This window comes from Micropterus salmoides, unplaced genomic scaffold (genome assembly GCF_014851395.1).
Source record: "Micropterus salmoides isolate LMB-PRFRI ecotype aquatic unplaced genomic scaffold, ASM1485139v1 Ms_hic_scaffold_17, whole genome shotgun sequence".
NCBI lineage: Eukaryota > Metazoa > Chordata > Actinopteri > Centrarchiformes > Centrarchidae > Micropterus > Micropterus salmoides.
The window spans coordinates 28,450,209-28,521,836 of NW_024040817.1; the positions used below are offsets into that span (position 1 = coordinate 28,450,209).

Consider the following 71,628-nt stretch of genomic DNA (forward strand, 5'->3'; position numbering starts at 1 on the left):
ACTTGTAAGCAAACTGGTCCTCACTGAAGTAACATTTAGCAGATGTGCATGATATCCAGTGTGGTCTGAGTGAGAAACTGTGTCTTTCACTCATTGGTAGCAACATGCTGATTATCCTCAGGGTTCAGGCGACATGTCACTCACCACATTCACACAAGTCACAAACGGTACCATTTGAAAAGATAAATTACTGTATATGAATGTGTCAGGATGATAATTACAAGTAACTTCACATCATTTTGATGAAAGTAAACAGTAAAGATCCTTACATTTCACTTCCGCTCGCAAACATAAAGGACATCGCCACTGATTTTACACACAAAGTCTGTTTACATGTGTGTTTGTGAAAAAAAAAAAGTTGTATGAAGTCTTTCTAGGCTCCAGAGGGAGCTGTGTGAAATCTGATTAGCATCAGATGGTATTGTTGGTCATTTGAAAACACCAAAAACTGAGGTTGTTGAATTAGAAATAAAAGTTATGTTAACAGAGCTCTGTAGCCCGCTCCTCATCTTTGCTTGAGGCTACATTAGCCGCTATCAGCAGAATGCACCCAAATCACCCACTGAACTGTTGGCAGCCACGTTGCATAGTGGGTAAGGTAGGCGCCAGGTTTTGACAAGAATGAACAATGAGTGGAGTAACCATCCATCTGATAATGTTATTAGGAGCTCAATGCTAAAACAAATTTTGTGTTTTTGACATTATTTGTGGTCAGATTTCCCCCCAGCAAGATTTAATGTATTTATATTCAGTAATCATCTCTCTTTATAGTAGGCTTGTTTTTATTTGTAATCACGGATTCACCGGATTCAAACTGCCTATGGTCGCACCAGAGAATCACTGGACATGATGCATGCATGTAATCCAGCATTACTGTTTTAAATCCTGTCTCACTGATATCACTGTTAACTGTTTTCCTACTGCTGCTGATTAGTGACTGTACAATATAATATTGGCCATAACCTTAATCCATATGCATAACTCACGTAGAACTTAGAACAGTGGTTCTCTAAGTGGGGTTCGGGAATTTGAGGGAGTTCCAGAGGGTCCCCAGCAAAAACGGGAATAATTTCTTGGCACTATGATTGCATCCATGTGTAACATAATGACAGGATGCCACGGTTCCATCGACTTTATGTAATAAAACATCCAAAAGCAAAAAACCTATCAGATGCTGGACCCTGGGACAAAGTCAAAAGGGGGTCCATGGTCTAAATTGTATCAGTTTAGGGGTCCTTCACATGAAAAAGAACCACTGACTTAGATTAGGGTGGTTTTGGCTTTTTAGCTGCTGCCTAAGCAATTACCCCGCCCCCCCCTTTGCAGTTAAATTGTCATTGTTTCATTAATTTATACAGCACATTGCATTGCAGTTATTTTAGTGCTAATTCAAGCTAATTCCACACAAACAACTTCATTCAAAAATCATTTCTGCAGAATAACACATCACTGAGTGGACCATGGTCATATATCTGCCCTGTGCATATGTGATTTCTCTCTCTCTCTCTCTCTCTCTCTATATATATATATATATATATAATTACTTCAGAGCTGCTCTTAAAGGTTAATCACTTCACTTCAAGTATAAGGCCCTTGGTGTATGAGTCATTCTCCACTTTAGTTCTCCTATATCAATTCTTCAGAACACTCAAGTGTAATTTTACAAATTAGATAAAAACTAAGCAAAAAATATCCTGAGTTACTCACTTAAAGCTATGAGATAAACTCATTTCCTCACAGAGATCATTTTCTACAACTCATTGCATATAAATGATGCAGGATAACGCTCAACCTCCCAAAAGCAGTATTTACTTTTCAAGAAAACACTGCCCCCTTGTGGTTGAAAACTAAACATATTTTTTACCTGGGCATAGAGAATTATATCTTGTTTTTCATTGGTACAGAATATAAATTAAGAGCAAATTTTGACGATTTCAATGGAAGGAATCAGAACCATGCACAGCGGCTCCACAGGACTTCCAGTATTATGCAATTAACCTGCAGGGTGACAACCTTGTTCTCATTGTAGGCCAGTAGCCTTTGGATGAGATCCAAACAGAATACACCTGCTGAGTTCATCAACCCTGGCGGCTGGTAAAAATCACTGGTCTAGGCCATGAACTCTTCAAGGTTACCAACTTGCAAATTCACAGCCAGTAAAAAGGCTAAGAATTACAATTAACAATATAACCACTCGGGAATCACTTTGATTTTATATTCATTTATTTAAAAAAATCCAGACACATCTTTAAATATTGAGAGGACATGCAAAGGGAGAATTGTGGGCACTGCAGTCATCCACCTTATCATGGCAAAAACAAAACGCATGAGCCTACGCACTTAAGACATGTTAGTCAACTAAACCGTGTCCAGTATCAGGAGTACAGATGTTGGTTGGTGCCCGACGGTGCCTCCGATATGATTTACATGAATCATAACGCAGATTCTACAGGTGAACCTGACAACAGCCAGTCTCAGCTGAACTTTGCTTTAGAGAAATCCATCTCTGGGTGCTGCGCCATGAACCTGCAGAGACAGATGTCAGAGTCACAAACAAGAAAACACGTGCTCAAAGCAAGATGCAGCCAGTCTTAATTCAAATCATATTTCCAACTACTTTAATACCGAATCATTTCAATATCACAATGAATTGTTTTTTCAGGATATGAGCAATTCCTCATGGCATTTAGATATACTTTTTCTAAATGACAGACTGGTGTTGGTGGATGTCACTTTTGTTTTCTCATCTATTTCTCCACATGTCTATTAGTTTCTTTAATCTTTTTAAATGCTTTAGAAAATATTCATGACACCTCTGAGATGACACCATCAGACAGCACATTTGATTGGACAGACACAATGTCAACTTTGTTTCAATAAAACAACTGTGAGCACAGAGATCTTGACTACGGTCACCACAGTAGTTCTGTTTAACCCATAAAGACTATACAAGACCTTTAGACACCAATTTAACAAGCTCAAAGGAAGGAAGTGGTGGCCATCTCAGCAGCAGACATGTTTCCTGAGGTCCGAACTGAGAGGAACCGGCCATTTACAACCAAACAGGGATAAAAGAGCGTCCTCCACAGCTCTGACATGTTCTGAACAATCTTGTCACATTATATGTTCACAAGGTTAATACAACCCTGCATTTTAAGCATGGAGTTGTAGCAGTTCTTTAATATGCAAATTAAAACAGCACACTGGTGTTTTTTAGTTTAGCCCTATTGCCAAGGCATTTTGTGATAACTGGCTTCGGCCGATACCTGCACTCATTAGTTAGCGTTCTCCCTGGTGAGTTTTGGAAAGGTGATGAAAAAGTTTGTTTGGACCTCACCCAGTCACCTTCTTTTCTAAATGTCAGCAGATCTAATCTAAAACCATTACTGCCTAGTGTTAAATATCTTATTGTTAATTTGTAGAGAATCATGGAGCTGTACAGTCACTAAAAAAAAATGTTTATTTTCAATTTCAAATTCCATCTAAAACAACACGTTACTGGCCAAGAAAACTATGTATATTAGTTTGTTCTCTGCATGGAATAAACAGGTTTTATTTGATATCTGAATTATGTAACGGCCATCGGCTGCCCCGCTTTCTAAATATCAGCTATTTGTAGTCCCAATTTGTAGTCAATGGGCTAAAACATGCAAAACCACAGTAATACCTTTAAAGCTCTCAAAAACTCACTTGGATCATCTGGAAGCCCTGTAGTCTAAATGAGGTTCCCTATTAGTATTGTACTTGAGTTACCATGTAACACCATCAGAGAGGGAAATTTAAACAAAAGATAATATGCCAGTTGCTAACTGATTGAGAGTGAAAGATTACAACTGGTCATGTGTCTATTTGAACAAAGTCACGTCTGCACACAACACACCATCCGCCATCACCAACAGTTACAGCAGGTGAGCTTGGCCTTGTGCAGAAATAGCCAACACAGAGGGCAAAACTAGACAGGCAGCTTTCAAATGCACTCAGATCTTTATACATCATAAAGCTTCTGTCAAACTGACTGTGGATACAGTATACCCAATAAAACACCAAATATGTCAGCTGACAGCGAACGAAAAGATTTTTATAGCCAACACCAAAGACTTACTTTTTAAGAATGTCTTGTTTCTTCTGCTCTTCAGATGTAGGCAGGCCCATTGATTTCTGCCGTTGGTCATACATCATCTTCTCCACCATACCACGCGTCTCTCCATCCAGGTCTGACAGCTGCTCAGCAGGAAAAACACACAGTGAGGGTGGGGCAGGATATGGTAATGCATTTGTACATGAGGAAGAACACAGCTAAAGACTTAAAAATTTCCACCCCTTACCTTGGAGTTCTCTGGACAGACTTTCTTGGTGTTAATTTCTGGATCTGTGGTAACAATCCTGCTCCACCACTCCATTTTATTTATCTGAAATGACAGAATATGAATCGGGCTCATCAACTCAGCAGGAATTTCTCTCTCTTCATCACACATAATTTGTTTACATAAACCCGCACACACTCTGTTCTTACCTTTTCCAGGTGGACTGTAACAACTTTGCCGTCGTCGATGAGCCAGGAGCTTTCCTCTACCTTCACCTCGTTGTAAAGCTGGCCGTCAATAACAGGAGGGTGTCCCTTCAGGCCGACCTTGATGGAGCGTCGCTGGATGTCCACCACTACATCTCTCCCCTTAATGCGGAACTTCACATCGAAAGGCACAGCCAGCTGAAGGAGGACATTAAAATTTATATTTGATATTAGATCCAGTTTTATTCACGGTCACACGTAAAAGATTCGCCTGCTGCTGCACTGGATCTAGGCAGATAAAGGATGCCATCATACCAACAGCTCTTCTGGAAGTTTCACATTTGTTGGTTGGGTTGGATGTACAAACATGCTTCGACAAGTCACCCATGGATGAACGGTGACAGCTACATTTAGTAAACGTAGCCAATTACATATTACACAATGATTTAAACATCTGCAGAAATCTGTGTGCGCCACAAATAAAGCCACTTGTCAAAGAAAAACCAGTGTTTCTCTGTGAAACCTCTTTAGTAACGGATATAAAATGTTGTTTGTCAAACAAAGATCATTTATGTTGTCTTGTGGAGAAAAAGGTGTTACCATTCAAAAAAAGCTGTAGCCCCGATTTTCTGTACAACCTGTAAATAAAGTGCAACGCCCACATGGTGATTGATGTGACCTCTGAGCACACACTGGACATGCCCCAATCAAAAGAAAAAGAGTGTGGTCTTACATACAAAAGAATGGGTTATGGTGTTTTGACACACGTCATCCGCTGCTGGTGTGTGTGGCAGCTACAGTCGATGTTTTAATAAAAAAACATTGATTACAGAAGTGAAAATGTGAAAGGGATCGCTCGTAGTGATAAACGAACAGAGACTTATCTTCTGAATCTGCAGCTCCCCTCGGCTTTAAGCAGCTTTATAGAGAATATCAGCTCATTGTTTAGCTGTCCACCTGCAACCTTACTGTTTTAGTTCACTCTCACTGCTCTCATAGCGTCGTTTTCAGCCGAAGGAGGCAGCTGTTTTCAGCAAATAAAATTACATTTAGCCCCAATAAGTAGACAGACAAAGCTAGCGACTAGATGGTGAATATTTAGCTGCCAGATATTGCCCTCAGAGTGAATATTGGACTTACATTATTAATTCGGACACAAACACCACCCAATGCTGAATGTGTAAATAAGCAACGGTTTCCTAACAAGTTCACCATATCAATGCAAAAGGTGTTTCTTGTTGTTTCCGTTGCCCCCAAGTGACCAAAAACTCAGATATTGCCGGTTTAAGAGAGAAATGCTTTTACAAACAAGCACATAACCTCCCTTTGAAGAACGAGCTATAGGGCAACATTGCTAGGGTTCTGAATTCCACCAGCCATTCTGCATAACAAGGCCTTTCCTGCCCAGTAAAGGGTGTGTGCAAATACTACTGATGACATTCAAGTGAACACCGCGATCTTTCAACATCTTTGAAAAAAATAAAAATAAAATCAGGCAAAAGTCTGAATAAAAATATGAAAACATGTCATGTTAAATATGGGAAGTACTGGGCAGACAAGTGGTGCAGGCGGCAAGCACTTGCTCGTCACAATAGAGGTCTACATACAAGTCTGAACATCTAGGCCTGTTATTACAGAAAATGAGGGGAGGGTCTATCTCGCGATATGCTGCTGACTCGAGGGTCACCTTCTCTGAGAGGCTTAGTAAACACAAACTGGTGAAGCAGAAGAATTCCACAGAGATGATCAAGTATCAAAGCATTATCCTGAAGTCATAGAGGCACTCACATCAACTTCAGACAGGGTCTGTGTCCACTTGTAGTTTGGCAGGTCAGCTCCGTTTCCTGCATTAGGCTTCAGTTTGTCTTTGTCCTTCTCATCCTCCTCTCCTTCTGAGTCAGACTGGGGAAATGGGAATTGGTGTGAGTACGTCGGCAGAACCAGATTTTGCTGCTCATCAGCACCGAACTCTTCATCATTTCACGCTGTCTAACTGTTGTGCACTCACCCCCTTCTCTTTTTCTGCTTTGTCAGATGACTTTTCTGCATTTGTTGTTACATCCACCATTTTCTCCTCTTCTTTCTTTTTCTAAAACAGATTACACAAAATAAATACATCCACTACTCATAACAAAACTACTGCAGTTTTTTTATTATAACAGAGCAACAACATTTTACCTTGTCAAGTTCAGACTGAAGTTTCTCTGCTTCTTCGTCAGTCAGCTCCTGAATTCTGGGGACGTCGTCACTTTTCTTCTTCCTCTCTTCCTCTGCTAGCTTGGCAGCTCGTTCGGCTTTCTCTTTCTTTTCCTTCTCCTGTTTCATCTGCCTCTCTTTGTGGGCCTTCTGCGCTAGCTTATTGTGGTGGGCAAAAGCATCTTTGACTAGCTGAAAGAAAGCGAAAGAGAGTCATGAGGGATAAGTGGGGGTGTGCCTCTCACTGCATACTACAATAGGTAGACTCGCATGTCACAGAAGCTCCAGATACAGAAGCACTGCTCACCTTCTCTGGAGCACCTGACTCGGCACCGGTGAAGAAATCGGTTTTGCGGCGGAGGAAGCTGAAAAATGTGTTTACCAACTGTGGAGAGAAAAATAGCCTGTCAGTAATTCCATCCAACAAGTTATGACTTTCATTTGCACTTGATTGGCATGACTACGTGTGACATTTGACGTCACCCAAACATGACCCAGCATCTCAGTGCTCACGTTACAACTGTATAATGACTACTCACAACATCTTCTTCCAGTAAAATACAACCTCTAGAAAATGAGTTTAACGAGAACTAAATTGTAACGTTATTCTACAGCTGTTTAGTGCTGCTTTGTTAGTCACATGTGCCGAATTCGAGGAGCAGCACACCTATTAAAGACGAAAGGTTAGGCTGTCCAGCAAAGAAGCACATTGATAATGAGAACAGCATTTGCCAAAACCTGTACAACAGCTGACAACATTTGCCTTTTCGGTATGTGAAACCATCCAGGCGAGATGTGCCTACTAGCTTACAGGCTAACTGCGTTAGCTTCAACATTAGCACGATAGCTGTAGTTTGTTAGCAACACACTGAGTTACCTCTTGTACCCCTCCTTCGTGCTGTTGCGCCATAACAAGCAGCATGCCGTCATACTTCTCTTCATCATCACCCATACTTGTGGATTAATGAAAAGATTGAATAAACTGCTAGCGGTGAAATGACAAGGGAAAAGTTGAGTTAGCGACAATGTGAGGCCCGTAGTCACGTTACTCACTTCCTGGAAACAAACTCCGCCTACGATTGTTTTGACCAATTGGAAGAATATATTTTAAATGACAGGCGAGATATCAAATAAAGTGAGAGTATTGTGTCAGAGCGGGACTGAGGCGTCCAGGAAGAAGGAGAATTTTCTAGAGAGGGAGAGAAAAAATATTTTACAGTTGCCCTCCTGAGTTCACAGGTTCATAGAAACAATGTAGTGGACATTTATAATATTACATAGCATAAATCCAGGATACTATACCTGCTGCATTAAATAGAGAAAACGCTGATGCGCTTCTGGCCACACCAATCACTGATTTTACAACAGGTGTTTTCCATCATCTGTTACACACAAAGCACCGACTAGGGATGGGGATACCAAACTTTTAAACTTCAATATGATACTTTTTGTTACATTTTTATGAACCAATACTGATCATTTCTTAAATGGGTATGTTCAAAATAATAGTAATTTTTAGATTAATAGTTTAAGAGGTTTAATCAAGCACAAAATCAAACATTTGTGTGGGTTAGGGGCTTTTCTTTTTCATTTAAAGTAATTTAAAGATGTCACCTAGGGCTTTCAGAACTTGTGATGAGCATTTGTTTTTTACTTTCATAGGCAAAATATTCAAAATTAAACCACAAATGAATGATAATGAAAATAATCACTAACTGCAGCACAATTCTAATCAGTAAACGTTACGCTAACGTTGCTATGTGGCTGTGTTTTAATGTTTTAATGACCGGTCCGTTTGTTTTGGAGAGGAGACGACCTCCGAGGTAATTTGGCTTCCCGTAGAACCCTGTCAGGTCAAGTTGAGCGGACCCAGAACAACTCTCATCAGCTGTTAGCTGTAAACACTAGCAAGACTAAAGTTACTGTACGGCTGTGTTAAAACTATAGCACTATTCCTACCTGCTGTCCCAGGTGGAGGGCCAGATCTTTCACTCGCACCCCGCCCTGTGGCAGCTGTGGGTCTGGCCCCTGAGGGGGCGCAGTTCTTAGAGGCGGGTCTGACGACAGGAGCAGTCGCTGCTCAGCTCCAGAGCCCCGTCCACGAGAAGGATGTACGGCCTAAAGTGGAATGTGTTCACCACCTGGTGCAGAGAACGGGCGGTGGACCCAGTTACCTGCTCGGTAATTGTGATACTGGAGTTCCTCTAGCACCGTTTCTCCGCTGGCCTCTCCCCGTCCACGCTCAAAGTATATGTGGCTGCCATTGCAGCATTCCACGCCCCTCTGAGTGATGGGCCCTTCGGGAGACTTCCGCTGGTCGTGCGCTTCCTCCGTGGAGCCTGGAGGATGAGACCCATTACTCATTCCAGGGTTCCCACCTGGGACCTGGCAGTGATTCTCGAAGCGCTGGCTGAGGCCCCCTTCGAACACCTGGAGTCGGCTGAGGCCAAGCACTTGACCCTTAAAATGACCTTTCTCCTCGCTATCACCTCTCTGAGGAGGGTGGGGGATCTCCAGGCACTGTCGGTGTCTCCCCGATGCCTGGCGTTTGCCCCGGGGAGGGTCAGGGCCATCCTGCACCCTTGTCCAGGTTATGTCCCTAAGGTTCCGGCCAGACTGGCAGGGTCCATGGTGCTGCAGGCGTTTCATCCCCCACCTCATGTGACGGCGGAGGACGGGAGACTTCATCTGCTCTGCCCTGTCAGAGCACTGAGTATTTACACTCTGAGGTCTTCCCGGTGGAGGAAAGCAGACCAGTTGCTGGTGTGTTTCGGGTCCCCCAAGGCTGGGCTCCCACGCTTCTAAACACACCATCAGCAACTGGATCGTTCAGACTATTTCCCTGGCCTATCAGGTGCGCAGTTTGCCTTCACCTATAGCCGTAAGGGCGCACTCTACTCGAGGCATGGGGCGTCACTCCAGGATTTGTGTGATGCGGCTGGCTGGGCCACCCCTCACACTTTTATCCGGTTTTACAGTCTGGACCTGCCTTCTGCACCCGGCACCCGTGCGCTCTCCTCCTAGTCGTGCCATCAGGTTCTGCACGCTGGGGGCAGGCGGGGTTTCGGCGTGGCCTAAGTGGGTATCTCGTTCCCATAGTATCGTCACCGACGCAGTTCGAGTTCCCTCGAAGGGGAACGTCTCGGGTTATGTATGTAACCCTTGTTCCCCGATAAGGGGAACGAGACACTGCGTCGGTCCACCACACCTCACCCCGCCTGGAGTGCCTTGCTTCATAGAAAGGGCTAATGTGTCTTATGTGCCGGCGTGCTTATATACCCCCTCCGGTTACGCCGTCACACACTACCGTTCTAGTAACACCAATAGGATTGGAGTAGTTTCATTCATAGTTCAGCCCTGCCACACCCAGGGGCGTTCCCATAGTGTCGTCACCGACGCAGTGTCTGGTTCCCCTTCTCGGGGAACAAGGGTTACATACGTAACCCGAGACGTTCTTCTTCCTGCACCTTGGTTCATGTTTTAGTATTTACTTCAGGTTCCTTGTCTACATTATTTTGGGTTTAGTCTCCTTTGTACTTTAGCTCTGTGTTCTCCTTTTGAGTTCTTGTTCATTGTTACATGTGTGTTTCTGTCTTATTGGTTATTCTCTCTGCCCCATGTCTGCTTGTCTAGTATTCAGTAACCTTGTCTTGTCTGTTACCCCAGTGATCCCTCTGCATGTCTGTCTTTGTTTTCCCCTTCTCTCTCTCTGCCTGCCTGCCTGCCTGTCCCTCGTTAACCCTGATCTCTGTCACCTGTGTTGCTCCCGCCCTGCTTGTTAGTCCCTGTGTATATATACCTGGTGTTTCTGTCTTGTCTTTGTCGGTTCATTACTTTCTATGTGTGTTATGATCCCTTGTTGTCTGCCTACTTGTTGTGTTTCCCCTGCACTGTTGGATTTCTATTTCTGTTTGGACAGCTTTTGTGTTTCTGGACTTTGTCATCAGCCACTCAGTTTGTGAGTGTGCTCGCTTTTTTTTGCCTTTGAATAAACCGTCTGTACTTTACCTGCTAGCCTACGTGTCCTGTGTTTGGGTCCTCCAACTTGCTCAACTCTGCCATAACCACCACTGAACGTAACAAAAACAGCCTAACCTTAACAGGATGCAGTTGCTCAAATGAAGTTTGGGACAGTTTGTTTTGCCTATAACAAGAAAAAAACTAGACTAAAGGTGTGATAAGGGAATTTTTGTTGGGTACGACAAAACTTAAGACCACTGCATATGCGGGCAAATTGACACGAATACCAAAGAAAATAAGACTAAATTCATTCTGTTGAATCTGTGGAATTCTTTAAAGTGTAGGCTTATGGCTGCTGAAGCCAGCCATAACCAACTTTTGACTGGGGTAAGGGAAGATGGTTTCTCTCCATGAAGACAGCAACAAAAAAACCATACGTTTTAAAACCCGGGCCTGTAGTTAAAGCACTTCCTTTCTAGGTTGACCTTTGTGGTGAGAAGCACTAAAAATAACCATGTCACATACGTTTTAAAACCCGGGCCTGTAGTTAAAGCACTTCCTTTCTAGGTTGACTTTTGTGGTGAGAAGCACTAAAAAAAACTCCTTTGGTAACACACTCTCTATCAGCACACACCTCGCTATGTCAAATAGGGTGCGCAAATTTTGCTCAGCAGTGCCATTTTGGTGGGGCAAGTACGGTGCCTGGTAACTTCTTCCTATGAACTCTGTACCATTGTCAGATCTGATACATTTTACCTTCCCATATAGGGCTGTTTCAGCAAGAAATGTTTCTGTTGCTTGCACTGTGTTACTCTTATGTTTCACTCTATGAGAGTACTATCGCACACTTTTTTATGTTTTAAATTATCACCTGCCACCTTAATTTTGTTTCCCTTACATAAAAAAAGACATTTCCACCAGAAATTGGTGCAGAAAATGTCTTCAGTAATTTAAGGGTTTGGAGGAGGACCCCCTAGACCCCCCACCCATATCCATATTTAAACACTGTATATTTCTTCAAAATACTGGTAAAATATCTAGTCTTGTTCTCGTGACCTAAGTGTATCATAACACCCCCAATCTGAGCCTTTATGTCCCCACAACTTTTCAACACAAAGTGATACCCATGTTGATAGCAATCAACAAACTTTTGAAATGTTTAACTTGTTGTTCTGCATGAATAGTTATAATTATGACAAGTTAGTACTTAGCAGTAACAAATCAGAGACTGACCACCATGTTCAGCATTTTTATTGAACAATAATTTAATAAATGAAAACAATACACAAAAATGAAACCGCTGTTTTGTCCAACTGTAATTAATATAACTAGTGGTGCAAATAAACCTTTCACAAAACATTTTTAGTTCTTAGTTAACATTTCTTGGTGCAAGCTGTTTTTCAGAACATATTTTATTTATTTATTACAAATGATCCTTTTTAAAAGTGATGGGGACAAAATAAGCCATTTTAAAAAGTGGTGTGGACATATACCCATCGTCCCTAGTCTAAATGACACTTTTGACCACATCCAAAGTTTCAAAGTCTCAACATGGCCCCCTGGCCTGGTGGGTGGGTGTGTGTTAAGGTCACCGAGGTCCGGACCTCAGTAATTATATGTTGGTTATAGCCTATCAATGAAATCATTCGAATAAAAACCATTGATAACTAGATCAATTTAAATGAAGGCTTTAGGGACATGGGGGCGCAGCTGATAATATCTTCGCAACCCTCATTTTAATTTGAAAAACTCTTCCACGATCAGTGTTCACACTTGGGGAAACACATGAAAACCTTGTATGCACAATAACTGAGAACACCACTGTTGGCAGAGTTTTGGGCGATATGTTTAGTGAATTTCCGAATGGGTTGGGGGAAGCGTCTCTGCATTACTTGCGTGCGCATAACTTTATATTTAAATCCACTGACAAAATCGGCCAGAATCTAATGTTAGCCTAATTATGTTCTGTATTCTTTCCCACATCCAAAAGGTCTCACACACAGTCCAGGTTCATACAGAGAAACTGTCTGGAGTGAAGCAGCCGTCCTCCAGATAAATCCTGCGCTCCATCAGCGTTTAAATTATTTCAGAAGTATGTTTCCTCTGTCCTGTGCCAATCCGTGCATCACATGAATGTAGCTCCTGTAATCGTGACATCATCCTCTGAATTCAGCATTTTATTTTATGCAATTTAGTGAGCCAAGCAGTGGGGAGAAAGACCATGAAGTACAGCCTTTAGTTAGGGTGTCCCCTGCGCAGTTTAAGCTTTCACTGCGCAACGACACACACACACAGAAGAAGAGAGCAAAAGTTTGCTTTAATAAAATATTTTTTTGCCAACGGGTCTTTGTATGTATTTCCTTATAGATCATTAGTTTGTGTGACTGTAGTGTATAATTTTGGTTGTGTTTAGGTGTAATTTTGGTATGAATCACCATAAATAACCCCTATTAAAAAAATAATAATCTGGACCTGCAATAGTCTGTGTAGAGACACACAGGAAGCGAACTTACTGGAACCACCTCAAACACATCTGCCTGCTTTCAGGAGTGTGGGGACTGACTCAATCTAAACCCACATCTAGTCATCACTGATTTACTTACTTCTACTCCTGTTACTGTCACAGGGCTTTTGGACGTGTTACCATACCATTGTTCAAACTGCAGTAAACTATGGCTGGAGACAGTAGAAGCATCACTGCTGCCCTTCAGCAGTATGTCCTAAACCTTATCTCTCAGTTTGATGTACAGCTGGGCTATGAGGAACCTCACGGGGTGGTTGTTCTCATTTACTGTGCCGGAGAGAGGCTTGGTGTAATTTCCATCACTACACTGCTAAGGAGGATCTTCAACATCAACGGAGCAGAGTAACAGGTCATGGTGACATCCGAGACAAGTGCTGCACTGTTGGTAAGTCTTTTCAAGACTCGCACCTCCTTTCAAGGACTGATTTAAAGCAAATTATCGACTGTCAATCTCACAGTCAAAACTTCGCAGTGATGCCATTTTGGTGATATGGGGGTGCTCAATGTGTGATTTTACATAGGACTACCATTTATTTCCCAATAAGTTAATATGCAGCCTATTACAATATACATTTCAACGTTTAATGCTGTAAATAAACATGTGAAAAGAATAAAACTTTCAATAATTTATTTTAAAGTGCGAGGACTTGATGATTCTGATTTGAGTATGTAAATCCTTATTCGGGGGCAGCCCTAGTAAGTTGAATATAGTTGTGTGTAACTGAATACATTTAAATATTTGTTAATAGTATTTATTTATTAATAATCAATTTTAATTATGAAAAATTAGTGTTAACCTGTGTTTTATACAGTAGCTATGTGTTTGCAATAGAATTTAAAATGTTACTCAGAAACCTACTTACTCACTGGTAATAGGTTTGCAAAAACATGCACCTGTCAAGAAAAACCGCTTATAAAATATCTTGATAACCTGAGGTGAGTAAGCAACTTGTCTGAAGGTTAAACATTGTCTTTCAGCATGACTTTACTGAAATAATCCTAACAATCCTGTTTTGTTTTAATTTTCAGACTTGATTTTAACTCCGTTCGAAAGGCCCTGGCGCGGACTAGGAATCCAATGATAATGCTTTGTAACTACACCAGGCAACACCACAACAACAAGAAAATACACAGGCCGTGCGGTACCGGTGTGCCCATCAAATGCTTCCATGTGACTCTGTCAATTAATAAAATTAAGTAAATAAATTTTGGTGATATTGGTCTGTTGTCAATACTATGCTGTAATCTGGGGTAATTTTTTAGCTAACTAGTTAGGCTGGGTTGAGAGCTTTAATTAATAGCATCAGTGTTTTCATTGTTGGCTGTTGGTCTTTTTTTTCCTCTGAGAAACTTATTGAGAATCACAACCTGATCAAAATGGTTAGAGCAAAAATCACAACTCTGAATTAATCAACTAGGGTAAGCTGCTGTCATTAACACCGTACTTCATTTTGATGCTGAGTAATAAACTTGCAGTCTATAAGGTAATAAACCAAGCCCACACCTAGCTAGTTAGACAGTTAGTAGGTAGCATGCGCAGTCTTGATAAGCTAGATAAATAATAGATGTTAGACTGGGGTTGCATTTCAATGTTGTAGCACTTTTTGCTAGCTAGAGTTCTCAAATTTTTATACAAAGTACCCACATTTGTTCACTACAAATGGCACAAATTCAATCCTCTACAAGAATCACAGACTTCGTGAGTTGATGTCAAATGCATTGTGTTCACTTGTTACAATCTACTCCAATACCGGGTTTGTAACAATAAGACAAAAGAAGCAAAAATAGATGCCACACTATGATATGATTCAAAAACAGCTAGTGATATAAAAAAACTACGGGGGATGAGGAAAAGAAGGTCAAACGCAACAACATTGTGATTCCATATGTGTCTGGAGTATCAGAGAAACTCAGGAGGATTTTCAACAAACACAACATCCCTGTGTTTTTTAAACCCAAGAACACACTAAGACAGATGCTGGTACACCCCAAAGACCGCACACCCAAACACAAGAAAAGCAATCTAGTGTATGCGGTCCAATGCAGTGAGGAATGCACAGACCTGTATATTGGGGAGACTAAACAACCACTACACAAACGCATGGCTCAACACAGAAGGGCCAACTCCTCAGGTCAAGACTCTGCTGTCTACTTACATCTGAAGGACAGAGGACACTCGTTTGAGGACCACCAGGTGCACATTTTAGACAGAGAAGATGGATGGTTTGAAAGAGGTGTCAAGGAAGCCATCTACACCAGGGTGGAGAAGCCGTCATTGAACAGGGGAGGGGGTCTACGCCACCACTTATCCCCACTTACAATGCTGTCCTTTCATCACTTCCCAGGAAACTCAACAAACTTAACCTGTTGGCCTCAGGTGAAGATACCAACGATGGTCGTTCAGTCTTGGCCTCAGGTGAAGATACCAACGATGGTCGTTCAGTCTTGGCCACAGGTAGTCTCAACGACTGTAACGACTGTCGTCACAGCAACAAGGAACACTAACGAACCAGCGGTATCGATGACCCGAGATAACGACCCCACTGAGGTTAAATAGCTGAGTTTCCCTGCCAGTCAGTCAGAACTGAAGAAGTCCTTTGGATAAGGGACGAAACGTCTTCCAGTAGTTTCAACCAAGTCCAGTTGCCCTTCATTTTAACCTTCGTTGGATAACTATGACCTGGATGACTGAGAATCTTCATAGACAAAAGAACAATGTTTCTCTCTCACCATAACAGACTTAGTCTGATGACTCACGCGCATGTAGGTGTATTTGTGGGTTTCAGTGTGTGTATATTCTTAATCAGAGTCACGTAACTATTGTCTTATCTCTGATTGGTGGAATTGGTGTTGTTGCAACCATCGTCCGTCTCCCTATCTGATTTGGACCACATTTGAAAGTCAAATCCAAACTCCAAAAGATCAGATTCCATGTGACTTGGGCTGTTCACACTGTTATAAAAAACCCCAGATCTGAGTCACATATGAGCAAAAAGGTTCAGTTTGGCCTGCAGTCTGAACGCAGCCGTAGTTTCTGTGTGTGTAAAGCCACAACTAGATAGCTGATTCAGATTCATTACAATGAAATGAAGGGATGAAAGGGAATTTTGAAACAAAATTTGAAATGAACTGTTTTGTTTATATATTTTCTATAATTTAAAACTTTGGGGCTCCGTAGCTTGTTTGTATCAGGTGAGTTTCAATACTTTGTTTGTGTAATTAAAATTTTTCATATTATTGATGTTGATTGAATTCATACTAAGTTATAATATTCATTTCTCCAAATCCTTCACAAACCAAGTCAAGTATTTACCAAATGTTAGCAATTTCCGGATAAAACTTTGTACGTTCATATTTTGCTGCCTCAATTACGATTATAGATGCAATCAACAAAAGCTGCTTAACAGTATTACCATTTCATCGGTTGTGTCGAAGAATAAGTCAGCTACCCATTTAAAATGTTACGAGTAAAAGTATTATTAACATACCCTGTGTTATGCATCATAAAAAGATCATTAATTATTAATTTAGTGCTAAGTAGACCACAGATATTTTCAGAAAGTAACAGGTGCTACAGGACAAGAGTTCACAGCTCTGTCTGTGGCCTAGATTACATATCTAGAGGAATTTACATGAACTGATTCCACCTTGATCAAGTTTGCAATTTTTTTTAAGGATTTCCAAAACTGAAAACTGGAGCTCGAACTGGCAGCACAGTTGTGATCCTTAAAACATAAAAAAACTTATTGTATCATGCAGGTCTAAGGTGTAACTGGGGCACAGGTCAGGTGGCAGTCTGTGCATTGACCCCGCCAGTCCTTGATAGACTGGTTCAGGCTGAGTTAATGACTCAGGTAAACATGATAAATGTCATTCACCCCGCCAGCTTCTGTATTTTCTTTAACTAGCCTTATCGCCGATACGTGGAACGAACCTAGATTCCTCTACATGAGTAGTCCACGGTCAGTTATTTATTTATTTTCTTTCAAATGCAGGGCCTTAAAAAAATAGGGTCAAGGCTGCATTTGGCGTGAGCAGGCGACATCCCGGATAAATAGAGCCTGAGCTTGTGGAATCGTGTGCAAGCCCTACATGGCATTGTTCATGCTTTCTGGAGCTTACTGCGGATACTTTTTCCTTCGTTATGTTTCCTCTAGAAGAGATTACAAACAATACTTGCTCTGGTTTCCGGGATAAGCATCCTCACACTATCCTTTACAACATCTTGAGCGGGAGGGAGAGTGGCTACCTCAACAGCAAACTGAACCATTGCGCCACGGAGCACAACTGCCACTGTGAGCAGAGGAGGACAGTTTGCCTTAAGGACCCAAAGGCCACTTGCCAAGTTGCCTCCAGTGTGCTGGTCAAAACCATCTGCTTTGTGAGAAGTTTACCATCCTTCAGTCAGCTTTCATCAGGGGATCAGTCGTCATTATTAAGACACTGCTGGGTTCCTTTATTTGTTCTAGGGCTCGCCCAAGAAAAGATAGTCTTCGAAGTGACTGATGTCCCAAATTCGAGTATTCTCCGACAGATTCTGCTCGGACCACGACTCCCCGAACAGGAGGCCGAGCAACCAACTCTTGCTGAAGTCCACAAACTGAGAGCTTGCTTGCATCTGCTGTGGAATCTGGATCTCAGTCCGAAGGAATATGCTTACCTGAAGGGTGTTTTATTGTTTAACCCAGGTAAAACACTTTTTTTTGTTAGTTTTAATTTAGCTTGTTGGATATGTGACATGATCTTTAACAAACACTTCTTTATGTTACAGCTGTTCAAGGACTGAGTGCCTTGTCGTTTGTTGAAGCCCTCCAACAAGAAGCCAAAAGAGCTCTCGAAGAAGTCATTCAACTCCTGCACCCAGAGGACACCGATCGCTTCAGCCACATCCTTCTAGCAGCCTACACCATTCAGACTGTCGGCTACAGCCTGGTCACAGAGCTCTTCTTCAAGCCAGTTATTGGCAACACAAATATGTTACATTTATTAACAAAGATGTTGTTTGTGCAATGAGATCCGTGTGAGAAAGCCTTATGTGAGTGAGTGTTATAAATATGAACTTTTATACAGTGAACTTAGATTGAAAAGCACATGAAATAAACCTTTAAATAAATACCATGAGTTTGATGAGGTTATGGTTTTAAGAATTGCATGACCTCTGTGAAAACATAAAAATCAACATTTGTGAGGAAATTATATAATTATCAGTAGTGTCCTAATAGAGAGGGGATTTGAAAGCAGCATGGTCTGATCTTAAAAGAAATGCATACTGTGTCTCCCTCATGTGGCTAACAATAAGCATTCAATTTCCTCTTTGTTTCACTTCATTCACTTTATTGTTTTTACAATGGGACATCAGTTAAAAGATTGTGCACTGTCAATTTAAGAACCCTTCAATACATCTTAGCTGGAAATATAAAGTAGCCTACCATACGTTGGTGAAAGATCCAAGCATTAGACTTTGGAATTTAGGAAACCTTCCAAGAAAATGAAAGCAAAATGCTATGCTTTAGCAGACAATTCACCCCATTCAGTGAAATAAGAAGTATGTTAGGATAGTTTCAGTTACACATTCATCACTTCTTAAATAGTGCAGTTGTATTTTCTGCTTCCTGGTAGAACACAGCGCAACCATGTTCACACCATTTCATTATAACCACCAAATACAAGAGCACAGATCCGGGGAGACAAGTGTAACCTGGACAGATAAACCATAAGGATGTGTGTATTAGCTATCCATGTGTATTAACTGCACTACAATAGGATCCATGACCAACAGTAATCATAAGCTAATGCTGATAAGGACACAGGGCTGAATAAATTTCACTGAGTCAGCTGGCCAAATTCCCATCAGCACCCAGGATCAAACACATCAAGCACGTTGGTGAAAAAAAACAGACATTCACTTAAAGAGTCGGCTCAGAATAATTTCACTAGTAAGTTATAGTTAAAGTACTTGACGCATATTTCAATTTGAGACTTGAGTTACAGACAGGACGGCCACAAACAGTATCCAGGATGCATCCCACTCCTGGTTAATTTAAAAGCATAAGAGCTAACTGCTTTATATGAGATTCAAGTTCTAACACTAATAATAATGTGCACACACTCCACATTGTATGAACATCAGAAGTAACAACAGAAAAAAGCATTTTTACATTCATTTTCCAAAGCTTTCAACTTGTCTTTCCATAGGGGGACAAACAAATGTTATTTACTTACTTTCTTGCCTAAAGAATATCACTCTCATATCTGTATGGAAAATGTAAAGCTACTGCCAAAAGCCAGTCAGCTTAGTATAAAGACTGGAAACAGTGGAAACCATGTTGCCTGGCTCTGAAATACACCCAACAAAAATTATGGCTCGACGCATAACCCCCTTTAAAACCACAACTTGTCTATTTCACACTTTGTTTCTCTGCGGAATAAAGAAACCAAACATAACGTGTTAATTAGTGAGCTTTAGAGGTGTTGCTAGGCAGATTTTGTGACCTTCGGACAGAACCAGGCTGGCTGGTTCCAATCTTTATGCTAAACTAAGCTAACTAACTGGCTGTGGTGTGTCATTCTCAACAAGAAAGCAAATGAGCATATTTCCCAAAAGGTCAAACTATTACGTTAAAAAAACAATATACATTCTTATTTCTAGTATACCACTAGGCACACAGAAAACACTCACCCCAATATTATAATTACAGAATTAATCATAATTATTAATTAAATCAATTACTTACAATTACAGTATTGCCACTTTTAAATGGTAAATGGTTGCATTTATAACGCTTAACAATTTTGTCTGTCACTCACACATTCACACACGCTACGATGGCAGCATGCAGGATGCTAACCAACCATTGGGAGCAATTTGGGGTTCAGTGTGTTGCCTCAGGACACTTCAACATGTGGGCATGTAGATCGAACCGCCAACCCTGTGATCAGAGGACGACCCCCTGAGCCACAGCAGCACTTCTAGGCAATGCTATGCCTGTTACATTAATATCAAATACATCAAACTATGGAAACTATCAGAACATCTCTGATCATTCATCTAGAATCATTGACTGTAAATGTGTGAGACATAACCACAGATTTGAAAGCATTGATACATTCAGTTGTTTTTTTTTGTTTTTTTTAAAATCACACAAATTTGTTGAAAATCAAATCTATGGTGATGAAATGTGCCCAAAAAAATACAACTATATTTTTTTTTTTACAAAACTAAATTCAAATGTCTTATGAATAACAACAGCAGGATAATCTGAACAGCAAATTAATACAATAGCTGCTGGTGATATCTGTCTGTAGGGCACACTCTCAATCAAACAATCCTTCAAATATACACATAATATTTATTAACCACAAATATCTACACACAGTGCCCTGAGTTCACTGAAGTCCTTCAGACAATGTGAATTTTCTTTCTTCACAGCAAAGCCATAGTCTCTACACAGAGCTTGGCTCCGCCAGATACTCCTGTGCAAGTAGCGTCGCCTTTCAATGTCCCATAAGTGACCTTGTGGACGCAGCATGGCAAGTAATTCAAGCATAGATCGCCAGTGTGGAGCAGGAATCATGTTCTCAGAGAGGTGCGAATTAGTGGGACACCTGAAGAATTAGGTTCTGTGTGAGACGGAGAGTAGGCTGTTGGAGAACTAGAAGTATGACCTATAACAACAACAACAACAAAAAGACAGAAATATGATTACATGATTATCCCTCGGCATTAATCTGGAGAGGAGACTGAGCATTCAGTCTGCTCCCTGCCTCCAGATTCACAGTGCACTGCAACTAGAAATCCTTTCACACTTACATCTGGGATATTGTCATTTAAAAAGAGGTAGCAGTAAGTTGGAAAGATGGTGAATAAAACAGGAAAACATTTATAAAAATGTCTTTCAGACAGCAAAAACTTATGCTTGCAGGTAGAGAACCTCACTTTATGCTATATAGCCAGATGCATAGATACACAATACAGGGCCTCATCACGCGTACAAACAGATTTGTTAAGTGGCACATACAACGGCATTCAATATTTTTCTCAAATTTAAAACAAAATTCCATAAGTGGTCAAAGCCTGTGGCAGGACAGAGAGTCTTTATTGTTTGACTTAAAGGTTTCCTGTTAAGTGTTTACATTACATTTACTCATTTAGCTGATGCTTTTATCCAAAGTTGCTATATATGTCAGTGGAGCAACTAGGGGTTAATGGGCTTGCTCAGGGATACACTGTGTCACAGTAGGAATCTAACCTGAGTCTCCCACACCAAAGGCATGTGTCTTATTCACTGCGCCATCACCACACCCATTAGTTGCAAATAGGAGCTAAGTTTTTACCCAGGGGCCCCTCTTTCGTTTGTTCTCCCAGACGCACGGATGCACGAGCACACAGGTGACCCGATACACATTCCTGCCGACAGTTTCACACTATTCTGCTGATCTACAGATGGCCAGCAAAGGCAGAGAATAAGAAGCCTGCTGGCAAGTAAACACGGATGAAAACAGCACAGGTTTCAAAGGCTGAATCCCGGGAAGTCCCGAGTGCCAAGGGCTGTCCAAATCAGCTGATCCCACAAGGGGGCGGACTTTGTGCAGACTTTATGAAGAAAAAAAATTTATGAGGAAGTCAAACCAGTGGTCGGCACTTCTGGGACATACAGTACATGCGTGACAGATTTCCCCTGTTGTACGTTAGTCCTTATAGGCAAGTCATGCAACTCGGCAGCCATCTTGGCAACGCCTCCGGGCAGCTATTTTGGACTAACTAAAGATCAGGCTCCTATCTGAATGAATGGGGAGAGAGCCAGAACTGCACTTTTACAGGTCACCAGGACATAAAATCTACGGGAACAGAATCAGCAGTAAAATCTAGGGCTGCACAATATATCCCCTGAGCATCGTCATCGCAATGTGCTCTTGCGCAATAGTCACATTGCAGAACAGTGCAATATCAAGCAAATCAAATTAACTCAACCAGCTCAAGTTTTTTTGCTGCTTGATGGAAAAGGAAAACTTGGACAGTTCTCATTTCAAGTTTGTCTGATGTAACATCATTTACTCTGATTTAAGAGTTATTGGATACACAGTTTGTAACTAGTGAGTGACAAGCAGGCAAGCAATCCCAATATTATTCTTGATCAGTTGATCAATTCTCCCTCACATCTGTGGAACCACAGGATTGGCTGAAATATGTTTCCAGCTTTGGCTGTTAAAAGCAGACGATTGGCTCTCTAGTGGGAGGGGCGGGATCACCACCATGTTCGCCATTACGGGCTTTCCCCATAGACTTGTATTGAGGATGTGATTGATTGGTTTGTCTCCTCTATAAAACGTTAAATGTCACTAATCAAACTACTGGGAATAAAATAAGTGCATGACACACTATTCAGATAAAACAAATGTTCATGAAAAACAAGAGTAGCCTACATCTTATGAATTTAACAGTAAGAATTTCTTACCTCCATTGTGCCGCCACATCTCTCTGGCACACTTGTCAGAGGAGGTCAACTCTGATATTTGGATGTTTGGATTTGATTTGTAGTCATCTTGAGGAAACAAAGAAAATGAGAGGGATCGTTACTTGACGGTAGAAAAGCAGTTCTAGCACAATACTGAGTTAAGAAGTGAAAAACTACAACTTACTGTTGTTGCTGAATGAAAAGCCATCGCTCTCCCTCATTGTCTCGTTCCCGCTGTCCGACCACGTCCTCTCCCTGCGGGAGATGAGCGGCCTCCTCTTCGCGCTCTTCCGAGTGCTGATGCGGATGATGCCGCGCACCAGCCGGCACTCCGCCTCCTGCTCATCCATTTTGTGCTCCTCTGCCAGTGAGTTGATGAGCTGGTTGATGGCCTTGCTCTTCTTCAGAAACACAGAGTCTGACGTGCACCTGGCCAACTCTTCGATCTGATATTCAGAGTAGAGCTCCAGCAGCTTTTTAGTAATAAGAGAGTCCACGTTCTCCTCGCCATCCTCCCAGTCATCAAACCTCATAGACTCATGCAAGGACGTGTGGCTGGGCTGTGCTGGACCACCTGTCTGAGATGGAGATGTGGTTTCAACATCCAAAAACTCTATTGGACTGTCAACTTTGACTCCAGCGATGCGGACGTCCCCCAGCCAGTCGACTGCATCCTGTTCTTTGTTGTCTCCTGGGTTCAAAGCTCGGAGGCTCACCTTCTCTGCTCTGTCAGGGGAGCTCTCGTTTGGTGCCAGGCACGGAGCGAGGGTGGAACGTTGGCAGACCCTATACAGGCCGCAAGTGAGCACGGAGCACACAAAGGTGCTACAGCTCCTTGGAGAAGCGCAGGGATTGCAGGTTTGTGCCGCAGAGGCGGGGTCAGCTGAGCCAGGAATGAAGCCAATGGTCTCAGACTCCTTTCCATTAGCATCTTTCAGTTGAGCTTTGTGGACTGTCTTTGGCTCAGGGGTCGGGAGTCGGTCTTCCACTGGGTCAACACAGCGCTCCTCATAGGAAAACCTCTGGCTGCTGCTCTGGCTGAGTGCACGCCTGTAGCTGCCAGGCCCTGAGTCTCTCAGACTACCAGTGCTGCCGGCAGACATGGCTTAGTGGCTCCAAGGTCTAGACATGAATGAGAGAAAATTAAGTCAATAGGTGTGAGCTAAATGGTAAGGCAGTGTTGGAATGGCATCGCTAAACAACATCCTTGCTATCAACCTACAATTGTAGCCGCCGGAGGCCATCTCTCTTCAAAACATATGTGAAACTGCTATCCCCAGGTGGCAGGTAAAGTAACCCAACTGGTTCTCTCAAGGATGTGTAAGCACACAAAGACTGTTCACATATCAAATTCATTGTATAATGTCATGGAAGTTTAGAATGTGAACACGAAAAGGTTAAAATAATTTAAAAAACAAAAACGATCTGCCGCATGCAATGCCATCTGTGACACTAAATCAAGGCACACCAAATTTAATTTAAAAAATCTTGGAATTGAATGCCCCCTCGGTCACGGGGAAACGTCGATCAGCCGGAGAATGACCAACTAGCGTAGATTACTTATTTTGATCTGTTTTTCAATTCCGAACTTGTTTAATCAAACACCGGGTAGTAAAATGTCAGCATTAAAACGGATTTAGACGGCTGTTAGCTGGGCGTGTTAAGTTCGTATAAAAACGGCATTTTTATAGGAGTAACCACTGAGTGAACGCTGCATGAATGCCGAGTTGAGGAACAAATATTTTTGAATCCAAATTATCTTTGGTTATTTTCTCCGGGTATACATATTCACTGAAAACATAAGTAGCTTTACATTGCCAGATCTTCATTGGGTGTCTGGCGGTTCCCTGACAGGATGTGTTAGGACGAATGTTTACATGAGTCATACAATGTAACGTTATGTAGGTAATAAACAAACTGAGTAAAGTAAAATGAAAATTTTTTTTAGCTCTTTTTATCCACATCAAACCACTTCCCTTGCCACGTTACAGTTTGATACACATTAATAAACCATAATCCCTTTCGTGTATAAAAAATATTTTCACTTTCATGGCGACTTGTCAACGCCACAACTGACGCGGAAAGTAACGTTCAGTCCAAGCAGACGAATTTCTCACTAAACATTACTCACAGTAAACACAGTGCATCCACCGAATAAATTAGTGTTCTCTTCTCCAGGAAACATTAAACACTTCTGCCCCAAAGGTTTCACTTTTAGTAAATTGTCGACCAAGTCCGTGTACCTGAGGGTCAAGGTGGAGGAAATGCACCAGGTAGCTACAACAGCAGTTTCAACTTCCGGTTATATATTCAAAAATAAAACGCAAGTGAAATTGCGACTACAAGTGCGATAGGGTTATGTATTTTACGTATTAACAGTGATAATTAAAAACACAATAAAAGCACGTTTTAAAAAACAATGGAAATTAGCCCAAAAGGCCACTTTCAAACACAATATTTCACATAGACAACATTTGTTCACTTTTATTTTGACATGACTTCCTTTGTTGTGCCAAGTTCTACCTGCCTTCCGAGAACTGCTTACACTCGCGGGAGCGGGCACAGCTAAAACGAGAACTACAAGATATGGTAAAGCTAGGAAAGTATTGTTTTAAAAACGATATAATCTTCTTTGTGGGATTCATCTTTAATCTCTATAGCATTTAAAAACGTAGCTTATTTAATTCATGCAGTAATCATTTCTGAGCCGATTAATCCTTTGAGAATGACCAAAAAATTAAAGTTGTGGCAGAGAACAACGAATGCAGTAGCAAATGTACAAATGTTGCCTGGACTGACAAGCAATATACAGAAATGGGACAAAATGTGCAACGTTACATCTATCAAATTCATCCTAAAACAACATTACTATTACCTGCTTTTATTCTTCCTGCTAAACACTTCTGTCTTTGACCTGGTCCTGACAGCAAAGGCATGAAGCAACACAGATGGTCTAGCCCGTGACTGGGGAAAACAGTATATGATGTACTATTTTGCATGTTGCAAATCATTTTTTTTAAACTTCATACTGTGAACTTCCTCACATCCTATAGTAAATATTTTTCACACCCCTGCACAAACTGTACAGTAGAACGAGCCCATAGCACGAATAACAAATTTTGAGAGTCAACTCTGACAATCTAAGCCAGTTCAGTAAATAACTTGCTTGATCTGACCACAACTAGGATAACCAGACACTAACCTCTTTTAAGGAACATCTCATATAACTCAGAAGACAAAGACACTTTGCAATGCAGAACTGACATGTCCCTTGATTATGTGCCCTTGACCATTAGTTAACATGCTGATTTGGATCCTGGACTAACAGGAACTGTTTCTCTCTGTAAAGTAATGAAGGGCATATGACATATGGATCACTAATTGGTGTAGGCCTACTGACCTAAAACTATTTTTCAGTAGTATACTTGATCATTTGAGACACAGTTCCATCAGTTTAGGCCCCTGATTCCCTAAGGACAATATTTCAAAGCTTTTTATTTACACAGATTTCTTAACCCTTCATATGTCTAAGGTTACCTGAGGTATTATCCGGTTTTATTGTGTTGATGTCTTAATTCTGTCCTCTCTCCACTTGTCGTAGCCTTGGTGTCGGATTTCTTCTGATTGCCGGAAGTGAGTGTGAATCTGCTCTTATCTCTCACCAAATTAAAGATCACTCGCTATGACCAGTTTAATGCATTTAAGTCTTACTTTGCTCCATTATGCTTCTTGACTTACAGTACTTGTTTTATCTATTTTTTTAAAATATTTTCTGCATACTATTGTGACACACCATATACCATATAATTTTTTTTTTGGATGTGTAAACCTGTTTAAATAAATCTGATTCTGATTCTGGGTCTAAACATATACTGACTACCATGTGCAGTACTTTGTAAGGAGTAAAGGTGTTACATTAAATTATTTATTTCCACAGTTTTTAGTTATTTACACATATATTTATATCATCCTGTTTGCTTACTTATGTCTTATAATGTTTATTTTGTACTTTGTGCACTATTTTCCTTTTGAACTAATCATTTGCATGGACAGTGTCTTCTACCATATTGCAAATATTTTTGTTTTAATGAGTTGGATAACGCTATTCACATTCCTGACTTGATAAAGTATCATCATCCCAACTGGTGAGAATTTGGAGGTGTTTTTGTTACCAAGGCCAGGGCAGACAAAATGTCTCAGTATTTTAAGAGAAGGAAACAAAATATAGCCTACATACAACAAAAGATGTGTGTTTCCACTCTTACTATAATCGAGACATGTGTCAAATGACATTTCCCTTAAAACATGTTATATACTGTCAATTTTAATTAATGATAGTGTAAATTTAATGCATTTACCAGGAGATGGGTGGGAGATGAATTTCTCAGCCAAAACAACCACTGCATAATAGGACTACTGCATCCACCCCATAACTATCTTAAGAGACCGAGTAGTCAAATGGTTTTAACAGCATGCATGGCTCAACTGTAATTTCATTTCACGTAGTCTTCCTGGCTAAAACAACAGGACGCATTTCTCAGCAGCTAAAAACATCAGTTCTGCCAAAATAATTGCATCCACCCCTTCAACTCAATAAGGGCACTCAAATCGTGATAGGAATCAAATGGTGTTATCAGCACAAACTTTAATTGATCGACTTTGACTTAACATTTGCTTAAAACACATTGATAAAATACACACCAAATAGAAGGTCTTCAGAAATATTGAGAGATTAATGAACAAACCCATGCAAATTTCAGACCAATCAAATGTTTCCTTTACGGAGTCTAATTAACCATTGATGAACGTTCAGAGACTATAAACTTCTGATCATTTATCATCATTGATGAACCCCACAAAGACGATTATATCGTGTTCAAGCAGTACTTTACTGTAGAAATCTTTATTGTCTGGTACATTTGGCACCAGCTGTGCGCGCTCCCGCAAGGGGCGTATTGTTCGTGGCAGGAAGGCAGAACTCGCCATAACATCGGTTATGTTGCCGAAAATGTCCTCGATGAATCTGCGTCAAGTCACACACAGTGACCGCTGATTTACCGGATATTGCAAAATGTGGCTACTATTGACGTTTGATATTTGACATTTATAGAGAAAAATGTACTAATGACCGTAGGAGACGTACTCCAATACATTATGTGGCCACTCCGTTTTAGGGAGTGCCATCGTCATACCTAAACTGTTATATTTTAACAACTGGTTTTTATTTCGAAATAAACACAACCGGAAATACACCTTTTAGTTGAGTGACGTTTGACAACAGCCAACGTGCTAACCTATATTAGTCACGAACGTGTAAGACTCCTGGCAGGAGAGCAGTATGTATATAAAATGCGACGTTTTAGTGCTCCTTTTAACTGTAACGTTACATAAAGGTCCTCTGAAGAATAGCATAAAGGTTAGCTAATCGGTGCACGGCGAGCAAGCTAACAAGCTAGCAATGTTAACGGTATTTGGGGTTTAACGTTACTGATGTTAAAAAGTCCGCAGCTGGCTGAGTTGGCTAGTCTGAATGGAAGAGCTAACAAGCTAACTTAACTATCGCCCGAATTGGTGCGAAGTCCTTCTGGAGACAGACTTTCAGAGGACTAACGTTAACATAAATGAAGAGGAATGGAAAGTAACGGGGAACATTTCGAGCGCTGGGTCTTAAGGTTATTTACAACTGGATACCCATAGTAAAGGATTAGCTTGTTTTCTACGTGGAATGACGACATTTTCACCGTTCAGCTGCCTCAAACACGGGCGTTGGTGATGCTGTCGGTCACTGGCCAAATGCTCCGGTTGTCCGAATTGGGACAGAGCATCAAAACTACATTATAAATCATGAAAAACTGCGAGTATCAGCAAATCGACCCGCAGGCACTTCCGACACCAACCCCGACCCCTCCACCCCATCATGGAAACGACAGTGACAAGAGAGAGGAGCCGAAGAGACCGAGGAGAAAGTGGGAAGTTTTCCCCGGAAAGAATCGCTTCTACTGCGATGGACGGATCATTGTGGCTCGACAGAATGGGGTCTTGCCCCTCACTCTGGGCCTTATTCTCGTCACAAGTGGATTATTCTTTATATTTGAGTGAGTCCATGTTTCATATTAGGTCAACGATTCTGTCATATCACCTGCGAGTTCAGTCGTTGTTTCTGGTGACAAAGGTATGGTATTTAAAGGACGAAATTTCAATACATCTCAGCTACGGCAATGTGAAGCAAACCAGCTATATAAATTGAAATTTCATTGAATTGACTCCTGTCTGGGGTATTAGATCTAGGCCGAACCGTAGAGCAGGTCCTAATCATTTGATACAATTTCATTATTTATGTTTTACAAGCGCATTGTCTTGTCTAATACGCAAATCAACAAAAAAAATCAGATTTCATAATGCGATCCGGCAGGCTTTACAAAATTGTACATCTAAAAGTTCTATTTGTCCCATAATTTTGGGCTTACAATGTGTGAACATCTGTTTTGGTTGTACATTAAACCTTGATTTCTAAACTGTTATTGTGATATGATTACTATAATAAGGAATAGTGCTTGAATATGAAAACGGCAGTATTTCTATCACAGTAATGTAAAGTGTGTTCTTCCTCCAGGGATTCAGATAGTGATTAAAGGCACTGAATGTTAATTAAAATAGATCCCCCTGGTGGATGGAAAAAAAAAAGCAGGCTCAGTTTGAGACAGGGCTCTGTTTCCATAGTCTTCCAGCCTTTGATATGGTCAGCCTGCCTTGGTAACTCACCCTCTCTCTCTCTGTCTGTGGCTGCCCCATATCACAGCTGCCCCTTCCTGGTCAAACACCTGACCAGCTGCATACCTGTTATTGGAGGAGGCCTCTTTGTATTTGTGGTCATCACCCTGCTCCAGACTAGCTTCACTGACCCCGGCATCCTGCCTAGAGCAACGCCAGACGAGGCTGCAGACATTGAAAAACAAATTGGTAAGGGCCGACTCAGTTGTAAGTGGAGTCAGGACTATATGGTGGTCTCAAGTGCTTTTGACTTTGATATTCAGTATCATTTAATTGAGTTTTTTTTTAGTATTCGATGGTTTCCCTCAGAGTGGTGGGAACTCCAGTTTATTGCATCGTCCACTTGACCTCTCCCTGTGGTCTTTATATTTCCTAAAGGAAATCTGAACCGTGAACTCATACTGCCTAAGCTCAGCTCATTTCTTTATAAGTTACCCTCTGCTCAGTGGCATTCAATTATGTCAAACTTTAAGGACATACTATTTTTGGTGCTGTCGTAAGAGCTTTCACATGGTTTATTTTGCTTCAGAGCACTATTCACAGGTGATGTTGAAGTTCTGTCATTGTTCTGCAAGCATCTGCTATTTTACTCTGAAACGGAAACATAAGCCAAGTCCTAATGGAACGGTCACCGGCCATTCTGTGAACTGGAAGATTTGTTATTCCTCTGACAAGGTCCTGTACTGATTCCTTTACCCCAATCTGTCCTTTTTATACCATAATCGTGTTCAAAGCGGTGCTTCAGTTAGTTCACTGTCAGTTTTCACCAACAGTATCTTTTCTTTTCATGTGGCATGCTCCAATATGACCTTACTGTCTAAAGTTGGCTTCATGTGCACCTTATTAACTCCTACTCATGACCAGAGCTTTGGCAGTATTGATGTAAGATGTTCTTAAAACTGTACTGCTGCTTTTCCAGCTATTTTTGAAACAAAGACTCTGACATAAGTATTGATTATTTACCTTCCGCCCTATCTGTAAGGAAATGCTTTGCACATTTTATTTGACCATGTATTCTCTGAACAGGTGTGTTAGGCTAACTGATCCCATTAAATAAAAAAAAAAAAAAGAACACAGAATGTTTTGATTGGAAGATTTGAATCTGTTGCATAAACTAGAGCTGTGTCCAAATTTTATTATAATGCAGGTTTTGAGGACAGATTCACACTGGAAAAGTGACTTAAAAATTTTTTATTTGAGCTTCCTGTCCCACATTGAGGATGGTGGTGGGTGAAACAGGTCCGGGAACCCCTCAGACACCACTCTAAAATATTTCCTGTTGTTACAAAATGGAAAAAGTACATTGACTTCTTATATATTGAGTGGAAATAATATATAGAATATACAAGCAGTATTGTGACACAATATAAACTTCTTTTTTTATTTTTACAGTAGACATTTTGGCATTTCATTGCAGGAAAAATTGTTAATCACAAGTGCTTCCAGTTCAGGTGAGCCAGTTCCAGTGTGCCGGTATTGTGCCTGCTGGCTCACTGGCACACTTGATGGAACTCTGCCATCGTTAATGTTGTTTGATTCACCTGTGCCGTGCCAAGTCAAAATGTTTGCTATAAACAAAGGTCTCTAAAGCAGAAAAGGTTTCTGGTTGGAAAGCCCCACAAGCCTTGTTGGAATGTTATTTTGTGCTTTGTCAGATTGTTGTTATGGCTGTATGCCAGGCTGTGCATATTAATCAGAATTTAGAAAGCAAGTGGGACAGGAGAATGGACTGGGTTGTGAGCATTCACTGCGGGAGCTAGCGTGGCTTGCAGGCCTACAGCAGTCTTTCACAAGTTGAAAATTATACAACTCTTTGTCGATTGTCGATACGCTCTAATGTCTTAGCGATCACTGTAACCACTGCCTTCTTTGGCCTGCCTGGCTGGACCTTGGAGATCACTGTAATTTTACCTATTAAAGTCCAGTCAAACTGTGTAGAGTGGGTCAATTCACAACTGGAAGTGAATGTATCCCGCCCTGTTGCTCATAAAAATGAACAAGGAGTGAAACCTTATCTTACCACAGAGGTGTGTGTGTGTGTGTATAATGGGTGGCAAAGTCATTTACAGAATACGCAATTTCTGTTTTTTACAAATCGCCTGTATATGTTTAATGGCTAGAGTTTAGGTGCAAATACTAAAAAGCCAGACGACTATCACGGTTGTGTCTCTCTCCTGTCCTCTCCTGTGTAGACAACACTGGAAACGCCAGCTATCGACCTCCACCGCGCACCAAGGAAGTCCTCATCAACCAGCAGGTGGTGAAGCTCAAGTACTGCTTCACCTGCAAGATGTTCCGTCCTCCGCGCACCTCCCACTGCAGCCTGTGTGACAACTGTGTGGGTGAGCTGTGGACACACACCGACACGCTGACATTTTCCAATGATAAATAATGAATAGAGGCCTCATAGGGCTACTGCCAACATCATTCCATTACTCCAGTTCAGGCTAGACTGACTTGAATGACATGTCCGAGTATTCCCCAAACTGCTGGTCGACTCCTAAAATTAATTTTTTATGAATTGAAAAGGTCAGTGGGTTCCACTTTGAGTTCATTGTGAGTTCTCCTTTTGTTTCTCTGTCAGAGCGTTTCGACCATCACTGCCCTTGGGTGGGGAACTGTGTGGGCAAACGCAACTACCGTTTCTTCTACACCTTCATTGTGTCGCTGTCCTTCCTGACGGCGTTCATCTTCGGCTGTGTGACCACGCATCTAGCACTGAGTACGTGTTCCTGCTCCGATTCACAGGTGTTCCATGGTTGGAAAACAGTTAGGATTTTACCGATAATAACTGCAAACACACCTGGCTCAAACAGGACCTGTCAGTGTGGTAATAGTTTTTTTCTGGCTTGGACTGCCAGACGGGCGAGGTTTATCACATCAGAGCAGTTTCATTTTCTGATAAGAAAAATATAAAAGTGTCTGGAATTCTCCACTTGGTCATTTGGCCGCTCGCCAGCTTCTAAATTTAATTTAATTGCCAGTGTTTAAATTTAATTATTCTAAGAGCCCTGCTCGCTGAAGGGTTAGAATAATATTTGAAGAAATTTAACTGCAACTGTTTTGGGCATCCCAACATGACCACACACATTTTCTCTTTAATGGACTCAGAAAGACACTTTGAGCCATGTGTCATTATAATGTTTTCCTCTCTTTCAGGGGCTCAAGGTGGAAAAGGCCTGGTGTTTGCTTTACAAGAGAGTCCAGGCAGATATCCTTTTAATCATAAACGTGTTAAAGTGAACACTGTCTGGGAGTGTGTTTGATAGATTTCTCCCAACTCCAGTACACCTGTGCTCTCCTTGACCCAACCTTTCACTGCTGTGGAGCTGGTGATATGTTTCTTCTCAGTCTGGTCCATCCTGGGCCTCTCAGGCTTCCATACATACCTGGTTTCTTCCAACCTGACCACTAATGAAGACGTGAGTATGGCCTAGAGTTAAATTTGTTACACTACAATTACAGAGCCAATGTTCAAGAACAATTTGGAATATTTGAAAAACAAAAGTAATATTAAATTAATTACATACAATTACATATATATTGCAGTAATGTCACAATTGAATAGAATATCTAGAAATCCACATGGAAAAAAAAACAAAACAAATAATAATAGATAGTTGCTGAGGAAAGCAAGATTTTTTTTTAAAAACTTTTGTGAAGTTAATGAACTTCCAAACCAGATCAAGGACTACCTTGCAGAAACTCAATGCAAAATTTAAATGTATTTTGAATAAAAACAGTAAGTACACTTTATATCTTGTTGTCTTTTCCAGATTAAAGGCTCCTGGTCAGGCAAGAGTGGAGAAGATGTCACCAACCCATACACTCACAGAAACATCTTTGTCAACTGTTGTTCTGTGCTCTGTGGACCCATGCCACCCAGGTTAATCTTCCCACATACTAAGTGAACTACTAAAGGGATCCATAAATGATTACCACCTAAAGATGATGTCAGTTTGCATTAGCATTTCTCGCTCTGATACAGATAGGGTTCAGTGCCAAAACCAGGTCCAAATTACCAAGAACCGTGGACTTGTTAAGACATGTGCGTTTCAGTTCTGCTTACTGGTCCTGACTGAACTGCCAGGGGCTGCTAACATCAAGTCATTTGTTACGCAGTACGTCGACAGAGCACGCGAGACCGCAGCAAACGCTTTAAAGTTTGGTTTAGCTTCAATGTAAAACACACAGCAAAATGCAACACCTGCAGGAAGGAAGACGTACCTCCACTATGACGAAGCATTTACTTCAACGCGGCGTGAATCTGATGGAACGCACCGTGTTCAGTATACTGTGGTCTCCCAGCTGCAATGATGCCCCAGATACAGCTAACGCTAACAGTAGCAATGACTCATGCTCAGAGATAAAACACAGATGAGCTGACATTCACCTTTTTATATTGAATGTAAATGAATGTTGTCTTCAGCTTATTCCAATATATATTTTTTCTGGCTACAAGCTTGTAGCTGCGTGTTTCTGAGTTGCATGTGCTTGCTTACAGGATGTGAGAAAAATGTGTAGTCGTGCAGTTTCTGAATGCGAATTTGAGATTCATTACATGTACATTTGTTACCTCATGATGTTCAGTGTGCATCCATCACTAACACACCTAATAACTTGGATCTTCCTTGTCTTTTTCAGCTTGATCGACAGACGAGGGTTCCTGCCCGCAGATGAATCTTCCCAGACTGCTGGCGTGGACATCGAGCTGCCCACTCTGGCAACTAAAAGCGAGATAAATGTGGTAGGAGGATCTTCCCTGCTGGCTTTTGGCTTGCAGGCATCCCCTTCTCCTGTGCCTGCACACCCCAACTCCCACCAAAACACTTCCTCTGCCTGACAGAAGCTTTCTTGTCTGCTGTAGCCCCAACCCAGAATCTGCTGCTTGTTGTGTATGGGTTAATCCCTACATACTGTTTACACTACAGTCAGAGGTTTACATATCAGTACTACTTTTCTTAGTACAAACAAGACTTTTAAAAGCATTTTGAAAGTAGGTAAACAACTTGGTGTAAGCTGGCAAAATATTAATTGGTTTTATAATAAATTTGAACGTTTTGGGAAATGTGCTTATTTGCTGAGGGTGAGATGAGAAGATCAATATCAATCCCACGTCTGCGTGTTAAAGCTAGCCTGTAAGTTTTGTAGAACAGAGGCAAGGTGGTAATTATGTCGTAATGGTAAATGCTATAACATAGCGTAACAGTAGAGAAACAAGTTACGTCAGCAAACTGACTCAGTAATGTCAGTTACACAGCAGATTTGGCTTTGCTAACATTATAGCCACTATAAGCTGTCGGTCATACCAGACAGCTCGTAGCAGCAAAAGTGTGTTGCATTGAGCAGGAGTGCATTTTATCGCTTATGATTTCAACGTGTTGTGTGAGAGGAAGATTGTGGTATTTCTTCCTTCAGAACTTACAGTCTAATTTTTTGAAGTAAGCTTTTGGAGTCTGGACATTTTTTAGCCTAGCTTAGAAGGAAAGCTGCTAGCATAGCTCTGGCAAAGTGGAAAAAATTCCACCTAGAGTACCAACACCTCTAAAGCTCACAAATGAACAGGCTTAATTTTTTTTGTATCTAAAGAAACCCAATACATCATTTAAGTAAGACAAATTTGGTTGGTGTACTTAAATGTTTTCAAAGCCAGGCTTGCTGTTTCCCCTTGTTTCAAGTATTCGTGCTAAGCTAAGCTAATCAGCTGCTGGCAGCATTGTTATATTTAGTGTACAGACACAAGAGTGGGATCAATCCTTTCATCTCTGGGGTGGAGAAAAAGCAAATGAGCCTGTTCGACAAAAGGGAAAACTATTCTTTAAGTTTATGATTGAGTAACATTCGGTTGGCCCCGGGCAGTTCACTCATGTCTGAACAGCTCAGTCATGTTTACCTCATGGACATAAACAAATTAGGTTTACTGACATTATGCTTTAGAAATAAGGAACAGGGATATTATTCACTATGTATTTTTGTACCTTTTTTTTTTTTTTTTTAAATTCACCATCCTCAATATGTTGTTCCTGTGCAGTATGTCCACTCAGGGTGTTTTTTAAAAGGGAGAAAGAGAGCAGGAGTTGTAATAAGCGAAGACTCAGATGCTGTTTCTAGCTCGTCGTCCTCCTCACAGGGCGGCTCTCTTGCTGTTCTCTCTGACAGCAAGGGATCTTAACGTGGCGACTGGAGAGTTGTACAGCAACTTTTGTTTACAAGACGTGAGTGCGGTTCAGTCAGAGTTGCAGTCTGAGCCACAGTACTCTCATATCAAGCCTTTTTTTCTGTTTACACCAAAATAACAAGACGGCTATAAAACCTTTTTTTATTTGTGTGTACAGAATAAACAGAAAAGCAAGTGAAGTTGCACTGTTTCTAGTCTAAGTTTTATTTTATTGTTTTATTTTATTGTAAATAGTCTTTTGAATTCAGATTCCATACACTGGGGAAGCTGTGAGGAAAGCTTTTTCTGCACCAACTGTTCCTTGTTTGTCGTAACACACCAAGCCAACCAACATCATTTCCCAATTCTTTCCCTTCATGTCATTATTCCACGAATGTTTTTTGTATTTTGTCAGTACCTGAAATGTAATAAAACATGCATTTTTGTCCATGCAATTCATCATCTGTGTGTACTATTTTTTTTTTTTTTTGTCATTGTTTTGTTTGTCCACCTTCACAATTATTATAAACATATTGGAGTATAATTGTATTTTCAAAGGAAAGGTCATAGCATCAGTACGCTCCCCCTGTGTCCATTCACCCGGTCTTAACTTTCTGTTCTGTATGTGGTCTGTCTCTGTGCCTGTGTCCTGCCATCGAAACTAGGAGGAGAAATGTCTGGACTTTGCTGTGTCCTGCACTGGCTGATTAGCCCCTGTTAGTGCAGGAAAAGTGATGCTTGAGCTTGGTAAGCCTGTTAAGAGAAAGGGAAAGAGAGTGCACTGTGCCCCACCACTGTGTCTGCATCTCCTCTTGGCTGGGTGCTGTACTGCTGCATGGCTTTATTCATAACGCTGTCATGTTGAATACAATGAAGAGTGCATAATTTAATACAATACAGGATGTACTGAATGTAAAATTAGTTCAACATTTACGTATAGTTATGGCTCAAACAGTTCCAAAATAGAGTTCTTGTTAAAGTAGAAACACATTTGAAACAGCTGTTTTAGGCCACGATGGGTGAGGAAAACTTCTAATAATATTGTTAAACACTAAATTGCTTTTTCTATTTGGACATTGAAATGATTACACATTGACTGTAGGAGGAAGGTCGTTGAGGTGGATGAATCACTGAATAATTTTCTAAGTTAAGTTAGTTGGAAGAACAGCTCCATGTAGAGGAAACAAATGAGGACATGCTGACAGCCAGGCTGGATTCAAACCAGCTAAACTAAGTTGTTGTGTAGCATTCTACACAGTTAATAGTGAACTGGCAGTTTATCAACCTTGATTAACAGTTAAATGTTTGAAAGTTGAACAAAAAAGAGCCGTTCACCATTTACATTTATTTCAGGCAAAGAGCTTATTTTAAAGCTACACTTATCAACATCTTTATGTTAACATGGAAAAAATAAATTTGGGACTATTTATTCATATCTTTTATGTAATTAATGTATTATTACTAACTTATTGTCTTTATATCTCCTATTATGTAAAGCATTTTGAATTGCCATGTTGTAGAAAGGTTAGCTTGCATTACATTAGCTTGCATTACAAATTACAGTACAAACAACAAATTATGATGAAATTTGAATGCTAATGTTGCTCTGCATCTGCTGGATGTGTAAATATGCAACTGTTAGATATTGTGTTTGCTATATCAACTTTGTTGGTAGGTGATATTATGTGAATGTGTTTACAGCTTATTGCATTGCATCCCAGAGGCCAGAAAATCAACGAATGCAGGTTCAAGACCTCACACCAACAGCAATATTATTGGGAGCGTTGTTTCTTGATGTCTTTGTTATGCTAGCCAGAATTATAAATGAACCAGTGGCTTAAAACTTGTGACCTTTAGGATTGAAATATTTTCTGCAGCCCCAATTTTCCCAATTGAGAAAGAGGATGTTTGCCTTTAGGCACTTTGAAAAGTCATGGTGTTAGGTAAAGAAGCTCACTATATTCACACACCGGATTCAGTCTGTAGATCAGTGGTTCCTGAGCTTCAAAAAATCCGTAACTGTGTATAATTCCTTCACTTCTTAAAACTGATCATAATTGCTATGAAGCAGCCCTATTCTTTAAAGGGCTACTTTTTACATGTCAATTAACTAATTTCAGAAAGTACTACTCAGCCTACTGTGGCTTTGGAGGTGCTTTGTCAAGTCTTAGACAATAACGATGATGACGTCATTATTTCCTCATAAAGTCATCATGTTGACATTTTTTAGGACAGATGTCCAGGGTGCCCAACAGTCTAATCCTAATGAATTTCGTGATCTTGTGACTTTCCTCCTGCACAGTCAACATTTTAATTTGTCCAATTATTTAGTTTATGCCCTGCAAAACTATTGAAATTCCCATCAGCCTTTGCTTTGTGTTTAGCAAATGTTAGCATGCCAACACACTATTGCACATCAGTAGTCTATTATTCAGCAAGAGGGCACTGTGGAAAAACTTTATAAGTTCTATGACTCTGTGTGTTGCAGACCGTCGCTCTGCATGACAGATAAGTAGTAGATCAGTAAATGAAAGAATGTAAGAACAGTTACTGTGGGGAATATAAAGCACGAAACAGCCTAATCATGAACAACACGTGTTTTGTGGAGGTGATATCAAATGCAACTCTCAGCTATAAATCAAAACATACAACAGGACTCCCGTCAACTGCTTTTAAATATGACTTATTTATTGAGTTTCCAACAAAAAGAACAGACACAGACCTTTAGATACATCCACCTGGAGGGACTGGACATGCTCTTGAAAGGGTTGCTAAATCTTTAAAAACCTTTCATTGGAGCCACGGAGGGAGTGTTTGATTTTTTCTACTTTCATAAAGGATAAAGCATCCTTATCCAATGGGTGTGAGAGGTGGGGAGACGGGCTCTTCCAGTGCATCAGTTCAGTTCAGTTCAGTTCTTTATTGTCATTCAAACATGTAAAACATTAAGGAACGAAATTCGTTTCCCAGGTCCAGCAGCGTACAGAATGACATGCCTCGCGAATAATTTGTAAGAAAAGCCACCAGTTCAGTGAAGTAGGGTGGCAGTGGGTTGGTAGCGGGCAGGACACCGAACAGGCCTACTAAGGGTGATTGGAGGACTTTGGTAGATGTGACGGCCGAGACTGAGTCAAATACAGAATTCCAGAACCAAGAGAGAGCGGGCCAGTTCCAAAACATGTGACTGACGTTAGCTGGACCTAAGTGACACTTACCGCAATTTGGATCGGTGCCCGGATAAGTGCGAGCCCGTTTGCTTTTAGACCAGTGGACTCTATGAATACTTTGCACTACAAAACCCCATGCCGGCCGCAAATAGATGATGCATGGACCCCATTTCAGAACGCACTGCCAGACCTCAGGCTAGGACTCCCGTTAACTGTTGACTGTAAATCCTGCTTAGAATGTTGTCTTGTTAGCAGAAAGCTTACACAGTTGAGTTGCATTGTGGGAAGTGTAGGATCCATTTTTTTTTTACCTTGACAGATACTAGGGGCTAAAAATCAGGATATCTCTGCATTTGCCTTTCATTTCTTTTACATTTATTCATGCTTTTATCCAAAGCGACTTAAAATCGCTATATATATGTCAGAGGTTGCACACTTCTGGAGCAACTAGGGGTTAAGGGTCTTGCTCAGGGACACAATGGTGGATGGGTCACAGCGGGGATTGAACCCAGGTCTCTCACACCAAAGGCATTATCTGTTGCGCCATCACCACCCCCTTTTCTCTTGCAAGACCCCAAATTTTGTATAAAGTGCAATACTGAATTGCAGGAGTAATCTTTTAAAAACTTGTGCACATAGTTCTATCTATCAAGACAATGTTCTTTGATGTTGCTTGAGATAAACACCTTTTAGTGTGATTCCCTTGGTCTAATGTGCATCCACATGCAGATCCATTGCATGAAACATTTGCAAACTCTGGCTCTGGATCACTCATATGGCCTGCTTGCCTTCCCAGCTTGTCTTTGATTTATCTTGCACAGCTGTAGCCACATTCACTGAAGTGATTTAACACCCTGCTGTTCTCCCTGTTAACTTCACTGGCTCGTCTCATCAGTTTTTGTCTGTTTTTCTTCCCCTCCTCTGTCCCGTGCCTCCTTAGTGCACACAGGGAACTAAAGATCTGCTGGAGTCGGCCACTCACTCTCCTCTCCTGTCCACCTCATGTCCTCAGGGGAAACCTCAGACAACTCATACATGCCCAGACAACAGCACTGCGTTGAACACTGACCCCTCACCGGAGCTCTCTACGAGCTGCGGGGCTCGCAATATTGCTAGCTACCAAGGCAATACCTCTCCATCACGTCACGCCAAGACTCGGTCAAAGAAAAGTAAACGAGCAGCTCTGCATATCCCCAACCCTGCCTCCGATGTCCCTGTTTCCCCTACCTCTCCAGACACTGGCCCCAGCTCCAAAGCCAGGGGCCACCAAGGTGCCGCCTTTGACCCTTTGCACTGACTGACTTGAATGACGGCTTTCTCAAGTGAAAACACACATCGTCTGAAGCTTGCATGCTGTAACACAGTCAGATACAAGTGGTATGAATTCAAGATGTTCTTTATTGTTTGGTGGTTTTCTGATGGTCCTGGGTGTGGTCATTGTGGATGACAATCACAAAGATATGGAATTACGTGATCTGTTTGCAGTAGAAACACTAGAGCAGAATGGTTGGAGATTATTCAGGCTGTAAAGGATGCATTTCAGCCCTTGGTGTAGAATGACAAAAATTTAATTTGCAAGATGAAGGAACTGGTGTACTGACGGAGCCATATGTCTTTCTGATGATTCTTGTGTAAAACATGAATTTTACCAGCATCAAATATTGTAAAATACTGGCTCTGATGTATCAGGTGGACAAACTCTGGGAGCTTGAATGGCTTCGCATGGAAGACTCAAGCTCAGAATCTGTATGCATCTGTAAGGAGAAGAGTTGCTCTCAAAGGGAAAGTCCATCCCAAATATAGAATTCACATATATAATTTCTACTATAAAAGACTGTGCAGCTGAGTTTGAGCAAGTTTTTGAGCAAGAGACATATAGGCTGTGAATAATTGAAAAAGTCATGGGACACTCACAGCAGCCATGGAGCGTTTTCAAGGATATGGGGATATTTTGACAATAATATCTGAAAACTCTGTGTTCAAATCATTCTCCTTTGGAAGTACTGATGGCTGACAAATTAAAAGAAAGCCCAGCATAAATAGTATTGGTAAGAGCACCTTCAGTGATCACTGTCATGGATTTCTAACTTTGTGAAACTGTACAGGAGGAAGGTATTCCTTCATTTGATGTTTTTATGATGGTAGTGGAGACATCCATTTCTGAAAACTGGCAATCTGACAAGCATGTCTATAATGATTGCGCCCTTATCTCTTTTTAAACATATGTCTCACTTCTCTCTATAACAGCACTTACATATACACTTGCTTTTTGACGTGTTCAGACGCCACAGTAATTTGTTTCAAGCATGCCCACCTTAAAGCAACATTATGTAGTATTTTTATCTTAAACATCTTCAAAATCATTTTGACATTACACTGACTTGTAATAGAGCAAATGGCGTCTCTGTCATTGCCGCTCTGGCCCAGTATTGCTTGGTATTGTCACCATGTGACATTGAAATCCTGGGCAGGACCAAACTATCGTGAGAATGGTGTAATGCTTTACGGCATAAACGCAACTCCTCCGCAAGCAAGCTATAAGATGAAGTAAAATATATAGAATATACAAAATGAGTTCTGAGGAAGAAGCTAGCTTGGTATTCTCAGTATGGATATCATGGCAGAGGCTGTGAAGACAGGCACAGCCTCTTTAATCTGGCTAATGGTGGAGAGAGCACTGTTTAACACATTGCTCTAAAATCTTTAGTAATAGGTTTTGAGTCGGGTTGAGGTAGTGAAGGTCATAGCACGAGATTCATATAATTTTCACCTCTGCATTTCTCTCCACATATTCATTCAGGTTTTCATTAGTTGCCATCTGTAACATCTCACACAAAGGTATTGGCCCACTGAGTTCAGTAAGTTATCCAGTTTCAATTGTAATGGCTCAGCAGAGAAACAGTTTTGAACCCAGGTGTACAGCTCAGGACAGACAGGATAAGTTCACATTTACTTGTGGTCAAACAGTTCAAACCAGGCAGCCAAATGGCTAGAAAGCTAAGGCAGAGGCCCAGTCATCGATCTGGCAAAGAGTAGGCTAAATGATAATGGGCGGAAATATATACTGCAGGGCTGATGGGTTAAGTGGAAACAGGTGGAAGGAGAGGTCAGGTATGGCAGGGAAGACAAAGCAGACATGAGAATGGGTGAAGTTGGCTCACGTGGCATCAATGGACCAACCCCAAAAATAGTCATATTTTTGGGCTGTGATATTGCCACAGCTTTTTTTTTGTTTAAAGGTGTTGACTTTACTATCCAAAATGTTTTTTGCACATGTGAATTCTGTTTTTGTGTGGATTTCAACTTTAACGCAAACAACACAGTGACTTACGTGTGTATCATTTGTATGCTGTTGTGTGCTGTTGTTCAGATTTCTGTGCTGTATAAATGGCAGCGAATGCAACTGCATGATAATGGCTAAAGATGTATTTTATGGTATTTTTGTTTATTTATATCCATTCAAACATCATATTATACACCTGATAGGTCCTGTACCACTTTTTGTAGGTGATTTTGATTCCCGAATATAACTTCATCCATGAAGCAGTATAGTTCATTGTGCTGCACAAGCTCCTGCTCGTGTTGTCATTAATATCACGCAGTGATTTAAAGCTCCCTTTCAAGTCTCCACTTCCTGTTCACATTTTATATCAGCCCAAGCAATACCTGTTCTCTCCTCCTTAAAGTTGTTTTACTTTGTGCACTTCAAATCTAAGATCTATGTGATCGATGGGTGTGTTGTTTTGTTCTCAGGTGGAAAGCTGTAGGGGTTAGGTATTTAATATGCAAGTTCTATGTTACATATATCATGTTTATCCACAGTGTAACCTGATGGCAATAGCTGCACTAAAATGCAATGATCTGAACAATCATCTTCGTGGAATAAAATGTGGGCATACACAAACACACACACGCAAATCCACACGTTTGTTCCTCCATCCCTGTGGGGACATTTCTTTGATACATTCCCTAGCCCCTTATCCTAACCATATACCTAACCTTAACCCTCATCCTACTCCTAACACAATTGTAACCTGAACCCTAAAAAGTTTGAAAGGTTTTAACCCTCAAAAAGCAGTCACTTGTTGACACAAGTCCCCATCTTTTGGTGTGCATTCAGGTTAAAGTCCCCACCAGGAAATAAAAACATTTAACACATGTGCGCACACACACACACACACACACACACACACACTGTTCGTCTGTAGTTCACCTTAAGAGTGACACTGAGTAGAGCAGCAGTATTCACTGTGTCAGAAGTCATCCCAACACCTTCTGGAATACAAGTAATACATTTCTGAGGTGAAAAACATTGTACCGTATTTGTATGAGTTGTAAGGTTATTTAAGCCAATGTTCTGTCAAAATAAAGAAGGAAAATAAAGTTCAGTGAAATGAAATAAAGAATCCATTTGTTTTTTATGCCACTGAAGTGTGGCATCTGACCACTAGATGACAGTGATGACCTATAAACATATGGCTGCAGTCAGAAAACCCAGTCAAACTCACTACACAATACTCTGTACATTTGTACAGTTCTTGCTAAGCGTCAGAATTCTCATTTGTAATTACTTTATGTTCAATCAGAGATTTCAATATAATCTTTTCCCGTGGATTAGGTAACTGAAAATTAAACTTTTAACATTTTATGACTTTATTTGTATGTCTCTCTGGTTTTCTTCCGTCACCCATATAGTGAAACCCAATGAAACAATGCCTAAAAGCAAAACTCTACTTAGGGAGCAGACAGGTGTTTTAAAATGGAGTGCAGTGGTAGTCTTGAGGCTAGAGAATTGGACACGTGACTGCTTGGTTGCTGGTCTGAATTCCACAGTAGACTGCAAAACTGTTGATGGAGGAAGGGAATGAATTGCTTTCTCCCCTTCGTCTGTAGCTTTCATTGATCAACATCGCCAGACTGTAGTTGTGTCAGGCGGTTTCTATAGTAAAACCCTGTGAAAAATTTGTTTAAAATCGAAGGGACTTTTCTGTAACCTTGAACAAACAAAACAACCTACCTTCGGGTGCATTTGTTACACTCAGCTAATCATCGTCAGAACTATGTGGGATTGGTGTGATCAGATTTGATTGACCATTGAATCTTCTCCGTCATCCTGCCTGCTCTGGGACAAACATACAACCATAATGGACTAAATATTCATACTGCAGAGAGTTATAATGTAAAGTAATGCGTGGAAGCATTTTGTACACCGCAGATGGGAAATTCATGAGCACAGGAAAGGCTGTTAGCTACCTTTGTAGTATGCAACTGCCTTACAGTACTGTTCTCTAGATGAGGCAATGGCACTGCAATCGTCAATTCTTGATCCAAGGTAAGTCGAATTATGTCAAACAAACATGTTTGTTTGAATGCATTCAAACCTGATTTTATGAAAAGGTGGCATGCTTGTGGCACTTTTATTGTGTGTGTAGCCTTCTAACAGTAAAAATAATGTCCCAGATTATGTTAATATTCTGTGACATATTTACTATTCTTGGGAGGTTCATTGTGTTCTGCTGCTGTGATATAAGAATTTCCCTCTGGGAATGAATAAAGCAGCTATCTATTCATCTATCAACTTCTCAACATTGCCGGTGGTGTGTTATGTGAACATAAATGTCATGGTAAACTTGAACTTTGGATTCTTCAACACACACCCTGTGTGTAGGGGGTGTGTGTATGGGGATTCTGTAAGTCGCTGCTTGTTAACCCCTTGAAGCCTGAATTTTTTTACAATAAATTTTTTAACATAACATAACGTAACATAATGTAGTGAACAACGGTGTGGATTTGTGCATTTTGTATTGAATAAATTTGGAACTACTCCAAATTCCTTTTTCTCTCCCACAGAGGAGCAGGGGGTCAAAGTTGCTTCTTCTAAGTGCTATCCCTGACCATAAAGCTGGCACCTTTTTGATTCCGAAACTGATAATGCGGGGCCTGACTGTTAAACTGACAAAGGGACACAAACCAGCCATTAGCATTTCCCTGAACAGCCTATCAAAACTGGTTGCCGTGGAAACTGACCTTACTCTTTGTTTTATTACCACATCAAAAAGAAAACCCTTGTCTCACCCAAGTGTGACATGATCCAGACAGCCGAACTTTAAATAACCAAAGACCGCAGTCTCCAAAGACTCAAAGCATTTAATTAAGTTTAATTAAATCTTTAGTTACTTGATTACGTTTGCCTCTATTTGAGTAGTTATGTTAACATGTTGTTGCTATCTGTTGTTGATATTAGTGCTGAAAAGAAAGTTACTTTTGCAGTGTTTTTATTTTCAGCAAGACACTCCTTCATCTGATGTAATCAATGCTTGTTCATAATACTTTCCTACAAAATTCCTTTAGAAATGATGATAAAGAAATGTTTTACTATACTCTTAATCTCCAGCTTGAATTTAAGGATGAATCAACAATATTCCCCAGTTCCTAAGGAGAGATGATCTTGGATTAATCTAAGCTTTCAGTGGACGAAATAAGTATTACATGCCCTCGTCGGAAATGCCGTTAAATGTATAAATATCCTGACCAATAATGTGACAATTGTTTCCTGTTACCAAATGCTTAGAACAGTACAACCGTTCAACCATTGAGGTTCGATTGTGGAAAATATTTGATTATAATACGTGCAAATAGATTTCTTTAGACATTAAGTTTAGAAAGGCAGTCCCTTGGGAAACCTGAAACGCCCCCTGGGGAACCACGCCCCAGGCAACAAAAGAGCGACACGCGACATCGCTCTTTTCTTCCTTCTTCGCTGTTCTCTCTCCGCTGCTCTGCTCGGCTCTCTGGACGCTTCAGCACGCGTCGGCGTGCCGCGCCAGGCAGCGCCCTCAGAGTCGACCAGCGAAACAGGCCTTTTGTTTCGCTTGAAGCTACACATGTGAAGTGCAGTGACATCGATCTGCCCTTCAGTTTGTTTTAATTTCTTTATTTCTTTTGTTTGTTAAAGTTATGAGTCCGTTAAGTTACACTGGACTAATTCAGGAATGACCAAGTTCCATTTTAAGCCTTTTTCGTCGAGCCAACTTCACCGAGGTCAGACCAAGCCACGTGGTCTCGCCCACTACAACGAAGGAAACCTGAAAACAGCCGAATTGCCAGACGGAGGAGGCGTTTTCAATCAGACACGGAGAACCCCGGAGAATCCCTAGCAAAAAGCCAGGATCGTGCAGCTAGCGTGGGACCAGCAAAAGGCCAAGCAGACCGCCGACAAGCAGTAAGACTTAACACATATTCTGTGTTCAGGGATGTCCTTTTTAAATTCTAAACCCATAGCGTTAGCTTACTTTCATTAGTTCTTCTATGCCGTATGAGTCAAATGCTTCCCACAATCGAACCTCCAGGCTCATTGTTCAGCAGTTGTTTATTTTCCCTCTATCCAACCATCTTTTTATCACATTAGTTAGAGAATAAATTCACTGTAATATAATCAAGAGCTGTGTGTGTTGCCTATTTCTACGTCCCTGCCAAGAGAATTGACCCTTTAGATATGAGACTGACTGATTGATTTAAGATAATTAAGCGATTATTAACTAACTGATCACTAGTAATAATTGTATAATTATTAAAACTACCTAGAGGTCCGGAGACTCTAGGTTTATAACAACTCCGGTGGTGCCCTGAAATGAGGAATAAAATTAGATTTTATGAATATTAAAATTCATAACTGGGAATTAATTCTCATAAATTTATTAAAATGCATAACTAAATTTAGGTTTGCTACAATAACGTAACATAACATAACGTAACGTTACGTAACATAACGTAACATAAATAACTTTAATTTGGTTTAGGCAACAAAATGTCTCTGGATATGACGCTGAGCACATGCACTCAACTTCTTTGGTCACCTTCTTTTACATGGAGGAGCGCAAGGTCTCTAACATCCACCAGCTCCGTGATGTCTATATGGAGGAGTTGAAGAGGACTCCAGTGGCAACCTGTGAAACTCTGGTGAACTCCATGCCCAAGAGCGTTAAGGCAGTGCTGGATGGTGGCCACACAAAATATTGACACTTTGGGCCCAATTTGGACATTTTCATTTAGGGGTGTACTCACTTTTGTTGCCAGCGGTTTAGACATTAATGGCTGTGTGATGTGTTATTTTGAGGGGACAGCAAATTTACACTGTTATACAAGCTGCACACTCACTACTTTACATTGTAGCAAAGTGTCATTTCTTCAGTGTTGTCACATGAAAAGATATAATCAAATATTTACAAATATGTGAGGGGTGTACTCACTTTTGTGAGTCTGTATGTCACCTGAGCTTTTCTGCCAGCCCTGTGCGTCTCATACAGACGATAAAGAGCAAGAGTCATGACAAAACATATTTGTAGACCTGGGAATGAGAACGGAATGAAATGAGGAACAGCAAGATTACTTTCCTTCGGGTTGGCTTTTCTGGGCTTTGTCTGCTATTCACAACATGAGAACAAAAAAACTACATGCTTCAGTGGTAAACACATATTGTCCCCATCGTCATTATAAGGGTAAAGAGGTGTCATCATCTCTGTAATGTTACTGCTTGAACCGCTTTTGTTAGCAGCAGGTTGTTTGTTTGTACAGCATTTTACTTCTTGCTTTCTTTCTTCTTTTTCTTAAACTACCCTCTGTCTTGCCATAAGTTCCCTAAATATTTCCCTCATTGATATCACAAAAGTTTTATCATCATTGAGTTCCATTTTTGTTGTGCAAGCTACCACCAGCAGCAGCATGAAAGTGATTTTTTAAAATAAACCTCTGATAAATTGATTGGACACTCCCTGGTCAGCACCAAACCCCAATATTAAATATCATGCTGCTTAAAAGCCAGATATTTCAGACATTGCAGCTTTTTAGTCTCTTTAACTCTTTACTTTGGTTTGCCAGCCCTCAGCTTAACTGTTTTGGTTCATTCTTACCAATATCATCAATTGAGTTTCCAGCTGCAACAGGCATTGGTTTTCAGTGAGGAAGCTCAGATAAACCTACTGTACGCTACCTGCCCAGCACACAAAATGACAAAACAGTAAGTGATTAGTTGATCAAAAGAAGAACATTAGCTTCCTAAGAACCAGGTATTTTCCCCAGTAGTTGATGGAGAAAAAAACAGAGTTAAGAGGAGAGTAAATATTGGACGTATAAAATTCCAACACAATTCCAAATGAATGCTAATGTTGCTGCATGTTTGCCAGATATTCAAAAAGACAACTGTATTCTAACATTTTAGCAATAACAACTTTATGAAGTCATAGTACGTCAGATGTCGTATGTTCTGCTCGTTCTGCTCCCAACAAGCATGTTGGCCCAAGTGGTCCAGAAAATCAATTAATGCAGCTTTATGTCACTGCATTTAAAAATTTTTTTTACAATGGCTAATTTACAGTCTGACCAAGCGACAACGGTTGAAATACATATACAGTGATGATTTTTCCCTAAAATAAATAAATAAATGACCTCTGAGCTCTAAGTTACCTCTGGTAATGTCTGTGTATGAATCTAATAAAATAACTGAATAATTAAATTTTTAAAGTCATTAATATCCAATGCAACATGTTTTAATAATTACAGAGGCTCTCATGTAAACCATACTGTTTTGAACTCCTCATTTTTAAAACAACAAACAGGGCTACATGACATATCCCCATTTTTGCAGCTTAAAACATTGACCTCATGCATTATGACTTTTGTTTGTCTAAACACGCCTATGTCTAAAAAGGGAGATTATCGTACTGTAAAGAAGCCAAGAATCTAGAAACTCTTGAATCAACTGTTTGAAACACTGCACTTCAGTAGTATAATTTTTTAACAAGTTTTTCCCCCAGCTGTCTAACTGGCAGTTGTCTGTTTCACATATGTGCAGCTTATGAGGGAAGCGGGGCTCCCCTCTCACCATACGCTCTTAGGAATGTCAACACAAATTTGGTTGCTTCGGGCTAAAAGAGTCTGCCATGTTTAATGAGTTCCTTCGGAAGAACAGATAAATGTTTATGGAGAACTGCCATGGTTAACATAGCCGATCTCCCCTTCCCTGTCTGCTGTGCGTGGCCATGAAAACACTGCGCTCTTACCACCTTAATGAGTGGGGTCTTTGTCAGACTTTTCATCACCTTTTACTTCACTTCTTGGCACAGATAACATCTCAACAGAATCTGTGACCAACTCTCATTTAGAGGCCTTCTGCAAAAGCCAGCGCCAAAGTCAAGATCAAGGACAAGAATAGGAACATTTCCAGAACTTTATCATGTCTTCATTACTGGCGTCAGCTAACGTTCAAGCGACATGAGTTTTAAATGCTTGGAAGCCCATAATTAATATTGTACTTCACTTATGCTTAAATCTCTGATATATTCTGTGCTTTCGGCAGAATATCTTCTTTCAGGGTACAAAAGTAGTTTGAAGAGCAAGTTAAGACCATCAACAAATCTTGATTTTCTGAAATCCAGTGGTCTAACTTCTGACTTGCTGCAGTGAGGTAGAAGTGTTCTCCAAGGTGTGGTCAGTACACTGTGACATCACAGTGATGCTGACTGGAAGCGTTGAAATTTCAGCCTGGAATCAAGTTCCTCTTAAAACTTTCTGATCCAGAGACTCAAATTCCCAACTATTATCTAGACCATATCATCCCTTTAAAACTGCTATCTGTCTACAACCCAGGGTAAGTTCATGCTTTACACTACTCAGCTTTGGTATTAATTGGTCAACATACATTTCTACACTAGTATTATATGGTTACTGTAGGGTAATTATAATATTAGTATAGCCTCAAAGTAGTTACTCGTGACCAAAGAAATAAAAGAGGGTTGATCTATATTCCGGCTCTCACCAGTGGTTTTGAGGAAACAAAGACACTGTGGATGACTCACCCTTGGTTGTGAAGGGGAAGAGCCTAGACGTCTGGAGGGAGCTTGGAGTAGAACTGCTGCTTCTTTGTGTGGAACGTAGCCAAAGGTTCAGGCTTCTGATTAGGATACCAACTGGAGGCCTTCCTAGAGGTAGTAGAGGTAGTCTCGACACACTCATCTGGAAGGTCCCAGACAGACCCAGAACATGCTTTAAGGGTTCCACATCTCACTATGGCCTCAGGATCCCCCATAAAGCACTTGAAAAAGTGGCAGTAGAGCAGGCCATGTAGGCTGCTTTGCCATCGTGACCCGAAGCTGAATAAGTGGAACAAAACTGATGGGTGGACTCTGCTTCATTCATTCTGCCATGTTGTATCGATAGTGCAAACACTCCAGTGGTGAGTGAAAGTCTGTAATGGATGTGTTGAAATGGATGCTATGAATGTCTGGTATAGACTGGGTCACCAGCTGCTGTGACCAAGCTGACTACAAATGCTGCCAAAACAACAAACTAGCTAGTACGGGGTTTTTGATATTCAAAACATAGGTTTTTCAGAAATTCTTCTCAATGTCAGGACTCCATGCTTGAAAATTCTGAATCTCCTTCTGTGCCGTCTTCATTTTCCAAATTGCTGCTTTGTCATTGTGTTGATTAAAGATGTTTTCTGGGTGACAAAAGATTTATCAATACAAATGAATGTGATTCATAATTCAGGAATAATCCCTCAGAGAGTTTAGAGAATAGTAGTGGTGAAAATCGGAAGATCACAAGGGATCACAGAGCAGGATTCCTGATGACACACACTTGGACAGACTGTGATGAATACCAGAGGGTGAGGGTTGAAGGTCATTTCACATGAAATGAAAGCTGACAGCAGCTCAAATAGCAGCTGAACATTCTGACAGCAACAAGATGATCATGTGACAGAGAACATAGCAAAATTAGATCTATTGAATTGACCTTGGAATTGCATCCCTATTCTTTGCAGATAATGTGGTACTGTTTGTTTTTTGTTTCATCAGACATTGACCTTCAGCACACACTGGGGTGGTTTGCAGCCGAATAGGCTGACACCTCCAAGTCTGAGGCCATGAGCTCTCTCCATTGGGTGGCTGGGCTAACCCTTAAGGCCAATATATACTTGGATGGATGATAGATGAACTGACAAAGGGAAACACCAACAGCAATTGAGTCTGAAGTAGGAAAAAAAAAAATACATAAATAACCCCAGACTCCCACAGGCGGCGTATGTGCTATGTTATGGCAGCGCCACGGTTTTGTCCCTTCCTCAGCCCTGCAACTCAGACTGGAAGTGTTTCAGCAGCTGAGCGTTTAGCCTGCAGGGCTGAATTTCCCAAATGGAGCATTTCAGAATAAGAACATTTTGCCTGCCTGATTTTGCTGAATTGTTTAGATTTAGATAATTTGGTAAGTTGTCCTTGATTTTTGTGCTTCTACCCTGGTTGAGAAGGCTACATAGTTAAATTGTTTCGTTTTTTTGTTGTGTTTATTGTTGATATACTGTCGGGACAAGGTATTTTATTTTGAAAATCAACCGGATTCTTTATGCCATTTGTGTCTGACTTCGGCTGTCATCTGCTCTGTGCTGTTTGACGCGTCTTCCGTCAAAAAAAGGCCGACTGCCTATTCTCCAAGCAGCGCAGCGGAGAGCCACTTCTGGGCACTTCTGGTGTAATAAAAAAAAGCACTTTGTAACTTGTTTTTGAAAAGTGCTCTACAAATAAAGATTATTATTATTATTATAATACAATAACAACGATTAGGTACAGCAGCCGTAATGCAAGGATTATATTTCCATGTCCGCAAGTACGCGAGGGTCCACTAGGGATCGTTTTCCTGCTCAGTCTTTAAGTAAATGGGTGACCTATCTCCACACTTTGAGGTCCTGGCCCGGGCAGGCTTCTAGAAGTTGGCCAATTAGAAGAAAGTGGGATTATAGGGAGGGGTCCTTAAAGAGACAGGAGCTAAAACTGAGTACTCAGACAGAGGGTGAATAAAGGTGCTGAAGCAATGGACAGTATGGAAAAATAATGTGTTTTTTGATCATTAAAGCAAAAACATTTTCTAGTAGACACCCAAAATATGTATGAACGTGAAATGAGCATAATATGGGACCTTAAAATGTATGCTATCATTCAGCTGAGTATAGTCACTTTTGTCGAAGATATTTTATTTCAGATGTTTATTGGTCAAGTACACTGACCAATAAACCAATAAACAAAACTGTTACAAAATTTAGCTGGTGTCAAGAAATTGTTACAGCCACATCATCCATCGTCAACTGCTTATTCAGGCATCAGGTGAAAGGCAGGGTACACCACACATAGACAAACAACCAAGGACAATTTAGGGTCACCAATTAACCTAGTCCACATGTCTTTGGATGGTGACACCCAGAGAGAACCCACGACCTTCTTGCTGAGAGGCAACAGTGCTAACCACTGCACCACTGTTCCACCCAGCATAGGACATGTATTTCATAATTTATCAAAATCAGGACATTTCATGTATAATCATATATAATTTACATAGTTTGTAATATATTATCAGTGTGTTTTCTTGCGAAATCTGCTCTCAACACGCAGAGATAATTTAGACTCAGAAAATAGCCGGCCACGCTCCCAGGCCATGAGTTTTCTCTGTTGGGTGGCTGGGCTAACCCCTGGAGATGGGGTAAGGAACTCAGACATCCAGAGAGAGCTGGGATTAGAGCTGGTACTTCGTCGCTTTGAGCCAGTTGGAGGTTTTTCAATTTGTAATCTGTAGGAGACCCTGGGTTAAGACCAGAAAATGCTGGAGAGAGTGTATAGGCCTATCTTACTTGGATGGATGAATTGACAAAGGGAAATATCAACAGAAACTGAGTGTGAAGCAGGAAAAGAAAAGACATAAATAAGAGAAAGATAGTATTATGTAGCCTAGTGGAAATTACTATTCACAGTAAACAGTAAACATTCATTTATGGAACATATCACTTCCCTTCCATAATGTTTTAACAGAATGACCTGTGATGTGGCGGGGTGGTTCACTGTGACAGGATGGGATGGACAAACTGTTTATCCGGGACAGGGATTGCTTTGTGTGAAGGGATGGCAGAGCCAGGCAGCGTTCGTTGGAGGAGCGTAGTGGCCGAGAAGGAACGTAAACTTGTATTATGGAGTTTAGGTAGATGGATGCAGACCCAGTAGTCACTCTGTATGCAAGCATTAGTGACTTGAATTTGATTCGGGAGGCCACGGGGAGCCAGAGGAGGCCGGTGAGTAACGGAGTGACATGAATCCTTTTGGGCTGATCAAAAACCAGACGTGCTGCTGCGTTCTGAACTATTTGTAGGGGTTTCACTGCACAAGCTGAAAGACCTGCTAGGAGGGCATTGCAATAGTCGAGGCGAGAGATAACCATGGCCTGTATCAAGCTGGGTGGCATACTGAGTGAGGTAGGGCCTGATTTTTCTTGTTGTATAGAGCAAAGAGACATAACCGAGAGACAGCAGCAACATGGTCTGAAAAGGACAGCTGGTCATCAATCATGACACCCAAGTTTCTCACCACCCTGGTTGGAGTGATGGTTGAGGAGCCAATTTGTAGTTTGATGTTATGGTGGATGGACTGCTTGGCAGGAATGACCAAGTGTTCAGTCAGAAATGTTAAAGCCATCAGGAGAGCAAGACCTCTTAAAAATTCATCAAATGTGCAGATGAAATGTCAGCTACAGGAGGTTACTGTTTTTCTCTTTGAAGCCCCATTTTTAGCCAATACTTGTTTAACCATGTAACCATGCCGAATTAGCTATTAGCATTCCTGTAGTATCACTGGATTACTTTGATACTGAAGGAAACTTGAAACTTGAAAATTGATTCTCAGGCAAATTCTGAAGCTCCTTTTTTATGATTTCTCAGCAGGTCTATGGACACTAATTTACAATGGACAACTAACAGTGTGTAAGTCACATTGCAGGATATCATGTTGTTTAGAGGTCATACACATTTCATTCAAAGCACTCATTAATGCACCTTTTAGTCAACACCTCTTGCGGATGCTTAGCAAGTTCAGTTTTTTTTATATTTCAGTGGATGTATTTACTGGAGTGAGTTACTGAAGTTCAGTCGAATTCTGAAATTCCTCCAGACAGGGAACAAGGAAATGGTCGATTTGTCACATGTCCAAAGCATCAAAAAAGATTCTGGAGAGTTTCAACTGCTCTGAGAAGATTCATACATATTCGTACTTCATTCCACAAATCAAATGTTGACTTAATACCATTACATACTTACTTGTGTCTCTTTGATCTGTGAAGTGTTTGGTCTGGCTGTAATTTGTTTCTGTATTTGTTCATATTCAGATGCAGGCTTTTAGCTGGAAGATGGAAATTGTGCAGCACCTGGAGGCCACGTGTTGACTGGAGCATGAAAGAGTGTTTGTTGAAGAACACATGACACTGCTAATGAATAGATGAGAGAAAACAAATTTAGATTTCAGTTCCAGGTGCTACTGGACAACGTTTTTCTTTTTCATCAACTTTCAGATCCCTGCCTTTTTCCATACAGTGTAACAAAATCACTGTGTCAGGTTTTTTGTGGTACAATTAGTATAAACTGTACAGCATGGACTGGCATTGCCTCGCTCTCCTCCCACCAACTGTTCAGCTTCTAACACTGTGTGGGGTCTGCCAGCATGAAACCCGCTGAATGAATGGGAGGTTGAACGTGTAGGTGAAAATGTACTTTCTTTCCGTACAGTGAGAAATCACACGAAGCTTGACTTGCACAGCAAATTAATTGATTTTGCTTTATAGGCGGGTTGTGAGCGATTGCTTGTACAGACTGAACAAATAAGCAAACATTTAAGCACAAGGTAAAGACCAGGTGGAATAAATGAGGTAATCTGACAGGAATCAGGGAATTAAACCAATGGAGAACAGACAGACAGAAACCAAGCATGAATCAAACAACAGACAACAACAGACCAAGGCACAGATATAGGATCATGACATTTATTTACCACACATAGTTTTTGGCAACTGCAAATTGTAAGACATTGAAAATTCATAATGGCTACTTTTTTTTTCAAAATGGTGGCCATGATCAGCATAAAAATTGTACTTACAATAAATTCGCATAGACTTATATGGATGATCTTGGTGTGAAACAATAAATTTGTTATGATGCAGAATGAATTGCTCAGAAGGTTTCTTGTCTCAAAGTTCAAGATTGGCACCATATTTTTCAAGATGCCAGCAAGGCAAGCATAAAATATTATCTTTTTTATTCTTTGTTATTACAAGAAAGCACAGACTATTACAATAAGCTCAAAAATCACAAGGTCTGCAAAGTTACGATGGAAGTGGATAATTCAACAGAGTGGATGTCAAAACAAAGCCAGGACACACTGGTGGCACCACACTCAGTGTAGGGCAATTCTCATATCTGACCCTAGTTTTATCCCATACAATGTGTGCCCGTGCGGTAAAAGGTGCTAAAAGGATAGCCCTTAGACCATTACTGCAAAAAGGTGTGTAAAAAATAGCTTAATATTTTATTATTGCATTAACCTAAATCCTTGATAGTGTCTGTGTATCACACAAAAGGCTGGTGACATTCACAGCATATTGTTAACTGTTATCAATGTTTTGTCTTGTGTGAGAAAATGTCGAAAGCTTTTAACTTGGATCTTGATGGTCAAGTACCATCAACTTCTTGCCCTGCCAGGACTGACTGGAAGCTCTGTATTATATGCTAAGAACCCAAGGCAGAGGTGCTGATGTGTTCTTTTGCAGTCCAAACGACCAGACAAGAGGAGTGGATACAGTTCACTTGCAGAGCATTTCATTCAGTTCAACGACCTTGGCCAGCTCCCTTCAACATTCCAACTTTACAGACTGTATGAGGGCCAAGGTACTGAGGCAGCCATGGTTGTAAACAAAGCTCAATACCATCAAAAATGCAGGTTGGAGTGCAATGGAACCAAGCTGCATGAGTGCAAAAAGCAAGCACTGGTAACAGGTGGTGAAAATCCTGACACACAGATGAAATGCAAGCGCACAAGGTCACAACCATCAGATAAAACTTCTAAAATGAGGCAAGGCATCTGCTTCTTCTGCAGCCAGCCTGCTGACCACGATGGTCTTCATGATGCTGCAACATTTCAGTTGGATTAATAAGTGGGCACCAGTGCAACTATTATGATATATTATGACAACTACTATGAAATTTCCGTGGCACATGTATCATGTCCAGACGTACAAAAAAGCCTCTTGGAGTGATGCCCTCAACCCATCAGGAAGTTGGCCATTGTGGATTTAATGATTATTATTGGCCACTTACAGGCTCTGTACTTTACCAAACTCCTCCTAGACAATTAATCAGATCAATTTCAAATTTTCACTGTGCAATGAAAAGATATTGGTGATGAAAAGTTGTGCAAACGGAGAATTTTCACTGAAGGTCATGACCATGCTAATAATGGCAGTGATGTTAAAAAGGCTGTCATCTTGAATTTTCAGTAACTTGCATGTATTGTCCAAATGGAAGTTGACAAGAACTATGTATGCTACATAAATTCAACTAATTATATCCTTTTTTTTAAAACCTGTACTGCCCAGCAGCCTGGTATAGAGTATAATAACCTGGATACCATATTGTGCCAGACAGATTTTACTTTAACAAGAGAGTATTAATATACTCCTTTGTCTGTTTTATTATTTATTTAATTATGTATTGATTTGTCAGTGGGCCAGACAGGGGGCCAGACACGGGGATGGGGGGGCACAAACAGACAGCACAGAGACAGAGAAGGGGGATGGAAGGTGGGGACAACAGGGAAAAGCAGTGGGAAACACCAATTGCAGAAAGCAACGAAACCTGCAATAGAACAGAGAGGGGGGCTTTGGGAGGAGAAAAACAACAAACACACACAAACAATAAAAATAATAATAATAGTAAAAGACAACCAGCCGAACAGCAGCAATAAACAGCTGACATAGAATGACAACTAAGAGAAAAATGAATATATAATTTGATGCTTTCATCACAAAGTGCACAGTTCTTCTGCTAAGCTTCCATACTATTACAATTCATGTGGCATATGTCTTATTGTTATCCATTAGACAGTATGTTCATGTGTGTAGCCATTTGTGCAATCGGTAATGGTCAAATACATTTGATTTTTTTTTGTCACAAATGCTTTTGTTTTTGCAGTGTGTGAACTATAAAGAAAGAGAACAAACTGCTGAGCTAGTTTTTGTCTTTGGGAGGAAGGCTTCAAATGGACCTGAGCTTTGGTCAGGCCTGCCGTGCAAGCCCAACCAAGAACCAGAAAATAAGAGGCCTAAAATAGAGCAAAGGACTACAATTCTGTCAATGAGCCGTGTTGTGCAAGTAAAAATAATCCAGTGGGAAAATATAATCAAAGGGCTCTCCACTCCTTATCCGCATTTGACTCCATTCAAGTCAAATAAAGTAACTGAAAGAGGAAGGCGTTGGATTTCACACATTGTTTGCAATACTATTAGTAGAAAGTGGCTCAGAATGGACAGTTGACATATTGCAGGAAAAGAAGGAATTCTTTCAAGCCAAGCTGAGCACTGAAGGAAAGTATAATGAACTCTGAAAATCTGCTATTTAAACCTAATAAATCAAAAAATTATCTCTTGACAATTTCCCTCCTTGGAGGGACAATGTGTAGGAGTCTGGTCAAAAAACACAAAGCAGTCTGACATTGAAACAGCAGGACAGAAAGTACAGTAAGGGAGTTGTGGCCGAGGTGGTGGATGGGCAGATACATTGGCCTTTAATTCACGTCTTTTACAGGGAACACACTGTCAGTCAAGTTTTAATGTCTAGCTAAAGGTTTTGTCGATTCACTATAACCAAAACCTCTCCCTAACCCCTGCCAAAATTGTTTTAGGTGCCTGAGCATAACCATAGCCTCGCCCGAGCCATAAATATAGTTGTTTTAGTTGCCCAACCTTAACCCAAACCTTTGCCAGAGTTATTTTACTTGTCTGAACTTTGGATTTCACTGTCAACAGGCATCCTACTTGGTGCCCCAAAGTTTTCAATAATAAATCATAAAATAAGATTAACTTATTACATTAATACATTATGAGAAATTTTTAAGTCAATTTATAAAAGCTTTTTCATCCTTCTTATTTTCATTAATAATAGCTTGATAGTAGTTTTTATATATAATTAGATACAGTTTTATTTGAATTCTGTCATTCTCAATAACAGGTTAATTTCTGTATATATTCACTTTTCATGACTTTAAACTTTCATGATTTTCATGGTGTTCTCTCTCCCCTCTCTCTCTCCTGTCATCCAACTAGAAATAAAATACAGAAAAGGTATTGGTATTGGTATCTGCAATACCAGCCTGGGTATTCACTTGTAGGATTGTGACGGAGGTAAGTGGTATCCAGGGCTGGCCCTGGATCTTCGGGGGCCCTAATCAAAATTTTGTTGGAGGCCCCTCTGACTGTTGTGCTTTTTCACAATACAAGGCAGAGAAACAACAGCTCTTCTTTTTAAATTAGACCTGACAAATCTATAAATTCTTAAACCTGCCATGTTTATTGTGTAGCACTAAAATACCAAAGCAAATGTCTTAAACCTACTTGGCAATGAAGCTGATTGTGATGAAAAACAATAACAAGACAATACTCTATATTATTATATAGATATTATTATCCATCCATCGTCTACCACTTATCCTGCATACAGGGTCGCGGGGGGCTGGAGCCAATCCCAGCTGACATCGGGCGAAAGGCAGGGTACACCCCTGGACAGGTTGCCAGTCTCTATCAACCTGTGCTGGTCCCCTGCTCACCACATCAACATGGAACTGGTCATTAAGGACTGATGGCCAGTCAGCTGGATCCTCTGGAAACTGAAGAGACAGGTCTGGTAGTAAGCACCATGGTACTGGTCTCCACTTCACTAGGCACAGGTAGACCTATGAAGAAGATTAACACATAAAATAATTAATTATTTATTATAAGTAACAGTTGACATGTTCATACATTGGGTGTTCCTGAATAATTGTTCATTTATTGTTGATGTAGGCCTACAATTACCAGCGTTGACAGCTTCTTGGTTGATGCCAATGATTGAGGTAGTGGTGGAGGTTGGACCTGCTATGAAGTAATAAAATATATTGATGCCATCTACTTTTAAAAAGTGACTTTAGTCTTTTCAACACTAGCACTTTGAAGGAGGCACCATAATGTTGCACCAGAATCAGTCCTTTAAAACAGCTACTACACACTCCCCATATGACAGATTTGATTTATGAGCGAAGGACAGGGCATCTCTATAGGTTTAACTAAAACACATAACTTACCAGCAGTGTCAGCTTCTTGGGTGACATGACCATGTTCTACACCAGGACTAGAGCTGGTTGATGGACCTGCAGTGAAATAAAGAAATTTATTAACTTTGACTTAAATTCTAAAATGCAGGTTATCATTTATACTCAACAGTAGGAGCTGAGTTTACTGACACCTGTGACCATCTTCCAACCATGTTCTTTAAAGTGCTCCTGAAATGGGATTGGTAAGAGTAAGGTATTGTTAGCCCTTCAGTGTAGGGGCCAAACTGGGCATATGTTGCATTGTCCTGTTAAATGCTTTATAACACCAGATGTGAACACCTCAGCTCCAAGGATAATGTTGGATAGATTAGATAGTGATGGCTTAAATTGAATAAATATTAATCAACTGACTTTGATAATCCGATTTAATCCTATACTATGGTATAACACCAATACTATAAAGTTAGTGATTTTGTACAGTTTGTAAAAGTTGTGATGCTAATCGCGGTTAGCATCTTAGCAAGTAACGCGTTAGCATTGTTAATATCAGCGTGGCTAACTAAGGCTAATGTAAGACGTTTAGTGCAGATTATCTAAAAATACAGACATTGGAAAATGGAGCCAGTGGGTTTACATACAGTGCCTTGCGAAAGTATTCGGCCCCCTTGAACTTTGACCTTTTGCCACATTGCAGGCTTCAAACATAAAGATATAAAACTGTAATTTTTTGTGAAGAACCAACAACAAGTGGGACACAATCATGAAGTGGAACGAAATTTATTGGATATTTCAAACTTTTTTAACAAATAAAAAACTGAAAAATTGGGCGTGCAAAATTATTCAGCCCCCTTAAGTTAATACTTTGTAGCGCCACCTTTTGCTGCGATTACAGCTGTAAGTCGCTTGGGGTACGTCGCTATCAGTTTTGCACATCGAGAGACTGAAATTTTTGCCCATTCCTCCTTGCAAAACAGCTCGAGCTCAGTGAGGTTGGATGGAGAGCGTTTGTGAACAGCAGTTTTCAGTTCTTTCCACAGATTCTCGATTGGATTCAGGTCTGGACTTTGACTTGGCCATTCAAACACCTGGATATGTTTATTTGTGAACCATTCAAGTGTAGATTTTGCTTTATGTTTTGGATCATTGTCTTGTTGGAAGACAAATCTCCGTCCCAGTCTCAGGTCTTTTGCAGACTCCATCAGATTTTCTTCCAGAATGGTCCTGTATTTGGCTCCATCCATCTTCCCATCAATTTTAATCATCTTTTCTTTCTGAAGAAAAGCAGGCCCAAACCATGATGCTGCCACCACCATGTTTGACAGTGGGGATGGTGTGTTCAGGGTGATGAGCTGTGTTGCTTTTACACCAAACATAACGTTTTGCATTGTTGCCAAAAAGTTCGAGTTTGGTTTCATCTGACCAGAGCACCTTCTTCCACATGTTTGGTGTGTCTCCCAGGTGGCTTGTGGCAAACTTTAATTGAGACTTTTTATGGATATCTTTAAGAAATGGCTTTCTTCTTGCCACTCTTCCATAAAGGCCAGATTTGTGCAGTATACCTCTGATTGTTGTCCTATGGACAGAGTCTCCCTCCTCAGCTGTAGATCTCTGCAGTTCATCCAGAGTGATCATGGGCCTCTTGGCTGCGTCTCTGATCAGTCTTCTCCTTGTATGAGCTGAAAGTTTAGAGGGACGGCCGGGTCTTCGTAGATTTGCAGTGGTCTGATACTCCTTCCATTTCAATATTATCGCTTGCACAGTTCTCCTTGGGATGTTTAAAGCTTGGGAAATCTTTTTGTATCCAAATCCGGCTTTAAACTTCTCCACAACAGTATCTCGGACCTGCCTGGTGTGTTCCTTGTTCTTCATGATGCTCTCTGCGCTTTAAACGGACCTCTGAGACTATCACAGAGCAGGTGCATTTATATGGAGACTTGATTTCACACAGGTGGATTCTGTTTATCATTAGTCATTTAGGTCAACATTGGATCATTCAGAGATCCTCACTGAACTTCTGGAGAGAGTTTGCTGCACTGAAAGTAAAGGGGCTGAATAATTTTGCACACCCAATTTTTCAGTTTTTTATTTGTTAAAAAAGTTTGAAATATCCAATAAATTTCGTTCCACTTCATGATTGTGTCCCACTTGTTGTTGGTTCTTCACAAAAAATTACAGTTTTATATCTTTATGTTTGAAGCCTGAAATGTGGCAAAAGGTCGAAAAGTTCAAGGGGGCCGAATACTTTCGCAAGGCACTGTACCTTTATCTTCTTGCCTCGTCGTCTTGTTTTGTCTTTTTTCATTTCCACACAAATGTGATCGTCTCTTGTCAGACATCATCAGAGCCTTGGACTGACCCAGCATAACGAGTGACCTCACAGGGTCAGTCAGGGTCAGGAGTGGCTGGCATCACTAGTGTCTGTCCCCACTAGTGTCTGTCTCCACTAGTGTCTGTCCCCACTAGTGTCTGTCTCCACTAGTGTCTGTCCCAATCTGTTTTGTGTGTGTCTGTGTGTGTGTGTCTCTTATCATCCCGCCTACCTGCAGTATGTGAACTTTTGCTACCTATTACTATATGAACAGGCTTTCCATCCACGCTTCCCAAGGTTGTTGTTCAGCCTTAGTGTCAGATCCTCTCTGCTAAGTTTTTATGTTTGTATGTGCTTGTACCTGCCTGCTAACCGGTGTCTTCTGTGTTTCAGGTTTGTCACCTGCCTCCTCATTGCTTCCTGCCAGCTTTTATATATTTCACATTGATTCATTTGATTACTTCATAATTTCTTTCATCACTGCATCACCGCAGATCCATCTCACCCCGGACACAACCTGCTCCAGCTTCTCCCCTCTGGTAGGCGCTATAGAGCACTGTACGCCAAAACCAACTGACACAAGAACAGTTTCTTCCCACAAGCCAACACTCTGATGAACAGCTGATTTCAGACCCACAGTGTCAGGAAAAACCCCTGCGCAATAACTCGCTAATCAGCCACTTGTTTACTGGCTTCCACTTATTATTTATTCACCATTCTCTATTTCAGTGCTGTTCATACTGTTATATTGTCATATTGTATATACATCCTTTGCACTATGCTCCATCGCACTGTGTACATGTATGCATGTGTACCTGTATATCACATCCACCTCCGACATGTACAAAATAATGATAATAAGATCTTACTCCTGCATCCTTTGCACTCTGCTCACTCTACTATTGTATTGTATAGTATTGTTTTTTGTTCGTAGTGTGTATATTTGTGTTGTCTACACTGAAGTCTGTGTCTGATTTATTTTATCATTGTCTTATTGTATTATTGTATGAGTAAGCACATCGTGAGCAACGTATAATCCTTAGTCAAATTCCTCGTATGTGTACACATACCTGGCAATAAAGCTGATTCTGATTCTGATTTTTTTTACAAATCTCTTGCAGTGGATTATTATCATTATTTTGGTAATACATAATTTGCCTACATAATCAGACTTGATTAAAATCACACTCATGTTGTTTAATCTGAGAAGCTTTGATAGAAAAAATGACCAATGACTGATTAGTTACCAAAGTTTAATTAAGACACTCCTGCACAGTGATGTTGATACTCTAGACTGTAACTGGTTGGCACATTGTTCCAGAAGAGGTAATGTGGGACCAACACCAAAATGATGAAGGTATCTATACATATCTCTAGACATTAAACTAAAAAAATAACACTCACATTTTCTCATGCATAAATGTTTGCAATGGCCAACCAAGAACATTTGAACTGTTGATTGAACAGTGCCATATATAACGTGTGTATTCATATTTTATCTGTTTGTGAGAATAACCGCAAACAATGGAAAGAGCAACAGACTAAAGAAAGCTCTTTTTAGATTTAATGGCCTGTAATTTGACCACTTTCCCTTTCCAGGCACCAACTTAAGACATTATGTTGCATGTCAGGAGGAACAGAGACTTGTCAGCTTCCAAAATATGTGATCTATGATCCAGAGGATTCCCAACAAATTATTTGAATTCCATTTGTGAAACTGATTTAACCAAGTGACGCTGAAGGCTATCCTCACTGGAGAGCTAAACTCCTGGTAGGACTTATTTTTAGCGCATAAATAACTCACCTTGTGTATCTTATGACACCTGTGAGGCTCTGTAAGAAGGACCCCAAGCCTGAGGAGGTCTTTATTCCACATTTTATAAATGTTTCCCCCCATGCATTCTCTCTGCTTTTGTGAACACAGTGTGGTGCCATGGCCAATATCATCTGCCCACAACGTTTGTGAGAGTGTACTAAATCTGTATGGAGCTCTAATGAGGGAAGACCACCCCTGAAAGATGCTGCTATGCCATTAGGTCACTTTCCATATGTGAAACTATAAAAAGGTGTATTGTGTAGTACTGACTGTATTGCATTACACAAGGATTCGTATAATCACAATAATAATTCATTCGCCCATCCCAGATTCTCTGAACACATTTATCACACATACTGTATTTCCATGGTTAATGAATTTTCCACAGTTGATAACATGCATTGCACTTAACAGTGCACACATGTGGGGTGTATTTTAGTTCCATTTAAGGAAATGTCCTGCATGTCAACTATCCATGTGGAGTGTGAATGTTTAGTTTCAACATTTCCTAATTGTTGGTAAAAGGATTTAAAACACAGAGAACTTTTTTCTCTGCACCGACATGTAAGTGATGTGAACTAGGTGTGGTAGCAATGATTTCATCCAGTAACCTTTCAAAGTACGTGGACTATCACTGCAAGACTTCAAAGACCTATACTTTGTCAATCCCGTGACGTATACTGCTCTCTGCTAACATCAAACGAATGGACTCTGATGAATTTATGTGGCTATAAAAGAGGGTTTTGGACTGAGCGTAAACGGCCTCACATCTGTGCTTAATCTTCACTGTGGCGTGTAATGAGGCTCACAGGGCCTTTGTTCTCTCCCAGAGGAGAGAAGGCGCCAGGTAGGGGTCCTGAAGCTCAGGTAAACCTGTGAATGTGCATTACAGCTAATGGAAAACATTAGTGGAGGGCTGTGGAGAATAAGGCTCTGCTGCTGAAGTGGGGGTCTTACTGGTGGCCTTTAAACCATGTGGCTGGATCATCCAGGCTCGGCTCTAACCAAAGGTTTGGAATCTCCCATAGATAAAAGCAAGGAGTGCAGCTAGAGCCTCGACCTGAGTCTGACAGACTTTCACATATACACTGCATCTTTGACCTGTTCATGGTTAAAACTGTTGCATGCTACAAGGGGAAGATCAGTAGGTCAGCCTCGAGTCTTACACTTACCACAAAGAGATAAGCCACAGCCAGATCTCAAGAAACATGTCTTAGCTTTTTCTTTCTCCCTATACAAATAAGAAGACAATGATATTGAACGTTCAAGATTCAATATGCCAGCAGGTCTTATGCAAAATGTACCTTTTGGGTTTTAAAATAAAATAAATAGTAAAAATGACAAATTTACAGGGAATTATTTGCAGAACCATTTGTTGTTGTGTGTGAAAGTCTGTTTCTTGGACAGCCGCAGTGACTTCTCATGAGTTGGCCAACTGGTGAAAAGAAAAATTATATTGCGTTTTTGTATAAATTAAACAAACTACATATAACGTGTATATTCGTGAGATCAAGATGTGCTGGTAGGTGGACTTTGTTTGTTTGTTACGCTGTATTACTATATTACTGTAGAGATAAGTGGTATCATTCTCATATTCTAAATCTAAGAAGTGAATTTCCTGAAATGTCGACTATTCTTTTATTACGATTATCTATTACGATTCACTGGAGTCAAAATTTTAATGCTAACTTATTTTGTTTTGTCTGTCAGGCTGCTCTTGAAATTGTGACCGTAGTTATTTCAAACTGAATGCCCTTCTCATGTGTTGTTTGTAATGATGTCCATCCATACCGTATAAGCTGACATGCAGCAACAGTCTTCAAAATGCAGCTGCTTACATGAAGCCAAGATGCCCTGCCCTTTACTAAAGAGCACTCAGCACTTAGGAGGTTGTTGGTTAGCGGTCTAGATGGTGAAGGACTCTGAATCAGCACTGCAGTGTGCTTTTTAAAGGAACCACTTAAAGCTGTGAAAGATATAGCAATACTTGACAACCCTCCTGATTTTCCCTGGAAACTCCTGTTTTTTATTGCTCTTTCCTCCCGGGGTCACAACTCTTCCTTATCTCTCCCGATTAATGACAAATGTACCACAACCTGTTTATGGCACTGTACAGCCCTACAACTCTCTCTCTACTGTTTCCAGTGAAATTGTTAATGGCCATTTGAATGTTGTAATGTGTAGTCATCCACACCAGATAAAGAAGCTGGAGCCATACTCTGGTAATGATTACATGACTACACCTGCCACTATAAAACTAATACTGTCTGAATAAGGCTTTAATCTGATGATAATCCACAAAGGCAGTGGCTGGGGAGTTGCAATAATCCAAACGCCACAGGTGGACACAATATCAAACCCCAGGAGGCGTTTTTTGTAATATGGTGGGAATCCTGACACAAGCCACATCTTATCCCCTGGCGATGGACCAAAAGCAGTGCTTCTGCTGATCAAAGGCCCAGGCAGGTTGCACGGATCAGCCTCCAGCATCAGCTACTCAACACTGGGGCGGAGCTGGAGCTGCAAGAGGTCTAACTGGACCTGTTGTTTGATGCGATAGACAAAATTGCTTTACCCCCGTGGAGTATTCATTAGTTTTTACAGCATTACACCTCATAAAGCATGTTTTGATCTCTATTGATCATGGGGTTTGAATTCCAAGTAAAAGGCACTGTGTGTGTTTGTGTTGGTCCTTTTTTTCAATTAATCTTGATATTGTATTAAATGCAACATGTGATGTTTGTGTGATTCAATTCTAAGGATCCCTATCTACAGGACACTTCTAATTGGTTCATAATCCATTATCAGTATAATAAAGTAAAACCAATTTCCTAATGAAAAGCTATTGATTTAGTGCTAAGGATAAACACCACTCTTTTCCTTACCTTTCTTTGAAATTATATCTTTGTTTTTATTAAAGCATCAAGAAAAACTCTGGACACACGCACCTACTTCAGTGTGACTTCTGCAGCGTTTTTTAAAATAGTAGCCTACTGCCATAGTGATCAATGGCTGTGATGCTGTTTGTACGTGCGTACATTAACAGGGCGGCTGTGGTGGAGTATATGGGGAACCATTGTGGTGGGCTGGTCTGGAAAAGATCAGATTCCATGTGACTTGGCCTGTTCACAATGGAACAAAATCAGATCTGAGTCATGTATGAGCAAAAAATCGGATTTGGGTCACTTTGGCCTGCAGTGTGAACGTAGCCTTAGAATAGCATTAATGTATCCAAATAGAGATGAAATTATAGTACACAAAGAATAGTATAATAATAACAATGACATAGCTTAATACTTAAAAAATAACAACTCTGTAGTAAATACGGGTTGGGATTTAAACCCACCTTCATTTAAAAGTCATTACTAAAATCAAATCAGAACCAGTAATCTGGACATGTGAAAGTTAAATCAGCCTCCCTATGACCTCCTTCACCTTCCTCCCTTTTGTCATGTCTCACTACGTACACCCTTAGGACTCTGGGAGTGGGCAGGCTGCAGAGCGTTGGGTGGTGCTGCTTTATCGCAGCCTCGCCCTTCTTCCTCCCCCACTGGCCATCCCTCAATTTTAATTACACATTAGACACAGAGGGCTTGGGGGGTGGGAGGGGCACGTTGGGAGGCTCCACTACCTGACTTGGGTGCCTGTGTCCCAACTACCCTCCAATGTTAACAGCACCTTAGTTACCACGCACCTTATCTGCACTCCACGATACAACTCACAATCCATGACATGCATCCAACACAATACATTTATAGAAGCAGGCGGGTGGGTTGTACTGCCCCTGGGGCCCCGGGCCATTTGGGGTGCCGTGGGGTCGTTGTCCGCCTTGGACCTGGGGTTCTGGGAACACGGGCCTTTGGCTTTTGCTCATTTCTGGGGTGGGTGGTGTGTCCCTGGGCCTGGGGCCCCGTTGTCTCCTCTCATCGGCGTGGCCATCTTCGGCAGTGGTGGGGCTCCTGCTGCTTCCCCCTGCCGGCTCTCTCACAGTGGCGTTATCGTTCCCTGGCGGTGGGGAGCTCCCCAGCACGGCTCTCTGCTGTTCTCTCTTGGGGCAGGGTCTATGGTGGGCTGCTGGGCATTAGTTTGTGCATTGGAATCCGGGGGAGGCATTTCCTCGTTGGCTGGGAGGGACCAGTTTGCGTCCCTGGTTTGCTTCGTTGGCCTCAGATGCATGCTTCCCCATTTCTCTGTTGGCCTGTTGTCGGACTCCTCTGGAGACTAAAGTTAGTTTTGGGATGTGCAGTGCGGGGCGAGGCTGTGCTCCGGTTTATTCTATGCTTGTGCCTGGAATTCTCGGCCCTTGACGGGAGGGTGGGTTGGTGGTGACATGCAGCTGGGCTAGTTGATTTTGCCTCGTTGCTGGTTTGGCTGGCGTTGCACGGCAGCCTGGGGGCGTGCTGTGCATGGGGGATGTTGGCTGGCGCGGGCGGTCTTCGGACGACAGACTTCTATTGGCGGGTGAACGGTGGCCTGCATGACGCGTTTACTGCCGTGCTGGGACTTGCTGCTGGTGTTTTTCTCCACTGGCTTTCGCAGTTGTGTTCTGCCACTCGCTTGCTCGACCTTGCACGCAGGATATGTGGGGGGCTGCCGGGCATTGGGTGTTGCCGTGCTCGCGCAGTGTGCGGGTTGGGCTCGTCACTTGTGCATTGATGTTGATGATTGCGTGGCATTTTGGTGTTTTGGTTGTTCGCTCCATGGTGGTGGTGGTGGTGGGGCAGTGATCCCTGTTGTGTGTGCGCCGCAGTCGGTTCAGGCGCTGCCCTTCCGCGGGTTCCACCTTTTATGTTCCGTCGGCATTGCATTGTCGATTGGCATTTGGATGGTAGTTTTTCTGGGCGTCTGTTGGTTGGGTCGGGGTCTTCCGCAATCGCATCACGGTCCATCATTTGTTGATATTTAATTTATTTATTTCTCCTACTCCTATTGACTACTGGTGTTCTTGCCTTTTGCTAGGGTTGGTGCCGGTTGTGGTATCCCACTCTCACTAACAGCTACATTCTCTAACAGGCTTATGCGCACACACATGTTGTTGTCTTCCTATGTCAGCTATTTATTGCTGCTATTCGACTGGTTGTCTTCTTTTTTGTTTTTTGTTTTAAATAAAAAATAAAACAGACAATGGAGTATATTAATACTCTCTTGTTAAAGTAAAATCTGTCTGGCACAATATGACATCCAGCTCATCATACTCTATACCAGGCTGCTGGGTGGGACAGGTTTAAAAAAAAATTATTAAAAAGAAAATTCACACCTAACACATAAGTTTTGATTTCTGTGCATGACTCTTCAAAAACTGTGTTTACCATGTATTACGCTACTTTTTTTTGAGCATCCTTAGCACAGCTTGAAGCTGGCTAATTAGCTAGTTAAATGGCTAAGCTAATGACCTAATGTAATGTACTGATACCTGCTAATTATTTCTAACAACACATTAATAAAATACTAGGATTCACTCACCAACTGGAGCTTCTTGGAAGGTATGTTAGTCGAATTAAACGCACAGTAAGACATCATCTGTCATCTGTATTTGCATGAAAAAATATCCAAAAGGCACAACAGAGTTGCGATGCCAATTTCCGTGACTGGAATTAGCGGAGTGAGGCTGCCTTGAAATGATAAAAGGAGGAACACTTCTATGAGAGATTAGTTGGACTTAGTGGGTGGGCCAAAACACATTGATTGACAGGTTGGGCTCAAAAGGCAAAAGTAATAGTCTCACAAAGGAAAGGCAATGACTATAGGTCTTGTAAGGGAAAGACAAAAGCAAATTTATCTATTTATACTTTTATTCATGTATTCTTTCTTTCTTATATTTCCACATTTATTTATTTATTATTTTATTCATTCATTCTTTCTTTTTTAAATTTCCACATTTATTTAAAAAAAGAAAACAAGAAAACAACAGAAAGTAAAATCGGGAGTAATTTCCTTATCTTCCTTATTCATTTGGGGAATTTCTGAAGGAAGCAACACTACACAAATATCTTCAACGTCTAATCAAAGTCTCCGTCTGTATGGAATTTATGCCACTATTTCTGGCAGCTGGCTTTGCACCAGCTGAAAGTGGACCTAGTCCATTGTTAAGGTAAATGTATTTTGAGACATACAGTGTACTACTACTAAATAGTTTTCATGTAGCTACAGAATTGACATAACCTGATAATCAGACTGATTGCCATTCATTTCACTATTCACTATTCATTCAGTCTGACATCAAGTTCACGTATATCACTTCCTGTTTGTGAGCAGGGTTTTATTTTACCCTAACCAATCAGCAGTGAGTGGCATATCGGGGAAAATGTTCTTATAAAGCCCACATACCATAGCCTATAAGCCCACCTTCTGAGTCAAATAAAAAACATCATCCTTTTTTGCTGAGTCATGTTTTTTCCAATGAATGCTTGTTTTATAAATGACACTTTTTATTTGTCAATGTGGAGTTATCAAAGCATGTGTATGACATGTGCCTACTGACCAAGTTGCAAAAAACCCCAACTTTCATTAGAACTAAAATGTTCTCATTTAAATTGGGGCAGTATATATAAAACATTTCTGAAAAGTTGATTTGGTTGGCTTTATTAGGACATGGACATTCAGCCCTCCAGCCTGTTCGTAATTTTCAGCTAACATCTGCTATGCTGTTTTCTTTGAACAGTTTCACAACATTTTCACAGTGATCCAAAGAAATATGTAAACATAATTAAGTGTTTAAAAGGAAATTTTAGAAGCAAATTCAACAAATGGCACAAATTGGCGTAACACCTAAGCGAGTTGAACATTTTTAAACTAAACATTTGTGCAAATCTTGGGGTTTTATGGATCAACTTAATAAATATACAGATATGAGAGGAGTGACTGGACCTAAAAAGGAGAAAAACCAAAGTCTCTGATGAGTTCTGAGTGCAGTCAGAGGCTGAGCTGAACACAAACACAAACAAACACTCCCATAATGAAAGTTGGTGCATCCTTTTCTATTTAGCTTACAGCTAACGTCTGTACAGTTGGTAAATTGGCTGTTGGAGTGAAGAAACAGTGGTAAAATTGTTGTGAACGATGCAGATGAAAATTCACCTCACTGCCTGAACACACCTTAACCCTTAAGCAGGCAGAAGTGGAAAATGAGATGTAAAAAATATTATAATATTATAACTTATGTTATTATTTTATCATCCCTAACCCTGTCTCTCTGTCTGTTTCCCTCCCAGGTACACTCACCCTCGTCCTCCGTTCAGTCAGCTGGGCTCATCCACCGGCCCTCTCCTCCTCAGACTTCCCTCACGGCGTCCTCCCTGTTCTCCCACCGCTCCTCGCTTCCTCAGCCCCAGTGTTCCCCGGCTCCCTGGCCCCCGACATCCACCTCTTCCTCCACTCCAGTCCCTCTACCCCTTTCTCCCTCAATAAACCTCCTTCCCTCCAAACATTGCATTTGGGTCCTCTCTGTCCTCACACCACACGACCACGTAACAGAACGATCAAGCCAACTATGGACCCAGCAACTGCCCTTCAGGAGGCAGCTAGTCAGCTGTGCAAGGAGCTGTTGGAGTTGGAGGAAAAGTGGAGGGACTCGAGTCACACGGGCTACAAGCTGGCACTTTTGACCTTTGGCCAGGTAAAGGTTTCTTAGAGGCCGTGGCTGAGAGACACCATCCCAGAGTGGCTGGCCAGATTTTTCCATCTCCCCGCTATTCCCCAGTGGTCTCCTACCCACCCCGCTAGTTGCAGGCTGGGAAGAATTTCCCTGTCTAGCCAGGCCCCTGCCGCTAGCCCCCAGCCTGCCCCTTGGCCTGCTAGCGCTGCTAGCCCCCAGCCTGTCCCTCGGCCTGCTAGCCCCCAGTTTGGTCCAGATCCCCAAACTGCTAGCGCTGCCAGCCTCCAGCCTGTCCCCCCGATCCCCTGCCCCTTAGGGCTGCTAGCCCCCATGCCTTGTTGGCGGATCGACTGGCCCCAGTCCCGCCGGTGATCCGGCCGACCCCCGCTCCTCGCACCAAGGCCCTCAACCCAGCAGCCTCGTCCCTGACTCCCCCCACTGCTGTCTCGCTGCCGGCCCCTAGCCCGGCTCCCCGGCCTCTGGAGAGGTCGCCACGCTCGGCTCCCCGGCCTCTGGAGAGGTCGTCTCACCCCCTAGCCCGTCCCTAACTCTCTGGCTCCCCTGGTCCGCCCTCGGGCTGCCCGCCGGACCTCCCTGGCTCCCCTGTCTTCGGGCTGCCCCCCTGAACTCCCTGGCTCCCCTGCTCTGTCCTCGGGCGGCACAGCTCAGTCCTTGGGCTGCCCGCCGAACCTCCCTGGCTCCCCTGCTCTGTCCTCGGGCCGCCACCCTGAACTCCCTGGCTCCCCCAGTTCGCCCTCGGACCGCCGGACCTCCCTGGCTCCCCTGTCTTCGGGCTGCCCCCCTGAACTCCCTGGCTCCCCTGCTCTGTCCTCGGGCGGCACAGCTCAGTCCTTGGGCTGCCCGCCGGACCTCCCTGGCTCCCCTGCTCTGTCCTCAGGCAGCCCCCCTGAACTCCATGGCTCCTCCCTCGGGACATCCGCCCGAACCCCCTGGCCCCTCTGCTCCTCCCTCGGGATGTCCGCCCGAACCCCCTGGCCTCCCAGCTCC

The 71,628-nt window shown here is 41.3% G+C and overlaps 4 protein-coding genes across 4 annotated transcripts; 2 read left to right on the forward strand and 2 right to left on the reverse strand.

The window, feature by feature from the left end:
- Positions 1-2,205: 2,205 nt before the first annotated feature.
- Positions 2,206-7,796, reverse strand: nudc (nudC nuclear distribution protein). The gene is made up of 9 exons (XM_038725286.1): positions 7,584-7,796; positions 7,014-7,091; positions 6,689-6,898; positions 6,519-6,599; positions 6,299-6,412; positions 4,514-4,708; positions 4,326-4,409; positions 4,103-4,221; positions 2,206-2,526 (listed from the first exon to the last, which is right to left on the reverse strand). Exons 1-9 carry the CDS (start codon positions 7,656-7,658, stop codon positions 2,475-2,477), a joined length of 1,008 nt encoding a protein of 335 aa, XP_038581214.1. The 5' UTR covers positions 7,659-7,796; the 3' UTR covers positions 2,206-2,474.
- A 9,313-nt stretch (positions 7,797-17,109) lies between these two features.
- Positions 17,110-18,321, forward strand: nr0b2b (nuclear receptor subfamily 0, group B, member 2b). The gene is made up of 2 exons (XM_038724571.1): positions 17,110-17,878; positions 17,962-18,321. Exons 1-2 carry the CDS (start codon positions 17,335-17,337, stop codon positions 18,201-18,203), a joined length of 786 nt encoding a protein of 261 aa, XP_038580499.1. The 5' UTR covers positions 17,110-17,334; the 3' UTR covers positions 18,204-18,321.
- Positions 18,322-18,503: 182 nt separating this feature from the next.
- Positions 18,504-24,920, reverse strand: kdf1b (keratinocyte differentiation factor 1b). Its single transcript, XM_038724569.1, has 4 exons — positions 24,777-24,920; positions 22,830-23,767; positions 22,646-22,732; positions 18,504-20,855 (listed from the first exon to the last, which is right to left on the reverse strand). The coding sequence occupies exons 2-4, from the start codon at positions 23,746-23,748 to the stop codon at positions 20,761-20,763; spliced, it is 1,101 nt and encodes a 366-aa protein (XP_038580497.1). The 5' UTR covers positions 23,749-23,767; positions 24,777-24,920; the 3' UTR covers positions 18,504-20,760.
- A 2,999-nt stretch (positions 24,921-27,919) lies between these two features.
- Positions 27,920-42,162, forward strand: zdhhc18b (zinc finger DHHC-type palmitoyltransferase 18b). The gene is made up of 9 exons (XM_038724572.1): positions 27,920-28,740; positions 29,445-29,605; positions 31,609-31,758; positions 32,001-32,138; positions 32,576-32,627; positions 32,736-32,838; positions 33,193-33,302; positions 34,061-34,163; positions 39,681-42,162. The coding sequence occupies exons 1-9, from the start codon at positions 28,490-28,492 to the stop codon at positions 40,035-40,037; spliced, it is 1,425 nt and encodes a 474-aa protein (XP_038580500.1). The 5' UTR covers positions 27,920-28,489; the 3' UTR covers positions 40,038-42,162.
- Positions 42,163-71,628: the final 29,466 nt, after the last annotated feature.

Bases quoted from the DNA above. Each gene is read 5' to 3' on its own strand.
- nudc (XM_038725286.1), bottom strand. From the start codon at position 7,658: ATGGGTGATGATGAAGAGAAGTATGACGGCATGCTGCTTGTTATGGCG. The intron at 4,709-6,298 runs GTGAGTGCCTCT...GTCCTCCTTCAG, and splicing joins AGACCCTGTCTGAAGTTGAT to CTGGCTGTGCCTTTCGATGT. The intron at 2,527-4,102 runs GTAAGTCTTTGG...CTGTCTCTGCAG, and splicing joins AAACAAGACATTCTTAAAAA to GTTCATGGCGCAGCACCCAG.
- nr0b2b (XM_038724571.1), top strand. From the start codon at position 17,335: ATGTTTCCTCTAGAAGAGATTACAAACAATACTTGCTCTGGTTTCCGG. The intron at 17,879-17,961 runs GTAAAACACTTT...TTTATGTTACAG, and splicing joins TGTTTTATTGTTTAACCCAG to CTGTTCAAGGACTGAGTGCC.
- kdf1b (XM_038724569.1), bottom strand. From the start codon at position 23,748: ATGTCTGCCGGCAGCACTGGTAGTCTGAGAGACTCAGGGCCTGGCAGC. The intron at 22,733-22,829 runs GTAAGTTGTAGT...TGTTTCCTCAAG, and splicing joins CTTTTCATTCAGCAACAACA to ATGACTACAAATCAAATCCA. The intron at 20,856-22,645 runs GTAAGAAATTCT...TTGTTGTTATAG, and splicing joins GATGTGGCGGCACAATGGAG to GTCATACTTCTAGTTCTCCA.
- zdhhc18b (XM_038724572.1), top strand. From the start codon at position 28,490: ATGAAAAACTGCGAGTATCAGCAAATCGACCCGCAGGCACTTCCGACA. The intron at 31,759-32,000 runs GTGAGCTGTGGA...TTTCTCTGTCAG, and splicing joins CCTGTGTGACAACTGTGTGG to AGCGTTTCGACCATCACTGC. The intron at 32,839-33,192 runs GTGAGTATGGCC...TGTCTTTTCCAG, and splicing joins ACCTGACCACTAATGAAGAC to ATTAAAGGCTCCTGGTCAGG.